Source organism: Malus domestica, chromosome 01 (assembly GCF_042453785.1).
Source record: "Malus domestica chromosome 01, GDT2T_hap1".
NCBI classification, from domain to species: Eukaryota; Viridiplantae; Streptophyta; class Magnoliopsida; order Rosales; family Rosaceae; genus Malus; species Malus domestica.
The window spans coordinates 14,019,386-14,084,205 of record NC_091661.1 but is presented as its reverse complement, the minus strand read 5'-3'; the positions used below and the strand labels follow the sequence as shown (position 1 = coordinate 14,084,205).

Below are 64,820 nucleotides of genomic sequence, written 5' to 3'. Positions count from 1 at the left end.
ACTTGACAATTTCTCCATCAATTTCCATGGTTAAGGTACCATCGTAGACATCAATCTTCGTACGTGCCGTTCTAAGGAATGGTTTTCCCAATATAAGAGGAAGTGCAGTAGGCATAGGGTCATGCTCCATCTCAAGAACAAAAAAGTCAGCGGGAAAAATAAGCTCATTCACTTGCATAAGTACGTCCTCCAATAGGCCTTTGGGATATCTATTTGAACGATCTGCCAACTGGATTACTACCTTTGTTTCCTTCAAGTCTCCAAGGTTCAATGACTCATACACTGAATATGGCATCAGATTAATGGATGCCCCCAAATCACACAATGCTCTCCCAAACTCTTTCCCTCCGATTACACATAGAATGGTAAAGCTACCAGCATCCTTCAACTTCGGTGGCAGCTTTCTCTGCAAAACAGCTGATACTTCCTCGCTTAATGCCACAGTTTCTTGATCATTGAATCTCCTCTTGTTCGTACAAAGCTCTTTAAGGAACTTTGCATACTTGGGCACTTGTTTTATGGCATCTAAAAGAGGTAAGTTCACTTGGACTTTCCGGAAAGTACCCCAAGATTTCCTTATCAGTTTGCTCTTTCTTAGACTTCATAAACCTACGAGGAAAAGGAATAGGGACACATGAGTTAAATGAATTTTGAACTTCTTTACTTACCTTATCAGAATCTTTTTTGTTCAATTTTGTATCTTTAGGAGACTTTTCAGTTTCTGTTGAAGCTTCATCTTGCTCAAGATTCTTGGTTTGTAGCTCCCTTTTTTCAATTGTGTCTTTTCTAGTCCTCTTTTGCATCCTTGGCTGCTCAAAAACTTCTTTTCCACTCCTTAAAGTCACAACATTCATCTGCTCCGCATTTGGATTCACCACGGTTTGGCTAGGCAACCTTCCTGGTTGGTGTTGTTGCCCCATCAAACTTGCTAACTGACTCATTTGGCGCTCAAGGTTTTCAATTGCTTTGTCTGTTTTCTGTTGATGAGATTGAGTAGAGTTAGCTAAAGAAGCAATTAAATCCTCAAAAGACTTACTTGGAGCTTGTTGTTGTTGGGGCTGAAATGGTGCCTGCGGTCTTGCTTGAAAGAAGCCAGGCGGACGATTATAGTTGTTGGGAACAGATTGTTGTCCGTTGTCTTGATTGTTCCACTTTAAGTGTGGATGATCGTGCCATCCTGCGTTATAGTTGTTGGAAAATGGATCATACTTTTGCCTTTGTTGCCCTTGAAATCCTCCTAACGCATTAGCTTGCTCAAGACGACCTTGATCCATCAACGAAGGGCACATGTCCGTGGCATGTCCCATCATTGAACATACACCACACACCTGTTTTGGAGCCACCATAACCTGTTGCACAAGATTAGTCAAGTTAGCTAATTGTAATTCAATACTAGAATTAGCACTTACCTCGTTAACTTTCTTAAGAGGTAGCTCATCTCTCCCTCCAAATTGTCGTGTATTGCCAGCAATGTTCTTTAATAATGCCTTAGCATTTATTGGTGTCTTGTCCATGAATGCTCCTCCACTTGCTGCATCAAGCATTACACGATCAGTACCACATAATCTTTCATAAAAATACTGTATTAAAAGATGCTCTGAAATTTGATGATTAGGACAAGATGCAACCAAATGTGTGAATCGCTCATAGTAATCTCCAAAGGGCTCTCCATGTTGTTATCGGATTGCACATATGTCCTTCCTTATGCTTGCAGCTTTTGTGGCCGGAAAATATTGCTCAAAAAATGCTTGCTTCACCTGGTTCCATGTGTTCATTGATCCCGGAGGTAAATTGTAAAGCCACTCATTTGCCTTGGCTTCTAATGTAAATGGGAATGCCCTCAACTTGACTTGCTCCTCATCCATATTTGCTGGTCTCATTCTCGAGCATACCATGTGAAACTCCATGAGATGCTTGTTGGCATCCTCTATTGAGAAGCCATGGAACTTAGGCAAGTAGTGAATCATGCCGGACTTGAGCTCAAATCCTCTATCTGCATTTGGATAGGTGATGCACAATGGTTGTTGATCCGTATTCGACGTTGCCAACTCCCTCAAAGTACGGTTATCAGCCATGCCTTCATGTGGTTCTTCCTCCTCTTCAGAACTCAAATGTAGGGGAGAAGATGGTGGTAAGGACACTGATGCACGTTTCGGCTTGATTTTTCCCTGAAGCTTTCGAAGTGTTCGTTCAAGCTCAAGATCATACGAAGCTAGATCAATGCTCTTGGACCTTCGAGTATGCATATACTACGAAGAGTACCTGAAATAAAAACAAAAACAAAAACACTAATGAGACAAGAAAAGAAAACAACAGAAAAATAAGTAATTAAAAATAACAATCCCCGGCAACGGCGCCAAAAATTTGATAGGATTAAAAGCACACCACAAAGTAGCACACAAATGTCCTATTGATTTTCCTTATTAACACTAAGATTTGTCAATTGTAGCATATGAAAATAAGGGTCTTTCCCGCAGAAGATTGTTTTATCTAACTACCTAAAATGTCACAAAAACTGGGTTGCTGTCCCTACTGACCAGCCACCAAAAAATAATTATTAGACTGACTTATACATATCTAAAGTCTACGACATTTTATATGTAGATACTAAACACACAAAGCTACACTCATACAAATTTTTGGGATTTTTGGAGTTGATTTGCTATTTAAATTAAATCGAACAAAAACAGGATAGAAACAAATTTTAAGTAGTTCACAAATTAAGAAAAACGAGTTAGGGGTATTGCTATCCACCACCAAATAATCATGCAAACATGTTATGTTTCATTCAAATTTCTTTTATTTCCGGATGAAGATGCTCAAGTTGGCTCAATGTTAGAACTCAACCTATTACTCTTTCTTACATAGTATGTTAAGAGAATGGCGTTTTCAACTTAACTTAGTCCCTAGCATGCAATCTAGAATGGCGTGTTCATAGATTTAACAAGTCGAAATCATTAAGAACGAAAAGAGTTTGAGTCATCATAAGGCATCGTAAGTACTGGCGTTGTCTTACTTATCCTAGAAATTGGTTCACATGTTAATCGCAATTAACAAGTACTACTTTAGAACATATGTAGGTCCTCATTCGACAAGGGCAGGCACACACATACTCATAGCATTAGAATCCTATATATGCTTACTACATATGCATCCATAGAAAACAAATAAAGAATTCATCAATGAGATAAGTAGTGAACCAAGTTTCATCCATTCATAAAAATAATTTAACGAAATGTCATAACAAAATTGCAATCATATTCGGGGCTTCAAAACAGCCCCTAACCTCTAAAAAATTAGTTACACATAGTTCTCAAAATAAACCAAAAGAAAGACATGAGTTTGAGAAGATAAAACCGAGAGAAGAGAATGCCAAGATTTCCTCTTTCCTTTCCTTCCTTTCTCAACGCAGCAGCCTTGCTTTTTTTTCCTTCCTTTCCTTCCTTTTTTTTCTATCTTTTTTTCTTTAAAGAACTCTCCTTTGCTGCTGCAACCTGCAGCCTTTATGCCCATGCTTGCTGCCCCATTTCTGCTCCATAACTCACCCCACTAACAGCCATTTAGTGATGACAATAAGTGAGAGGAAATTGTAAAACAATTGTAACTCTTTGGGCAACCTTTACGCCAATTACTCCCACTTAATCCTCATCTTTAATTCCATTTCATCTGATATTTGAGGAGATGTCAGCTGGCTTGTTCTTGGCTGCAAGTTTTATTGGATTTATTGCCTTCAATGCAGTTACAAACTGCACAGCGTCTTGGAAACCTTTTAGTGTTAAAACGGCCATAACTTCTTCTACAAAAATTCTATTAACAATCCGCGAAATGCTCCAGAAAATAGACATCCGTAGATTTCTAATTATATAAGGCTCATTCTCTAATTCATTCTGAGCTGTTCACAACTTGCTTCCAAAGTCAGCTGACCTGCACAGGCAATTTTGACGAATTTGTCACTTAATATCCAACTTGTGCTATTTTTCTTTTCTCTGCTTGACAAATCCTACTAAACACAAAAACAAAGTAAATAGCTCAAAAATATAAGGAACTAACTAAGAAAAGACAAGTGAATTTGATGTAAAATATATATAAATATGAGCTTATCACCTATGCCTTTTAGTTTTTCAACTTCTGCCTTCATTGCCTCGTACCGTTCAGCGTCATAAGATCTTCGCTTCTATCTCACTGGCTTGGTCTTGGGGTTAATACTTAAGCGATGACAGATTATATCGGGAGAGATGCCTGGCATGTCCTCGTATGACCAGGCAAAGACCTCAGTGTTCTCTTGCAAAAAAGAGATCAATGCCAACCGAATGGGTGGTGACAAGGTGGTACCAATCTTCACCATGCGATTCGGATAATCTTTTGAGATAGAGACATTATCCAACTCTTCAGCGGGTTGTGCTTACTAGGTGAAAGAGTCATCTTGAGGATCGTCGGGTTGACTGTTGCCACCGTGAAGATCCAAGTTGGCTTCGTCTGGGCTGGTCTTTATGACTTGGTCATGTACATAAATGGTTTCCTAGGGCACAGGCAGGTGCTGTTACTTGACTAAAGGGTTGTAACATGATCATGCACTAAGTTGATCTCCTCTGATGTAACCATTGCCATAGGGGGTTGGAAATTTCATCAACAACATATGTGTGGATACCATGGTTTTGAGATCATTGATGCTTGTGCGTCCGAAGATGACATTGTATGCCGTTAGGCAATCAACCACTAGGAAGTTAATGGTAATGGTAGCTGTGTAAGAGCCTGTACCAATGGTGAAAGGTAAGTGTATGCTCCCCAAAGGTTGCACGATATCATCGGAGAAGCTTATCAAAGGGGAAATCGAGCGATCGAGCAAGTGTTCAGCTACATTAAGTGCCCTGAAAGCTTCAACAAACATGATATTGAACGAAGCCCCCGTGTCTACCACGACTCGTCGTACTTCAAAGTTGGCTATGTGAGCTTCCACGATCAGTAGGTCGTTGTGAGGGTAAATGATACCTCTTTCTTCCTCAGGGTAGAAACATATTAGATCCCAGTTAGGCTTTTGATACTTGCCTCCCTTGATGTCTTCCACGTGAAACACTTGGTGGCTAGACCTTAAAGCTCGTTCACTATTTTTCATGGCCCTGTTGGAAGATTTAGATATGGGTATGCCACCACTTATGGAATATATCACATTCACCTGGCGTTGGTTACAGTTACCCCTTGGAGGGTGAATGAGGAATTGATCAATTTTTCCTTCACGTGTCAAAGCTTCAATATGATCACGAAGGGTGATACACTTCTCGTCGTCATGGCCGTTATACTCATGGTAGCAGCAAAACGTGCCCGTGTTCTTCGTGGACTTGTAATCCGGGTGCCTCAGCTTTGGCTTCGGTATCAGGTGTGCTATGCTGGGGTAAATGGCCACGCATGTGGTGTTCAAAGGTGTGTATGCCTCATACCTCGGGGTAGAGGCTGTCCTGACACGTGCTTGACCCACTGTGTTGACTGCTTGGGCTCAAGGATTATCGTGGCAATACCATTGGTTATCGCGGTAGTGTCCCTTACTCCTTTTACTAAAATGAGACTGGTGAGGATGGAAATCTTTCCTTTTGCCCTGAGATTGATATGTTTGTTGACTTGGCAAAGTATTAAGTAAGGCAGGGGGAGGCACCGTTGCCGTTTGGAAGGTTAAGGTCTTATCATTTGGTTGGATCTGGCTTCCACTCCCTACTTGCTGATAAGGGGTGGCTGTGGGGGGTTTCCTTTGATATGTCATTGCCTCGGCGAAGGCATGGTTGTAAGCCTGTGCTATCACATCAGAGTAAGTCTTCCAAGTGTTGGCATTGATCATGTACTTGAAGAAACAATCACGTAAGCCTGCCGTGAAAGCCTTGAGGGCGGTCTTATCATCTGCATCAGCGCAGCGAAAATACTCATGGCTGAAGTGACTGGCATACTCTCGTAGTGACTCGTCCGGCTTCTAGCGAATAGTGTACAAGTCATCTGCAGAATGCAAGCGACCGGTCTGGAAAATGTGTTGAGAAATAAACTGTTTCCTCAATTCCTCAAATGAGTCTACCGTCTCAGGTAGAAGACGACAATACCAGTTTAGAGCTCCGCCAAAGAGGGTGGAAGGCAAGAGAAGACATTGCTCTTCGTCGGTGTGCATCCGGTATGCCATGGTGGACTCAAAGAGGTTAAAGTGTTTAATTGGGTCCTCATTTCCAGTATAGAGTTGCAAGCCAAGCTTCTGATTTGTCTTTGCTTGGATGGGGTGTCAAGGATCTTTCTTGTAAGAGGGCCAGGCCTAGGTTAGTTCCAATCAGGTATCTCAGCTTGTCATTCGGCCTTCAACTTGTTTACTTCTTTAAGAAGCAGTAGGATAAGAGGGTCCTAAGTGGAGTCATGTACCACTAGAGCTTTCTTTTGTAATTCTCCATCTCCTCTTAGAAGTAGGAAGGTTTAATCAAGAGCATGTGATTTTTCCCTGAACTCGCCGTACTGACTTTCAAGGTATGTCTGTCGAAACATCTCTGAGTCCTCTATACCTTCGTGTTTCTCTAGGACTTGTTGCCCCGTCCCCAAATTAGTAGCCGGCCTGGGACGTGGGAGGGGACCGAGTCTTTCAGAAACCCTTGGGTCATTGATCTTCGAGCTTATGTGGAGGGGATTCTCTCGACGTTGCTTTAGGAAGTCTCGGCAGTCACGATAAATGGCTTTCGATCATTCCAACCTTTCTGCAAGGAGATATCTTCCTCCACTTCTTCTGTTTCGGGTCGAGGTAGCTGGGTTGAGAGAAATCTCATGTTGATTAATGTTTTGATGATTAGCTCGCTCCTTATCAGGGATACCCATGTCGAAGGAAGGTGACCCTCCTTGTTGGGAGGCATCCAGATGATGGTTGATGTCCACAAGGGTAACGAGTTTGCGTGTTTGAGTACGCCTAGTTTCGTGAAGCGTCTCAAAGAACTTTTCATACTGCTCCTGGAGGACCTCATTCTTCATTGCTATCTTGTTGTTTTGAGCTTCTAGCTTATCGACTTTAGCTTGAAGAGCAACCTTCTTTCCTTCCTTCTTTCGTTGCTTCGCACTAGGTGCAAGATGGGTGTCATTTTGTGTGTTGTGGCTTCCTTCGCTCCCCATGTTGGAAAGGGATGCCTGGTCAAAAGAGAGTGTACGAATGGTGGAAACCAGCTTGGCAAAGCTGAAGAGAGGGGGAATAAGTGTTGTTCCCACAGACGGCGTCAAATGTTGATGCACAAAATCAATGAGGACTTTGGTACAACAGAAAGTGTTAAGTTTGTGACCTTCGCTAGATTGCTCCGGTCATTAGTGTGGATAAGTATGTAAATGGATAGAGACAGGGAAGCAAACACAAGATGTACGTGGTTCACCCAAATTGGCTACGTCCACGGTGTAGAGGAGTTCTCATTAATTCTGAAGGGTTTACACAAGGACATAGGTTTAAACTCTCCTTTAGTGAGTACTAGCGAATGATTTAGTACAAATGACATTAGAAAATATTGTGAGAGAATGATCTCTATTTATAGAAGAGAGTTTCCAGTTTCATTTTGACATTGACACGTGCCGTGTTTTGATTGGCTTCTGATGTTGACATGTGTCGCGCTATGATTGGCTTCTGATGTCGACACGTGTCGCGCTGTGATTGGCCTCCTAGTTGGAGGGAAACTCTTCTGGGTCATTGACGGTATAACGTTGACCGGTGCTCAGTAGTTTTAGGATTGGTCAAGTATGGTATAAACAAAATACATTCGTGGGAATTCAAACTCGAGTTAGGAGGAATCCAACACCTTACTCGCTTTCCACTATGCCACCATTTGAGATTAACTAACATCGTTTTATATTTAAGCTATATTTTAAACGAAAACTAATAAAAATGGCTTGAAAACTTTGAGTTTTAACGATAATGACAAAATAAAGGGTAAAGTGAATAGTACCATGATTGATTTTTTAGTGTAAAAATATGGTTTTTTGTTAAAGTGAACAGTAATGTAAGCTTTTTATTAAAATTCCCATATTTAAATAGTCTAATATAAAGTACATGGAAAAAGAGGAAAACTAATGAAAAGAGTTTAAAAACTTTGAGTTTTAACGATAAAAACAAAATAAAGGGTAAAGTGAATAGTACCATGATTGACTTTTTAGTGTGAAATTTTGATTTTTCGTTAAGGTGAACAGTACCGGAAGCTTTTTGTTAAAGTTCCCAAAAAATGCAAACTTGAGTGTGTAGGTGGAATTAAAACATGAGTTGCGAACAAAACTTATGTTAAAAATACATAAAAGTATATGTTGTTCAATCATCACTATTTACCATATAAGAAACCAATATGACAACTCGTTCCAAGGGCTCAAAGGGTAGGGCAAAAGAGTAAGAACGAAGAAAGCAACTCTCTTTAGGGAACGATGGCACGAGTCCAACTTATGTCTTTTTCGTGAAATATGATGGATTATGGCCATTCAAGGTTGTTTCAACCTTCAAAATAGTGTTCAAAGTTATAAAGTTTTTATGTTTAAAGTGTTTAAAGTTTCATAATTATGTATTTGATGACCCACTGTTATAAGTAATCACATACTCTTCTCGATTCTTAAATAAGGTATTGGCTACAAAGAGATCGTATGCCTTAGAAAAATCCAAAACGGCTTCTCGCACCTCGTTTCTCTCCCCAAAAGCATGGTCAACATGAAAACTTTTATACTTGCCTGTCTCCTTACCCGCATGTCCATTGAAATCTCCTCCTATGAGAAACTTCTCCCCTTGAGATATTCCTTGAACCAGTTCTCTAAGATATTTCCAAAATTTCTCCTTCAGACTCCTATCCAACCTCACTTGAGGTGCATACACACTAATCACATTGATGAGTTCTTGTCCTATCACAATCTTGACTACTATAATTTGATCCCTTACCCTTCTAACATCTACAACATTTTTTGTAAGAGTCTTATCCACTTAATTTCCTGGAGGCACATCATGAAAATTTAAAATTAGCAATGTTTAATAATAAATTGATCATTAAAAAAATCCATGACAATCCACATAATTCTTTTTAAATCCATAATAAAAGTCTCACAAACTCCATTTAAATATCCAAGTAGAATTCAATCAAAATCCATAAGGATCTACGAAGTTAAGGAAACTCCCTCAAAATCTACGTATAGCTTTATGAAAATCCATTGAACTCTACATCAATACAGTTCCTAAGTTTTTTGTCTTTGCAAATACCTCTCTCCCTAGCTAATATTTTGATGAGTTTCGTCTTGGTTGCAAAATCCAACAAATTCTCTTGCCTATGTATTAAGGAAATATTTTTGTTCTCCACCTTATTGATTACTGTTGGATGAGTTTGATTTAATCTCTTACTACACAAATATCTAAATTTAAACTCGTCTAAGAAAATTTAATAGGGTGGTGAACACCACTTCCCTTAACAACTAACAATTTAATTCAATAACGCTATCGTTCGTAAAATGAAACTAATTTAAGGATATTCAATTGCTATTTTAAATAATTGTTTTAAATCTGAAGTAATAAATTAAAATTTTAAATGAATCTATAAAGTTACAAGTGCATTGAATTAGGATTTGGATTTAAAATAATTAAAACGCAAAGGATTTTGGTGGATTTAAATGGATTTCATTGGGTTTTTTTTAGGCTTTTAAAAAAATCACCTCCCTTTTAGAGAGAATTTACTCAAAAATCATATAGATTTCTTGGAAGTTCATTAAAACTCCATAAATTTATACCTCTTTTAAAATCTTTTGAAATCTCAATTAAGTACGCATGTTCGAGCAAGCCTATAAAGAGTAATATGAGCTTATCATGAGCTCTAACCCCCACCACCATGAGCTCCTTAATTGAACCTAAGAAGCTTCTTCACATAGCCTTATTTCCATGGCTGGCATTAGGTCAGATATACCATTTCTTGAGGTTGCCAAGCACATAGCTCGGAGGGGTCACAAAGTTTCCTTCATATCCACCCCAAGAAACATCCAACGCCTCCCCAAAATCCCACCAGACTTAATTCCTTGGATCAACTTAGTCCAAATCCCGCTACGGTGCGTCGAAAGCCTCCCGGAGAATGCAGAGGCCACCACGGACGTGCCATACCTAAAATTAGCTCATGACGGACTTGACCAAGGTATTTTTATTTCCTCCAAACTCACTGTGATTCCACTAGGGTTATTGCCACCAATGGATTTTGATCAATCCAGTGAAGAGAAAGAAGATAGCAACTGGCCCTTAATTTGTGAGTGGTTGGACAACCAAGAGAAACAGAATGTAGTTTATACACTGCACTCGGAAGGGAGTTTAATTTAAGTCAACAAGACTTCACTGAGTCGGCTCTTGGACTAGAGCTATCCGGGTTGCCCCTTTTTTTTGGGGTCCTTGGGAGGCCCGGTTGGTCAAAAGTTGCTGATTCCGTCAAGCTGCCGGAGGAGTTCGAGGACCGGGTCAAGGGTCGTGGGATTGTTTGGACAACTTGGGCAGCTCAACACAAAATCTTGGCTCACAAGGCAACCGGGGGATTCCTGACACACTGCGGTTGGAGTTCGCTCATAGAAGGACTACACTATGGTCGACCTCTTATCATGTTGCCCTTCTTATATGACCAAGGGTTAAACGCCAGGTTTTGGGACAAGAAGATTGGAATTGAGGTGCCAAGAAACGAAGACGATGGATCGTTTACGAAGAACTGGGTGGCTAAGTCACTGAATTTGGTTGTGGTGGATGAGGAAGGGAAGGCTTACAGGGATGGAGCCAAAGAATACAGTGCATTATTTGGAGATAAGGACCTCCATGATAGATACATGGACAAATGCGTGGAGCATTTGGAAAAGCATACATGAGGTTTGTACGTTTTTGCCCCGGAAAGAGGCCACCTTGTTGTGTGATTTGTATGCACTTTTATATTTTCTGAAATGAATTTTAGTATTATCAACTTAATTTTAGTATTTGTTTTGGTCTGATATTCTTAATATATCTAAAATCATAAAAACCTTGATAGCAATTTTTTATGGATTGAAAATCTTTTTTCAAGTATGTCGTTCTAGTAAGTCATAGGCATCTGAAAAAGAGTAAAAAGTTCTACAGTAAGGTTCACCCTCGCACTTAGGTTGTGCACATGATTTGCGCATGACCCGTATTAACAGTATAAATAGTACAATGACGACACACCATCTATATCCTATCAATATGGTGGGATACGTTATCAATAGACTATCTAGCTGAATCATGGGCGAATTAACCATGCGCATAACCCAGGTGCCCGAGTGAGCAGCCCTCAAAAGGCATCTAACCACTAGCAAGTTACTCTTTTCGGCCCTGTCCTATAAGGATTAGGAGAATGGTGGTTCCAATGTAGCTAAATCATCCGTGCAATCTCTTGCTTACATTCCACGGTTTTCCTACAACTGAGAATCCAAGGGAAAAGATCCCTTAAGGCTTTGATATTAACCTCTAATTAGGGACCGAAATTTGTGTTAACCAAAGTGTTCATGTTGTCTCTTTTGTGTTAACCTACTGAATTCTAGTCAACACTAACTGGTCCACCCAAATTAATCATTTTTAACGACTTCGAGTTAACCAAAATATTGTGAACTACAACTTTGAAATTGAACTCCCTTTGCTTCTTAACCAAAACTATCACTTATGCGTACGTATAAAACTATAAAAATAAGCGATTAAAAGAGAGGAACAATTTTCCAAACAATTGATGACCAAGATAAAAATGATAGAGCGAAAAGAAATTCATTAGCGTCAAGCAACGGTTAGCATACAAAGTGAGCTTTTACAACAGATGTAAGAAGGTACTGAGGGTCAGAACAGGTAGCAAGCACATAAGGTAGAAGTTTATACCGACTGTTCAGACGCAGCAAGTTATTTACTTGAGGGAGAGGTCAATCTATTTTCATCGGAGTCATGCTTTGATGAAGTATCTCCGCCCATCAATTCCTGGAATCCTTCCACCTTCACGGGTGGAGCCCTCAGAACACTCATGTTCCTGCACACATGAGCGAGTTCCAGAATGTCAGTGAAGCATTACTCGTATGGACAATTAATAATTTTATTCTTCAGATTTTCCTTACTGTGCTTGGACTTGAGGAATTTGGGAAGCCATCTGTCTAAATTGATTGCCCGACTGAGCGTGGACATTTGACATTGTAAGATTCGACATTGGAGGAATTTGCTGCTGCCTGAACTGCATCTGTGGATGTCTGCTATTGAAACTGTTGAAGGCATTACCATCCATGGGTAACTCTGATGGGGCTTCAATCTTGACCTGTACCATTGGTCTATCCTTCTCCATATCCATACCCGTGCGAGGAGTGGATGGTTGACGTCTTCGCATTCTTTCTAACTGCTGCTGCTGCTGTAAAGGCACGTTTTTGGAATGGGCAATTTGTTGCACCTGTGGATGCATTTGTCGGGCCTAACAATGTAATAAAAGAAACCATTATTAATAATATCGTACTATGCAAAGATCAACTTTTTCTTTTTCTTTTTTCTGAAAAAAGATCAGCATTTCGAAACTACAAAACCCCTACAACTCCATAAACTTCAGAAGCTATTTTGGGAAACTGAGGAAATACGTACAGCATCCCCACAGATAACCCATTAACAACAACAACAACAACAACAAAGCCTTTTCCCACTAAGTGGGGTCGGCTAACAGATAACCCATTAACGATCCATAAAATAACTTATACACAAGGATCGGGTTCAAATTGTAAAATTTATAAAGGAAACAATTGAAATTATCAATACTTGTTGGGGTAGTCGAATAAGATTCTGGTGCTGTGGCTGCAACTGAGACTGGATTCCGTGAATTTGCTGCTGAGTTTGCTGAAAATTCTTGGAGCCATCTTTGACTTGCTCCACCAGAGCACCAAAATTACTTGTGGAAAAAACAAAAACACGTAAGTAATGGATACACTAGAAACTTGAATTATTACATGATTAATTGGCACAAACACAATACAATGTTGATAATGGAAGGGAAGAGTTTAAATTGAAAGTCCAAACCTAACGTCCTTAGATTTCGCTCTGCCAGTCTCAAAGTCACAGACAAGCCCATTCTTAAAATTATGTTAACGGTCATAGCCCTTCTATTGTTAATTTACTTTAGTGCTAAAAATATATAATCGCCTTAACATTTACAGGGCATCTTCCATTATGAGATTATTCAGGATTGTTAAGTTCGGTCTCCTAGAGTCTGCTTGACTATGGTCACGGGCAGGGTGAAATTCCCCATAGCCTAAAAAAAAGGTTCAGTCTCCTAGATGAGTTCAGTACTATTTATTAGCTGCTAAGATGAGTGTCTGAAGCAAATTTCAAGTAAAATACTCTTAAAACCGTGATTAACACCCTGGAAGAAGTTCATCTGTATAAAGTGAGAAGGCAAAAAGGGAGCTTTCATGATTACAAAAAATGCCCCTCCCTTCTTGAAATTTTTAAAGAATGCAATTTAATTAAGAACGGACAAACTGTAAAATTCAAATCAAAACTACCTCACGTACAGGAGGAGTAGTTATCAACATCTATTTTTGTTTTTATTTTAATCTTTTAAACACATCCAAATTCAATTTTTAAAAATAAAATACAAAAGAGACAATTGCTACACTCGTAGGTGTGTGGCTAGAGGCTAGTTTAATCATTAATCCGGAGACTATAATATCATATTATTTTGATCAATCATTTTACCCTCTTTTCACCAGGAGAATTCATACCAGCTTAAGTAATAGATCATAAATAAATTAACACATGAACCAACAATGTGAAAGTAATTTTAAGAAAACTACCACTAGATAAGACTAAATCTCAACAAAAAAGAGAAAAGTGGTTTGTAAACTCACCCATATCCCACAGTTTGAAGGAACATCTTTAGCAGTTCAAGGGCTGAGCACTGCTTTCTGTAACTATCAGCAAGAAGTTTCAAGCTGCCACCCAACTTCAGGATATGGCAGCTTAGTAACTGAGAGAAAACATCAATTGGAACTTCTGTAGTACCTTCAAACCCAATATTTGTCATCATCCTAGCTACTACCTTTTGAGATAACTGTGTTGCTTGCTCTTGACTAAGACATTTTTTGTTCCCTCCAGAAGCATTTTTTCCGCGATGTAAGATTCCTCCTTGTTCCATGCTGAGGTATTCAGGCCTGATGCCAAGCCTCTCAAGCATAACGGGACTCCTAGTCATTATCTGAGGCAATGTATCAAGAACTCCATAACATTCCACTTTTTTGTTGTCACCCACTCTATTCAAAGGTGGAAGTGCACTATCAGGAACACAGTTGAATGTAAACATTGTTTCCGGGAAAAAAGATGTTTCACTATCAACTGAACCATCTAAAAGAGAACTTGGATTCATATGTGATGCATCTTGGATGGGATTTCCATATCCCATATTTGGATTTTCTTTGAAAGCTACTCGTCTTTTCTTATGACTCTCAAGAAGCTTAAGGTAAGCAGACATCTCCTCTGGGGTACGTTTCTCTGATTCTCGCTCCACCGAAGACAACCTATAGGGTTTGCTCATTCTATATCTCTCAATAAACTGATTATACCATGTTTCAGGCAGCTCTCCATTTTTGAATCTCAATGATATGTTATCAATTTCAGATTCTCCATATCTTGATCCAGCACCAAAAGCTGCTTTAGATTGAACCTGAAAACAGTCATACACTATAAATATATAACAATTCTCCAGTCTCCAAAGGTTCTGTTTCTAACTTTTTGCTTAAGTTTCCTTCCACGTTTCTTTTGACTTAAGTTCATAAGTTCAGTTCAATTTATAATTGTATCGCGGTTGGACTAGAATGTGGGCCTGTTTGGTACCCTTCTTGGGTCCCATTTTTTGTTTTAAAAAATAATGAATGCAGCTAAATTACTTAATACTTATTCGTCCAGAAACAAACAATTGGATCCAAAAAGGATACCAAACAACCCCTTAGATTCTAGAATTCATATTGTTTTGGGTACACCAGGTAATAAACTCCACCAACTGAATCGGCGCATTTTTAGATTCTAGAATTCATATTGTTTTGGGTACACCAGGTAATAAACTCCACCAACTGAATCGGCGCATTTTTAGATTCTAGAATTCATATTGTTTTGGGTACACCAGGTAATAAACTCCGCCAACTGAATTGGCGCATTTTTAGATTCTAGAATTCATATTGTTTTGGGTACACCAGGTAATAAACTTCGCCAACTGAATTGGCGCATTTTGCTAAATGATGAGGAGCTAATCACTTATGCATCCATACGAATTCTGCGAGATGAAATCTGAGGACATTTTTATAACCCATTTCCATTGAATTCTCAGTAACCAAGTTTTTGAAACACATGAAAGAAAACGTGGAATTCATATGCAAACGAGGTGAGTGAATTCCACATTTTCTTAAAAATGATTCCACACATACTTCACATAAAGAAAATTATAACGAAATTCGAAAATGCATAAACATACAAAATCCATGAACTAATTTCAGATTACTGCACTAACACATTCAGGGCACAATCAACGAAAGCTCGAAAATCATACCTTGGACGGCACCGAAGCGTCACGCTGTTGAACTTGAACCCCATCCTGAGACGAATTATCTAGAGTGAAGTAGACGTCGTCCGGGTGGAGCTGCAAATCTGCACACAAAAGCAATGGCAGCCATGAGAAGCCATGAAATTAAGCCGAAACGAAAGCAACGAGAGACTCAGAAACTCACAATTGGGATTGAGCTTGGAAACGGCGATTGAAGAAGAAGAGGAGGAGGTGGAGGAATTGGGGTGGAGGAAGAGGGAAACGCAGGCCTTATCGAAAAGAAGAGCTCGAGCGCGGAGTTGGAGATGGAGGTGAGGCCTAGATTTGGAGTCCATGAAAGCTTCCCAGGTTGAAGGGGAAATGAGGAAGGGGGCGAAGATGGCGTAGGTGGAATCGCCGAGCCATGTGCGCCAGACGTTGCAGGATTCGAGTTGGCAGGCGAGTTCGTAACCACGACCGTCGTCCCCAAGTAGAGCCATTTGGGGAAAGGAGAGAGGGAGGGACGACTTGGAAGCTGTGCTGGTCAGTGGTGACTACGGCAATTCAATTTCTGCGTTTTCTGATTTTGGGGTCTGAAAATTGAAAATTCAACCCAAATCAAAAAAGAGAGATTTACATAAAACAGTTTATTTCATTTTATTACATTGTTTCCGTTGAATAATATAATCCCATGTATAAATTTCTGTAAATGTTATTGTATAATTGAATCCAGACGTTAACGTGGGACCATGATCTTTTAGAATTTATTAGACGGATCAGAATACGTATATTTGAAAAGTCCGTCGTGAACTCAACATCTCTAACCAAATTAAGCTGTTCAGACGTGCCAGTGATTTCACATCTTGATGTGCTCTAAAAAGGTGGTCGAAGTCCGTCGACTTTTATGAGATTGATCATTTTTGTTCTACAAAACACGGAAACCTAATTTGATTGAGGAATCGATAGGTTTTTTGTATTATTGAAGATTCCTACAATCTAGGAATTGACGTGGACCGCAAATAAAGACTACACAAATATCTAGTCTTATATAACCTCTTAAATACTTCCGGTTTAATATGAATTATGTATCATGGAATGTCTCTCTCCTCACTAGTATAAATACCCTCATCTAGGGCACACTTCTGGGAATGCAATTATCGCATACATTATTCTAGTGATAAATACCCTCATCTAGGGCACACTTCTGGTAACGCAATTATCGCACACATTATTATCTTGTCTATTGCTTGAATCTCAATACTGCTTACTAACTTAATCATTGGAAAGCCTTTGGACAGTACCCCACTGATACCTTAGGTTAATTGTGGGTTTTTGTTCTTTTACAAGTAGTCGAATTTGTCCAGCTACTCCGTCTGCAGCGGTGCGCAAATTTAATTTCAATAATTGGTGCTCTCGTTGAGAGTTGACTCATATCTCCTGACCAAATCACTCTACCACGCTATGTCTACTTCAGATGGTTCAATGAATGCTGATACCAATTCTAATGGAGGAACTCCCAAAACCTCGTGTAGGAAGTCTAAGCGTGATCTGGAATAGATTGAGGACCAAACTTGTACCTAGATTATATAATAAGGAAAACTAATGAAAAGGGCTTGAAAACTTTGAGTTTTAATGATAAGGACAAAATAAAGGGTAAAGTGAATAGTACCAGGATTGACTTTTTAGTGTAAAAATATGGTTTTTCGTTAAAGTGAACAGTACCGGGTGCTTTTCGTTAAAATTCCCATAATAATATAAAGTGAGACGATTATATGTGCATGAGCATTTTAGGCTAGAAATCAGGTTGGTTTAGGTTGAAATGGGAGGGCAAAGCATTAACCCAACCCAATAAATGATTTGTTGAAGTTGAATTCTACATGGAAGGATTTGAGTTGGCCCAACCCAAGTTGCTCTCCTCATAGAAGCTCCCTAATCAATTAGTTACTAACGAGGAATAACTTATGTGTTAGTAAGCATACCAAAAATTAAGAAGTAAAATGATTCTTATACCTATATTGTAGTAAACGGTGAAACTCAAAAATCAAATGATTCCAACATATCATAAATGGTTTTTTTACCTTATATAATTTAATTCTTATTTTTTATAATAGTTTTTTTATTTTATTTTATTTTTTTATTACAAGCCATATTCTACACTAATAGAATGCGGTATTTGATGCAGTGGGTTGGAAGAAAGGCTATGATCAGAGTAGTGTTCTAAAAATCGGCCTAGGCGGTGAAGACCTGCTGCAATTTAGTGCAAATCATTTTGAAAAATCGGTCTAAAGCTAGGCGGCTCCTCGGAGGTTTGGTTTTTTATTTTTTTTAATTATTTGTTTTATTAATTGTGTGCTTTTTTCTTTTTTAGTTTCATGGCGGTATACTTATGGAAATGGTGTACCTAATTTGCAAATGATGGATTGACTACAAGTTCATCCAATTGTGAAATGAATTGGAGCACTTTTGAGGGAATACATACAAAGAAAAGAAATAAACTAGATACAAGAAGGTTAAATAATTTAGTCTATGTCTAATTCAACACAAGGATCATGAACAAAAAGAATTGGGGTGTGATATCCACACACCTCATTTTACTTCTCACGCACCCTTCTAATTTTCGGCCGTCGGATCAGATAAATTGAATAAGATCAACGGATAGAAATTAATAAGGGTGTGTGAGAAGTAATTTGGGGTGTGTGGATAGCACACCCCAAAGAATTTAGTCTATCATCCACGAATACTCCTCATAATGATTATATGCTTACTGTTTAAAATATTGAACTTGTTGGATGGATGTACTTTGTGTATTCTTCTGCTTCTATTTTTACATTTTATCATTATTTTATTATCTATACAAATGGAGGCGGAAATGCAAATTAGCATTTTTAGCCACAAAGATTTGAGAAAAGTGTTGATGGAGACAATCCTAAATAGCCTTAGCGGAGTCGAGGCCAACCACTAGCTAGAGAACAAACTCAAAAAGAGTAGAAACAAGATTGCTGCACGCCGGTTGATCAGTTTTATACCACGAAACATATTCAGGATTATGCTTGGCAGGAGCACCATCAACGGCAGGAAGCTCGGGGTCAGGCGCAGAGGAAAAAGATGAGTTTTAGACTATAACCTTGTTTAAGATTAAAATCTAATTTTAGTCCCTAGTACATTTAATCATCTCATTCATTAGTTATAGGGAAATTTTATTTGAATCCATATAACTTATTTCTATCCCCAACTTAAACTTTAAATATGAATTATCTTTCTTATCCTATTGCATAATTACTATCAAGTGCAAAATGAAATGAACAATAAAACTAAAATTTATCAGTAAACCCATATATACAAATAATCAATCAACTTCTTGTTGCCATCTGGGAACATGTCGCGCTTTCATCGCACACCGATGGATGAAACCTGGCGTTTTAATCTAGAGTTGGGTGAAGATGAAAATGTCAAGTTAACCTGCCCAGTACACAGTGCCTCCAAATGTGTGGTTAATTTGGTTCCTTTCCAACAAAGGACTACAACATTTCACCAGATGGAGCATTGCTCAAAGCTGCTCTAAAGGATGCCGAGACTCTCACTACTTTCTTGTGGGATGTACTTGTGCACCTGCATTTCAGTTCCAGGACTTCGAGTTGGCAAAAACGCTCCGACCTTGTTTATCTCTTTCCTAGTTACGAGACTCTCATTATGTTGCTTATCTTCCCTGAAAATGCATAAGCCTTTAGTGCAGCAATATTATGATTGTACTAGCTCGATGTTACTTCTGAGTTTTTAGATGCTTATGTTATTGTTTATGGATTCAAAGCAACCAAGGGTTCTTCAAACTTCATATCACATGAATGAAAAGATGATCCAATGGACCATGTGAAACTTTTGGATTTTGTACTAAATATTGGAGGGATTTTATGATCCAATTTTGATCATTTACAAAAAATGCATCCTGATTGAACAAAAAATAAAATAAAAACATATGGGATTTCAATTTTTTAATTTTTTTTAAGAAAAACTAATGAAAATGGCTTGAAAACTTTGAGTTTTAATGATAAGGACAAAATAAAGGGTAAAGTGAATAGTACCAGGTTTGACTTTTTGGTGTAAAAATGTGGTTTTTCGTTAAAGTGAACAGTACAGTGGGCTTTTCGTTAAAACTCCATTTTTTTAATCATCTATATGGGATTAAGCAAAATCAATTGATGAAAGATTAATTAAAACAGATATGGGATTGAGCAAAATCAGAAAGAAAAAAAAAGGATTAAGAATGATTTTCAAAACACTGATTTGATTTTTTTATTTTTTAAATGGGTGTAAAGATAAATTTATATATTGAATTGTGTTTGTGAGGGTAGTTTGGGTTTAAAGAGATATTAATAATTTAATTAAAAATAATATAGGTGTAGAGCGTAAGTTGGGTGTAAAAAGAGGTTGTATGGGTTCAAATAAAATTTCCCTTAGTTATATTTTGATGTTTTATTTATCTTTTTATTTTTATTTTAATGTATTAATTACATTTAAATTTAATTTTTATTTCATTCATCATAATATATTCTAATGTCTACATTTAGGCAACTAATTTTTTTTATAATATATATTTTGATAACAATTTTGTATGTTCTTCATTTAGGTACATTAATCCATTTGAATATTTTGGTATATCCATCGATACAAACAGTGGCGGATCCAGAATTTTAATATAGGATGATCCCAATATTCAAGTTAAAAAACAATAGATGAAAATACCATTGAAATATTAAACAATAAATTACAACTTTTTATTCATAATCTTTATACAAACAACAATTTAGTGTAACAATTTCCATCATTTTTTAACAAGATCACTAATTCCTTGTGATTAAAAAAAGTTAATTCTCAAACAAATAGAATGAATATAAATATCAAATTGATCTTGAAATGCCTAATTAAGTTGGTCTTGAAGTGTTGATAGGTACGTGAAGTTTGGGGAAGAGATTGGTGGTGTGCTGATGATGGTGGACTTTGGTTGGGTGGAGTGGGATTTAAGAAATAGAGGATTAGGGAGTTAATTTGGGTGGGGTGGACTTTCTTAGAAAATCGAGTATTTTTGTTTTTCTTTTTTAATAAAAATTGGTGAGGTTATCAGCCTCCCACGTGACCTAGGTGGTGTTGACATACAACACATCAATGCTCACCGTTTTACTTAAAAACTCATGTGGCCTAGATAGCACATGACTTGGGATATTTTTTGAATAGAAATTGATTGTCTTCTTCTCTCCTTCTGGTTTGTAAAATGCCAGAACATTGCAGCCGTTGCTCTTCTCCTCTGCCACGGGGCCCACAACTTGGGTTGTCACAGCCCGTCTCGAGATTTTCATATCAAGAGTATGAAATGACGAAAATACCCTTGACGTTACTAAGGTGTGTGAGTGACATGTTTTAGATATTTCATATTTTCCTAACCTATTGGTAATATTATTTAAGTTAGATAAGAATATTGAAAGGTTGGATTGTTGTTTGGTTAGGGAATTAGAAATGGATGGTGTGGATTGACTCTGGACCCCTACACCCTCACATTTCCTTCTCTCTATTCCGTGGCTCTCTCTCTCTCTCTCTCTCTCTCCTCCATCCCGACTCCCTCTCTCTCTACACACCCATACGTACGGACACCCCCAAAAATCCCCAAAACTCGACGGATCGAGGCAACCAAGGTATGCATCTTCATCCTTGAGTCATTTTAAGTTGAATGGTACTAGTTTTAGGAAGTGAAACCCTCGGAATCATGTGAAACCCGAACCTCCATTTTTGGTCACTGTTCATGCGAACGTAAAATGTTGATTTTCAGGGAATTCTAAGCTTGTAGTGAGCTTAGTGAGGTCCCAAGGAGGCTCGGAGTACTTCGTTTGAAGGATTTGGACGTCGGGATCACGTGGTTCAAGTTTGGCCGAATTTCTTAGAATTTTCCCGATGAGATTTCTTGATTTTTAGAGCCTTAAACTAGTCTATCGTGATTCTTCATGGTTGGGGTTTCAATTTGATATAAAATACGAAGAAAATGGGTGAAAAACGAAGGAGAACAAAGAGTTTCAAAACTCGCCGGAAACCGGCCGCTGGAAAAACCAGTCCGGCGAGCCAAGGAGGAAGAAGATGCGCGCGGGGGGTGTGTGGACCCGTGCAACCCACGGCGCGTGGGGGTGCGTGGGACCTCCAAAAAATTTTCTAAAAATTATGCGACGTCCATGATGTCGAGTAGGTCGATGTGGTATATTCATATACCCAATTTGAGCATCGTATGAGAAGTTATTTCGAATTATTGGTGATGTGTTTAAAATTAACGTTTTTATAGTTGTTTTGCATATAGGTGACACGTATCCCGAGGACGAGCGTATCCAGGGATGCCACGGGGGTTACGACCCCTCGACTTATCAGTGAGTGGGCAGTTTTGATTTCGTATTTACCTATATACAACTGTTTTTCCCAGAAAATCCGTTTATGTGAAAATTATGAATCTATTTGCCATGCATGAAACTGTTGAGATATTTAGTTTGATAATTAACATATATATATATGTGAAATGACGCGGTGGACGCTCATGTGAGTTTATTTATTTTCAGCTAAGTTATTTATCATGGATTGCATTGAAAGCTCATGACCTGCACCTAGGTGATAGTGCTTATATTGTTATTCACCACACCGCACGCTCGTCTTGGATCCAAGTAGGTGGATGTCGTACAGACCATGTGAGGGTTCCGACATGCTAGTCGTACAGATCACTAGATGTGATTCCGACTAGTGGGTGACCTTAGTTATGCGCGCTGATGATTGATGAGAGAAGCACTAGAGCGTATTTATACACCTGTCATCGTACAGACTACTATATGTAGTTCCGAGTGACGTGCAGGGTTGAACCGTACAGGTCACCGAGGTGACTCCGGTTGGATTGGATGTTGAGCTTTAGAATCAGCCGTACAGGACCATTGTAGGGTCTCCGGTTGATTTATCATTCACCTGATTGATATTGATGTATTCTGATCATATTTTGGGCATGGCATGTCATTATTGAGATATTATGTTGATGAAATTGAGTTGAGTTTGATGTTACGTATATATATATGTATATATACTATTTTCTGGGAAAGTATACAGGTTTTTACGGTGAGGGGTTAGAATTGTTTTTAATGAACTGTTTTGGAAAACTATTTGATTTTACTGTCCCACTCATTTTGTTTTGCGCCCCTCCAGGTTCTAGTTAGCAGTTGGTGGCTCTCGAGGTCTTTTTCCGGCATTCTGACAGACTCTTGACATGTAGGACTCACCTGAGGGTGATGTATTTTTATTTTAGTCCTACTTGACTGCACTTAAACCTATGCTCTGAATTCACTTGTTTGCTTTATAACCCGTCCTGTTATTCTAGTAGGTTGTTCTGCTAGAGTTTGGTTTGAATTCCTTCTTATGTATGTTAGTGTTTTGCTTCCGTGTCGCGCTTATGGTTACGTCACACTCGCGTGACGGCCAGCACGCCTTGATCATCTGGGTCGGGGTGTGTCAGTTTGGTATCAGAGCTTAGGTTGCAGTCCTGTATAATTGTTAATGCTTTAATGATCTTTTGATGTTTTCTGTCAGAATTATGCCGCCTCGTAGAGAGCGTAGGGAGTCCTGCCGTACTCCTAATCCTAATTTTCCTGATATTACTCAGTTGGGGGAAGCAATGGCTCAGGCTTTCCAGAATGTGATTCGTCCTCCTCCCCCAACTCAGAGGACACCCCTGGAGACCATGTACAATTTGAAATTGGATCGCTTTATGGGTGATGAAGGTCACGAAGGGGCAGAGAAATGGCTAGATCATATTGAAAAGACGTTTCAGGTAATGCAAAGTCAGGGGAACTTTCCGGCTGATAGGTGGGTTGAGACCACTACCTGGTTTTTGGGTCGAGAACCGGCAGGTTGGTGGAGGAATCAGACGCAGTTTATGTCCCCAACTATGGCATCTGATTGGGAAGTATTTAAAGATAATTTCAAGAAAAGATTTGTTCCCCCAGAGTATATTGATCGCAAGAAACAGGAATTCACTCGATTGAAACAGAAGAATATGACAGCTCATGAGTACTACAGAAAGTTTACTGATTTGTCTCGTTATGACCCTCATACAGCTGGTAATCAAGGATAGATGCTTCGACGTTTCAAGTTGGGATCTAAGAAGAAGTGGCGTACTTTTGCCAGTGCACTTCCCTGCGCCGATTACCATGAGTTTTTCGAGATTTTGGTCAGGATGGAGGACTCTGATAATCTTCCCAGTGAGAGTGACGATGACGAGGATAAGAATGACGGTCAGAAAAAGGATGATAAAGGTAAGGGTATTACTATTCCGGGACCTCGCAAGACTCAGAATTTTAAGAAGAGTGGAGCAAGTTCAAGTTCTTCTAGTGGTGGATTTAGTGTTACTGGCCCAATGAGAGGTGGTGGTAGATTTTCTGGTGGGCCTAGATTTCAGAGGCAGAGGGATTCTGGTGGTGCTGGTGGTTCTGGCGCTCCATGGTACCGCCGTTGTAATTTCCGTCATCATGGTGAGTGTAGGAGAGGTAGTGGTGCTTGTTTTACTTGTGGGCAAATGGGACATCGGGCTTCTCAGTGTCCCCAGGGTCAGCAGAGACCGCAGCAGACCACTATGCCACCTCCAGCGCCGATTCAGCAGAGCTTTGGATCATGCGGTTATGGCCAGTCGAGTCGTGGTGGTGCCTACCACTACCAGGGGGATGCTGCTCCGTATGCTCCCGGACCTTATCAGTATCCCCAGGAGCCTTATTCCCAGACAGGGCATTCTCAAGACTTTGGGGGTTATTCTTCTTATTCATCTATGCCAGCTGGTGGATCTCAGTGGCATCATGGAGGTCAGCCCCGTCAGGGGGAAATTGCTATGGGTGGTGTAGGATCATCGAGGCAGCCTAGTCAGTTAGGCCAGGGACGTGCTCCCCAGGGGCGAGGTAATCAAGGCAGTAGAGGTCGTGGTGGACGACAGCAAGCTCAGGGGCGAGTTAATCATATTTCATTGCAAGAGGCTTAGAACCATCCCGACTTGATCATGGGTACGTTAAATGTTCTTGGTCATTTTGTTAAGGTTTTGATTGATTGTGATGCTACGCACTCTGTGATTTCTTATACGTTTGCTCAAATGACCCAACCTCACCCTTCACCTCTAGGATTTGATTTAGAGTTTGCCATGCCTAGAGGAGATAAATGTTATGTTGATAGTGTGTATCTTGGGTGTCCAGTGATGGTAGAGGGCATAGTTATGCCAGCTGATCTTATTCCGTTAGATATTGTGGATTTTTATATGATTCTAGGAGCTGATTGGTTGCATTATAATCGTGCCCATATTGATTGTTATGGTAAATCAGTTACTTTTTATCACCCTGGACTACCTGAGGTTACTTTTGTGGGCGAAAGAGGTGGGGTGAGATATGGTGTTATTTCTGCCATAAGAGCGAGGAAATTATTATCGAAGGGTTGTCAGGGATATTTGGCACATGTGGTATTAAATGATGTTGTTCCTACCAGTATAGAGGAAGTTGGTGTGGTCAGGCATTATCCTGATGTATTTCCTGATGATTTGCCAGGGCTGCTGCCAAACAGAGAGGTGGAATTCTCTATTGATTTGCTTCCAGGTACTGACCCTATATCTCTAACTCCTTATATAATGGCTCCTGCTGAGTTGAGAGAATTGAAAATTCAGTTGCAAGAATTACTTGATAAGGGTTTCATTCAGCCTAGTTCGTCACCTTGGGGTGCTCCAGTATTGTTTGTGAGGAAGAAAGATGGAACTCTGAGGTTATGCATTGACTATAGGCAATTGAACCGGGTAACGATTAAAAACCGTTATCCATTGCCTCGTATCGATGATTTGTTTGATCAGCTGAAAGGTGCGTATGTCTTCTCTAAGATTGATTTGAGATCCGGTTATTATCAGTTGAAAATTAAAGAGGAAGATGTACCTAAGACAGCTTTCTGAACCCGTTACGGACATTATGAATTTCGGGTTATGCCATTTGGGTTGACTAATGCACCTGCAGCTTTCATGAGGTTGATGAATGAGGTATTCCAGCAATATCTTGATAAATTTGTTATTGTTTTTATTGATGATATTCTGGTATATTCTAAATCTAAAGCAGATCATATTCGACATCTGAACTTGGTATTAAAGAAATTGAGGGAGCATCAGTTGTATGCTAAGTTCAGTAAATGTCAATTTTGGTTGACTGAAGTGGCATTTTTGGGGCATGTTGTATCGGCTCAAGGAATCCAAGTTGATCCTCAAAAGATAACGGCATTGGAGAATTGGGAGCAACCTCGAACCGTCACTGAGGTACGAAGTTTTCTTGGTTTAGCAGGTTATTATCGACGGTTTGTTCAGGATTTCTCTATGATTGCTTTGCCGTTAATGAAGTTGACCAGGAAGGATGTTAAATTCGAGTGGGATGAGAATTGTGAGCGAAGTTTCCAGCAATTGAAATATTGCCTCACTCATGCCCTAGTATTGGTACTTCCTGATGATAGCGGTAATTTTGAGATTTATAGTGATGCTTCGTTGAATGGTTTGGGATGTGTTTTGATGCAGCATAATAAGGTGATTGCCTATGCCTCTCAACAATTGAAAAATCATGAAATGAATTATCCTACTCACGATCTTGAATTGGCAGCAATTGTTTTTGCTTTGAAGATTTGGAGGCATTATTTGTATGGTGAGAAGTGTAAGATCTTCACTGATCACAAAAGTCTTCAGTATCTGTTTACTCAGCATGATCTTAATCTTCGGCAGCGAAGGTGGATGGAATTGCTAAGTGATTATGATTGTACTATTGAGTATCATCCGGGTCGTGCTAATGTGGTAGCGGATGCACTGAGTAGGAAACCTCAAGGTAGGCTTAATGCCTTATATGCTAGCCGTGTTCCTCTTCTTGCTGAGCTAATGGCAACTGGAGTAAGGTTGGAGTTGGAAGATCCAAGTGGAGCCTTTCTTGCTAGTTTTCAAGTCAGGCCAGTTTTGATTGATCGTATACTCGAAGCTCAGATAGTGGATGAGGAAATTCAGGAGCTAGTTCAATTAAGAAGTGAAGGGAAAAAGAAAGACCTCAGAATTCGGGAATCAGATGGTATGCTTATGCAGGAAAATAGAATGTATGTTCCGAATAATGAGGAATTAAAGAAGGAAATTTTGGATGAAGCGCATTGTTCAGCTTATGCGATGCACCCGGGAGGAACTAAAATGTATCATACCATTCGACCATTTTATTATTGGCCGGGTATGAAAAGGGAAATTGTAGATTATGTGAGTAGATGCATTATTTGCCAACAAGTTAAAGCAGAAAGGAAGAAGCCATTTGGGCGAATGCAGCCACTTCCCGTTCCCTAGTGGAAATGGGAAAATATAACCATGGATTTCGTGTATAAACTTCCTCGTACACGAAATGGATTCGATGGTATTTGGGTGATTGTGGATCGACTTACCAAGTCAGCGCATTTCATTCCAGTGAGGGAAAAGTATCCTCTGAATAAATTGGCTAAATTGTTCATTACGAAGATTGTGAAGTATCATGGAGTTCCTGTGAACATTATTTCTGATCGAGACCCAAGATTTACTTCTAAATTCTGGGTGGCTTTTCAGGAAGCTCTTGGTACGCAATTGCTTTATAGCACAGCTTATCATCCTCAAACTGATGGGCAATCAGAGAGGACTATTCATACGTTGGAGGATATGTTGAGATCTTCAGTATTACAATTTGGTGATTCCTGGCATGATCGTCTGGACTTGATGGAGTTTGCTTACAACAACAGTTTTCACTCGAGCATTGGTATGTCACCATTTGAGGCACTTTATGGTAGGGCGTGTCGAACGCCATTATGTTGGTTTAAGGTTGGTGAAAGGGTGTTAGAAGGCCCAGAGATTGTAGATGAGACTACTCAAAATGTTTAGGTAATTAAGTCAAACCTGAAAGCAGCCCAGGATCGACAGAAGAGTTTAGCGGATCGACATACTACTGATCGAGTGTATAATGTGGGCGATTGGGTGTTTTTGAAATTGTCACCTTGGAGAGGTGTGGTACGATTTGGAAAAAGAGGGAAGCTAAGTCCGAGATATATTGGACCTTATGTGATCACTGAAAGAGTTGGTGAAGTTGCCTACCGGTTGGAGTTGCCCCCGGAGTTATCTAAGGTCCATAATGTGTTTCATGTCTCTATGCTTTGACATTATATTTCTGATCCTTCTCATGTGATCCCTCCTCAACCGTTAGAGATTAATCCGGATTTGACATATGACGAGGAACCAGTCACGATCTTGGATTGGAAAGATAAGGTTCTAAGGAACAAGACGGTGAGTTTGGTGAAGGTGTTGTGGAGGAACCATTCTGTAGAGGAAGCTACCTGGGAGACAGAAGATCGAATGAGAGAGATGTACCCAAGGTTATTCTATGGATATTAAGTGGGTTATTTGGTTATGGGAATTTCGGGGACGAAATTCTATAAGGAGGGGAGATTGTCACAGCCTGTCTCGAGATTTTCATATCGAGAGTATGAAATGACGAAAAATACCCTTGACGTTACTAAGGTGTGTGAGTGACATGTTTTAGATATTTCATATTTTCCTAACCTATTGGTAATATTATTTAAGTTAGATAAGAATATTGAAAGGTTGGATTGTTGTTTGGTTAGGGAATTAGAAATGGATGGTGTGGATTGACTCTGGACCCCTACACCCTCACATTTCCTTCTCTCTATTCCGTGGCCTCTCTCTTTCTCCTCCATCCCGACTCCCTCTCTCTCTACACACCCATACGTACGAACACCCCCAAAAATCCCCAAAACTCGACGGATCGAGGCAACCAAGGTATGCATCTTCATCCTTGAGTCATTTTAAGTTGAATGGTACTAGTTTTAGGAAGTGAAACCCTCGGAATCACGTGAAACCCGAACCTCCATTTTTGGTCACTGTTCATGCGAACGTAAAATGTTGATTTTCAGGGAATTCTAAGCTTGTAGTGAGCTTAGTGAGGTCCCAAGGAGGCTCAGAGTACTTCGTTTGAAGGATTTGGATGTCGGGATCACGTGGTTCAAGTTTGGCCGAATTTCTTAGAATTTTCCCGGTGAGATTTCTTGATTTTTAGAGCCTTAAACTAGTCTATCGTGATTCTTCATGGTTGGGGTTTCAATTTGATATAAAATACGAAGAAAATGGGTGAAAAATGAAGGAGAACGAAGAGTTTCAAAACTCGCAGGAAACCGGCCGCCGGAAAAACCAGTCCGGCGAGCCAAGGAGGAAGAAGATGCGGGTGGGGGGTGCATGGACCCGTGCCACCCACGGCGCGTGGGGGCGCGTGGGACCTCCAAAAAATTTTCTAAAAATTATGCGACGTCCGTGATGTCGAGTAGGTCGATGTGGTATATTCATATACCTAATTTGAGCATCGTATGAGAAGTTATTTCGAATTATTGGTGATGTGTTTAAAATTAACGTTTTTATAGTTGTTTCGCATATAGGTGACACGTATCCCGAGGACGAGTGCATCCAGGGACGCCACGGGGGTTACGACCCCTCGACTTATCAGTGAGTGGGCAGTTTTGATTTCGTATTTACCTATATACAACTATTTTTCCCAGAAAATCCGTTTATGTGAAAATTATGAATCTATTTGCCATGCATGAAACTGTTGAGATATTTAGTTTGATAATTAACATATATATATGTGAAATGACGCGGTGGACGCTCAGGTAAGTTTATTTATTTTCAGCTGAGTTATTTATCATGGATTGCATTGAAAGCTCATGACCTGCACCTAGGTGATAGTGCTTATATTGTTATTCACCACACCGCACGCTCGTCTTGGATCCAAGTAGGTGGATGTCGTACATACCATGTGAGGGTTCCGACATGCTAGTAGTACAGATCACTAGATGTGATTCCGACTAGTGGGTGACCTTAGTTATGCGCGCTGATGATTGATGAGAGAAGCACTAGAGCGTATTTATACACCTGTCATCGTACAGACTACTATATGTAGTTCCGAGTGACGTGCAGGGTTGAACCGTACAGGTCACCGAGGTGACTCCGGTTGGATTGGATGTTGAGCTTTAGAATCAGCCGTACAGGACCATTGTAGGGTCTCCGGTTGATTTATCATTCACCTGATTGATATTGATGTATTCTGATCATATTTTGGGCATGGCATGTCATTATTGAGATATTATGTTGATGAAATTGAGTTGAGTTTGATGTTGCGTATATATATATGTATATATACTATTTTCTGGGAAAGTATACAGGTTTTTACGGTGAGGGGCTATAATTGTTTTTAATGAACTGTTTTGGAAAACTATTTGATTTTACTGACCCACTCATTTTGTTTTGCGCCCCTCCAGGTTCTAGTTAGCAGTTGGTGGCTCTCGAGGTCTTTTTCCGGCATTCTGACAGACTCTTGACATGTAGGACTCACCTGAGGGTGATGTATTTTTATTTTAGTCCTACTTGACTGCACTTAAACCTATGCTCTGAATTCACTTGTTTGCTTTATAACCCGTCCTGTTATTCTAGTAGGTTGTTCTGCTAGAGTTTGGTTTGAATTCCTTCTTATGTATGTTAGTGTTTTGCTTCCGTGTCGCGCTTATGGTTACGTCACACTCGCGTGACGGCCAGCATACGTTGATCCTCTGGGTCGGGGTGTGTCATGGGTGGTCCTCCGAAGTTCTCACAGCCAATTATCCAAGCATCTGGGTGGTCCCAGGACCACCTAGGTCCCTTAATAGATCCACCCCTGGATACAAACATATAGGTACATTAATTTAGGTACATTAACACATTTGAATATTTTGGTATATCCATCGATACAAACATATAGGTACATTAATTTAATATAATACATTTTGGTACATACATTTTAGTACACACATTTGAGTATTAACTTTTAGGTACATTAATTCAATATACTATATTTCGGTACGTACATTTTGGTACATACATTTTGGTATTGACATTTAGGTACATTAATTCAATATAAGATATTTCGGTACATACATTTAGGTTCATTATAATATATTTCGGTACAATCATGTAGGTACAAATATTTCGGTACAAAAAAAAAATTATATATTTCAGCACAGTCATTTATGCACACTTATGTATTTATATATTTTGGTATCACAAATTTCTTTTAATATTTTCTCATTTATGTTCATTTATAATTAAAGAAATAAATATGTGCATATTAATAAAATTAAAATTTAATGTGGAGAGATTAAATAAAAATGCACATTAAATAACAAAAATTGAATATAAATTTTGATAAAAGTACACTTCAAGGGATTAAATTGAATATGTAATCTAGCATCATAATTTTTATTTATTTTTTTTTAATTTTAATCTTTTGTAAAGACTAATGTTCAAAAACCCTTTTTCTTTATAAGACTCCTCTAACATCTCTTGCCAATAACACAAACACTTGAGGATGATTGACCAACTGCTCATTAAACGCATCCTAGTACTACAGTTACCTAAAACCACAATTGTAGTACTAAATGGCATAAGAAGTAATTAAACGCATAAGTCGACTCTAACTACTTTCTGAGACAAAAACAAAATTATAGTTACTTGTGCATGCATGTTCGACCAAGACATGTATCTTATGAATATATTGTGACAGTAGCATTTCGTGTTAATAATTCAGTAGGGAAACATGAAGAGGTTGGAGTGGATCTTGATGTATTTCGATTGTCTTACATATTGGAAACAGAAAGAGAAATTTGTTCTCCTCAATTGGCATGATTTGTTGCTGGTTTTACTACCACAGCCTCTTGTCATTATATAGTTTGTCCAAGAAAGAAACAAACCAGCACTTACGCGCCAATTTGATTTTACGTGTCTTGTAATATTTGTTTCAGTACCTGGTGCCTTGTAACTAAAGGAATATTTTTAATTTTTATGTTATGGGCATTTGCAAGTAGATATACCATTCAAATATCTCAGTATTTTCCTAGAAGATGATGCTAAGCTCGAGGAGTTAAGGAAGGCGAGACTGCTACTGCTAATGAGCTTATTTGTTTTTCTTTTAGCAACTTTTTTTTGTTAGTACAAATGCTGTCTGAGTTCTTTCTTGCTTCGGGTGGTTGTAGCCTTGTAGGAGTATGGTTGTGGGCGGAGGCCAGCTGGGGAAGTTAAGCAGTTGCTTATTGAGGTTTGACTAAAATATTACGGCAAGGACGCTGTGACTAATGAGGTAAAGAATCTGGAGCTAAGTATTGATTTTTTGTGCATCTTGATTTATATAAAATTCCAGTGACGTTTTGGAAGGACTGATGAGATTTTGCATATTTTTCAGGTGGTAGATGTGTTTATGGCAGTGAGGCCCCTATCCGATGTGTTCAAAGGCGGGCCAGTTTAGCATTATTCTGTTGTGAAAATTTTGTTCAGGGGCCAGTTATGTTAAGGAAAACAGTGGTGCGTAATTTTTTTGTAGCTCTCTCTCTCTCCATCCAACGTACCCAACCCATATTTTCATCCATTTCGAGCCGTTGATAACTATTTTTATTTTAGTTTTTGAATTTTACTTTTTGTGCTTGACATATATTAAGAAAGTGTGCAAGAGAAAGGTGGGAGAAGGGCAAGTGTTTGAGATAAATAAGGCGGGATGAAGGGTAATGGGAGAGAAGAGTAGAAATAAAAATTGTAAAGTGAAAACTTCTTAAATGTTGCAATCATATTAGATTAGGAATGTGATTGTGTAAATCCTAGTAGATATGAGAATGTATCTTATATTCCTATTAGAAGTATATTACCTATTAAATATTGTAATCCTAAAGGGTAAGGAATTAATCTTCTCTACTACTATAAATAAAGGCACAATGAGGTAGAATAACACACACACTCACAATTACACATCTCTTCTCTACTATTGATGCACCTTTCTCTCTCTCTCTATGGCCTCCATAATTTTCAGTAAATTATGCCTACAACACGTTATCAGCACACTCTTGACGCTACGCTAAAGAGAGTTTATTCTTCAATTAGGGGAGTGTTACGTTTTAATCATTCTTTTTATGATTAATTTATTATTTTATTCAATTGATCTACGTGTTATTGATTCAATTTAAATTTTCTATGTTGAACGTGATACAACGCATTGGAGATGCAATTCCGACTTTCTGAGAAGGATCTTCTACAAATTCAAAGGCTTTTGTAGTTTTCTGCCAATCAGGTACGCTCTAAATAAAGGAAGATATTTGAAACGACCATGAAGCATGAAAACATTCCCCATGATGCATGAACCCTCTACATTTATATTTACCTTACTATATATATATATATATTGTATATGTTCATATATTTGTCAATATATATATTTGTTTCATGCATCGCACAATTAAATTGTTATGTGGAATATGTGAGTCAATGTATAAAATAGCAATTTAGGGTTCCTAAACCCTATGGGATTTCGAAAAGAAAAAAGAAAAGAAGGGGAATTGGACATAGTGCGGCACACCCACCACACCATCACTGTGAACGCATCAACCAGGCCTCGGCCTGGAATCAACCTCGACAAGGCCTAAAGCCTTGAGCCCAATCTCGATGTCTTGGCCCAACTGCCAGCAAGCTTATGCTTACTAGGCCTTATGGTCACTTTGGCCCACAGCCATTAAACCAACCCTGTTAGCTGGTTCCCTTCCTAGGCTGCACGCCGCAACCTTCATGGTTGCTGGGCTTATGCCACAGCCCAATGGACCCGACCTCAGCCTCGACTAGGCCCGTGTGATCTAAACTTACAAGCCAGCCTTTGCTTGGTTTGCCTTCCCACACGTACCCAAGGCCAGTTTTTGCTGGGCCTTGCCCCATGCCCTCCCCTCGGCCCAACATTGAAACCCAGCTGTGGCTGGGGTTTCTTCCACATCCCCGTGGCTTGCAACCTATTCCCAAAGCCCTTTAGGGCCTTGCCTTTTACTCAAGGCACCCAATCCGAGCCCAATTATTTTTGGAGCAATATTTTTCGACCCAAATGCTATTATTTTAGCATTCTAAATCATTTTAACCTGTATGTTAATATTATTTTGCTTCTACAATCGATCCTGTATGGCCCGATTTATTGAATTAATTAAAAATGACCTACAATCTATTAATCTGAAAATGAATCCAAAATTATTGACCTGAAGATCACTTTTGGACATGAACGATTCAATAATTTATTTTTATACTTTGAACCGTTGACATACTTTCGTAGTAATGAAGCTCTCACACTTGAGTTCCCGAAAAAACTCAAATTTACTACACTGAGTTGTATATTGCATTCTGTGTTCTTCCAGGAACCTCTCTTTTATGAACTAAACATTCATAAACTAAAATTGAACCTGTAGTTTCAAATTTAGTGCCTTTGAAACCCAAAGATTTCATAAAATAATACACCCATGAAAACCATGTATTAGAACTCAAATGTTCTAACTTTGATGCATATGGATGTTTCATTCTCATAACACCAATCATAATCTTGTTCCTTCTAATTCAATGAATTATCGAACCGTCACAAATTTGATTTTCCTGATTTGGACATTTCTAAGAGAAACCACTTTATGTGGGGTACAAGACGTGAATCTCTACTTGACTATGGAGAAGCTGAGAAACCATTGACGCCAACAATGGCATGGAAGAGCTGAATAAGCCTCCGCCATGATCTTCATTTGAAGACTTATGGCTGAAGCATTACAAACGGAATTACCTCCCTAACAAGGATTCCATGGCTCTTTGGATCATTTTTATAGACCGTCTAATCATGAAAAATATTGCCTGAAGCACACCATGATTACGTCCATGAATGAGTACAATTCTGAAGTTTATAAATCTGATCGAATTTTGATTGGAGAATACTTTTCTCATCCTTCCATGTTTCTAACTCGCCCCCGAAGCAACAGTGTAGAAAGCGGAAGTTTACCAAATTCTTGGATCAGATTACTGCCACAAACATATGGTATAATCAGGGCCTGCCAAGGTGTGGCATCATGCCCAAAGCGTGCTTCTTGGCACCTAAGACCTAAAACTTCAAGAATAAGGGATAATATTCTCGAACCTCAACCCTGCAACATCTACTTCCGTATATATGGAATAGATCATTGGTTATGCACATGTTCGTGCCTCTACCAATGTTGTTAAGGAGTACCATTCTAGTAGTCAATATGTAAGACTAATTTTGCTCCACCAAACACTGTTGGAAGAGCATAATTTTGACATGGATGGCCTTGTTGGCCGAATCCCCTCAGTAAACCATTTACTTTGTGAACATTTTTCCATGTTCTTGGATTCAATTTTGGTGTATGTTTTACTTATGGATAATCTTATTGATATTATCCTTAAATATGAGTTAATTGAATCATGTTTCTTAATACATGTGACCGATTCAATTAAACACATGATTAGGTAGGAATGTGGGGAAGTTAGTTGTCTGGATGAATGCGATACTACACACACTAACTTTACACCTAAATCACATCTCTAACAACGACTTCAAGTTTATCTAACCTGATTAAAAGCATTGGCACACTCCTCGTTGTATGAATGGTACTGCATCACCATTTAAGGGACCTTAAATTCTCTCTGTCATTGAGTTTTTAAGGATATTCGAGATAACAATGATCATAAATGAAACCATTGAAGAAATTAGAGGAAATATCTTTGCACCACTTCCAAAAATGAGCCTGAAACTTTGATTTGGGGCCAATAAGCTGTTTCCCAACTGGGAATACACCACATGTGGCCAGCCTGGAGCCTGGTGATTGAGCAATTTACTTGCTTGGGCATAACTTTTTGGGACATTTAGGTCGAACAATGATGCTATGACGCATCTCCTTACCCGAAGTAAGGATCTTGTACCTACAAGCACACTTGCCAAAGCCCGCTCATTTGGGAAATTTAATTTTTATATCATTCCTTGCAAAGATACAAAATGACTCTCTTTTCATGTGGTTTCAAGGGAATATATGTGGATTAATCCAACCAAATTGCGGACCATATAAATACTTATGGTTTTGGTTGATGAATTGACAAATTGGTCATATGTTTGTCCACACACATTGCTGCTAAACCTCCTGGTCGATTAAGGGTTCACCACCCTACTTATCCCTTAGAGTCCGGGAGACTGGATAATGCCGGAGAGTTTACATTGACGGTTTTCGATAAAGTATTACATGTATTTTGGGTTTATAATTGAACATTGAATTTCCATATTCATCCCAAATAGCCTCGCCTAGTGATCATAAAGCGTAATTTAAATGATCACCCGGATTTTGGTAAACATACCAAGTTTTCAGTTTTTACCTCGGGCTATGCAATCTTGTACGCAGCTATGTTGGTCCGTCTTAAGGCCTATTGCCACCTAACCTATATGACGTTACAGTTGGTTACTGGGTACGAACCTGACGATTTTCATATTTATGCATTTGGGTGTGCATTCCATGTGCCAAATTGAGCCCCCGCAACGTACCAACATAAGTCCTAAAAAAAGGATGGGAATCTTTGTCGATTATGATTCTCCTTCACACTAGCTATCTTCGAGCCCTTGCACGTGTGATGAATTCTAGCTTTCAGAATGTTGTTCCAGACTCATTCGCCTGATCTAGCTAAAGTGACGAGATCATATACCAGCTGCAAACATGCTTGCAAGATAGATTTACTTAACAAACGTCAAGTCAACATCCCTAGAGGGTGTGCCGCATCTGTTGGACGGTTTGGACACCCTTGTTGGACTGTTTGGACACCCTTGTTGGACAGTTTGGTACACCTGCGGATAACCAATCAATCTGTCTTGGCCTGGAGCACGATAGATCACTTGGTTCGTAGGATTCACTTCCTTAAAAAATGAAGACACGACACAACAATAAATCCATACTTGATCGATGTCTCAAATCATTTCCATCTCATGAGAGTAATCTGGATTACTCCCGAGACTTGAAGTTCTTGGTCCAGTATACTAGTTTGGATGAGCTAAATAGAATTGAAATGAGATTACCATCAATGATGTTTTCACTTATATGGTAGCTACCGACATAAATGAAAATCGACGATATCGAACCATGTTCCGTTGATTAAGTGACAACGTAGAACTGAAGAATTAGATGCACTAGTTCAAACAGTTCCAAAACCACGGAACACCCTCTTAACTTGTTTGAGGCATTCACTTACAATCTGACAGATGTGATATACCCGTCTAAGTGATTATTTGATAAGTCAAGGATGAATTATGCCCTTGCATGTTAAACTATGAAGTCTTATTCCAAATTGCTAGAGTTACAGTTTATGTCATTCACACGAATCTCACTAAGACTCCGGAAGAGCTTGAGAAAACTGCCTCGCAAATGAAGATGGAATTTGAGATGAGGGATCTTGGGAAAACTCGTTTATGCCTTAACCCGAAGTTGAAGCATTGTTCTGACGGTATTTTGGTCTACTAGTTGAACTACACCCTGAATGTGTCACCTTTGAGTATACCCATGATCGTGCATACGTTATATACAAATGAAATCCTTGAAGAGGTTATGGAATCCGAAATTCCATATCTAAAGTTCAACTTTGTGCTTCGTTGTACTTAGCTCATTGTATTAAGACACGACATCTCCTTCGCTGTTGATCTTGGTAAAGATGCAGCACCGCACCAACATGCAACCACTGAATTGGTATTAAAGATGTACCCTGAAGGTACAACGAATTTGGGCAAATTAAATCCCAACGCATCTCAAGCGGATCCAACTCCCCTGATCCTCAAAATGATGTTTGCCTTGTTTGTTATGATAAGGCTAGTTACTTATCAAACGCGCACAAGGTAAAATCCCCAAATGGTTATGTCTTTATTGTTAGGGATATAGCAATATCTTGGAGGTCCAAGATATGACCTTAGTTGCGAAGTCTTCGAATCGTTCCAAGACTCACCTCACTTCATTACGCCACAAGTGAAACATGGTTAAGAGTTCTTGTTATATTCGAAGTACTTGCTATTTTTCATCCATCATTGAGTCCCAACGACGATCCATGAAGATTATGCTGCATGTATCAAAACGCTAAGACATATTACGTCTACATCTACATCAGCAAAGCATCAGGAGATTGAAGTCATGCAAGTCGATCCTAGACAACCTTGGCGACCTCTTCACAGCGTCACTGCCGAAGTCAACTTTCCAGAAGCTTGTCCGAGGAATTGGTATGCTTAACTATTCATATGCAATACTTGTAGTTCAGTTATGTCAAACTCAGGGGGAGTATCCAGAAATATACTCACTTGATCTTAATGTACTCTTTTTCCCTACGATTAGGAGCATTTTTCCCACTGGGGTTTTGCTACCTAACTAGGTTTTAATGAGGCACCCATCATGGGCTGATCATACCCTTATGAGCTTTTCTACTTGCGTCCAAAAGACTTATAGTTTTGACTTAATGCAACTTCTCACTTTTCTCCTTAGCCTATGGGTTTTTCTCCCACCTTGGGTTTTACCATAACGAGGTTTTGTGAATTTTACTTTTTATGCATTCTTCTGTTAATTTGAGACTTGTATTTGCTCATTATCCTGACAACTTCATTGCTGAATACAAGATGCGCCATTTACTTGAGTATTTACACACTTAAGGGGGAGTGTTGCAGTCCTATTAGATTAGGAATGTGATTGTGTAAATCCTAGTAGATATGGGAATGTATCTTATATTCCTATTAGGAGTAGATTACCTAATAAATATTGTAATCCTAAAGGGTAAGGAATTAACCTTCCTTACTACTATAAATAAAGGCACAATGGGGTGGAATAACACACACACACACACACACACACATACTCATAATTACACATCTCTCTCTTCTCTACTATTGCCACACCTTTCTCTCTCTCTATGGCCTCCGTAAATGTTCAATAAATTATGCCTACAACATTAAAATAGTTTTTTTTTTGTTTTTTATTCCAGTATTTTGTCTTATTTATGCATTTCCTTGTATGTTTCTATCTCATTCACTTCCTATTTTTTCAACACTAAATAAACTAAAAACTAAAAATGAAAGTGTTATCAAACGGGCTCTAAATTAACGGTTAAGTTTTGTATATTTTTATGACCGTTTATGGGGAGCGGGTGAGTTATGGGGATCGGGGCAGGAGTGGGTTACTCAGAATGAATGGGGGAAGGAGTTGTGGGTTACTCAGAATGAAGGGTGCCACATCTTAGCCATCTGTGTTATTTATGGGTTTGGTTTCCATGTCCTTAACTTCAACCATGGCCAACCATGATATGGAGTGAAGCGTTGCTTCATCTTTGGTACCAATTTGATATAGGGCAGTAGTGATTAGTTGATGTCTAGCGCGGGTAAATAAGCGAAATAAGCAATTCCAAACCATAAACAACATGTGCTTTAGGCCACAGTAATACTTTTCTCTTTTCCTGAGAGTTGTTCTCACTACTTGTGTGAGGGTTTCCAATTAAGGTTTTTCGTTCAGTTGTCGGCCTTAGCTATGGCTACGGTCGGTGGCAGCCTTTTCTTTCTGCTCTTAATTTGTTCTCTTGTTACGTTCTGCTACAATTTCCTCCTTGTTAGCCTTTCCCTCCAGAATGATCTTTCCAACCTACAAACCATATATCCTAATAGTTAATGTCCTCAGAACCATTCCTTTCTTTTCTCTAATTCATGATATCCCTCACTCTTTACTCCTCCGTTCTTTCTGACTTGGCTTCATCTTTCATCAATATCATTCCAAATCCGGTTTGCAATCACTTTTAACCACGATTTGTTATGGTACATCGAGAGGATGTGTAGAGTTCCAATGATCACACTAGCTCGGGTGTTTGCACCACCTCCTTCTCTTGGTCTGCCATCATTGGCAAAGTCGCTAGTGGGAATCCCACGACTTCTTTGTTTTCTTCTACTTGGTGGCTACAACTAAAGATGAGTTATTTGCTAGATGATGGAGTTTTCCTTCCTTCCATCTCTGTGGTGTTGTTTGGTTGGATTTATGGCGTTGGATGGGTTTGGTGGTTCGAGATGATTGAGAGGTGCTGTTACGACGATAGTTACAGGAGGCTAGGGTTTACTTTTTCTTTTGGTTTGCTTTTGTTTCTAAGCCTAATCTCATGGTTGGGCTTTTGGTGTTTTGTTTTGGATGGCCCACGTTTCCTTTGTATATTTGTTTTGGGCCTCTGTTATGTAAAGTTTTGTGGGTAATAAAACTATGCCTTTTTACCAAAAAAACAAAAAATCATAAACAACATAAACTAAAAGGTAACAATAAAAGAATCAAAGTTGAGACACAACCTGCTCTTAATTTTGTCCTTTAATTTTATTTTGATAACGCAGAAATAAAAATAATGTGTAGAGGATCAAGTGGGAGTATTATTTCCTATCATTCGTCTTTCTTTAAGTTTTTTGTTAATTGAATGATGGTAGGTGATAAATAATTAAGGCTAAATTGTAGCAAATGTCCCTAACTTAAACCAGAAGTTTAGTTTTCATTCCTGAATTCTACCAATAGTTTTTCCATCCTCAATTATGTCATTTGTTGCACTAGTAGTCATTATCATTAACTCTGTCAACTTTTTCAACAAGTTGAGGGATAAAATAGGAATTTCATCCAAAAAATAAGAAAATAAATTTTTTTAAGAGAAAGACTTGCCTCCTCAAGGATTGTGGAGGAAACCTCCTTAAAATACCTCGTTACCTATTCACAAAACTTTGTACTTTTGATTGAAACTCCTTAAGGATTGACTAAATGATCATAGTTTTAAGTGATTTATAATATGAACGGCTTCGATCATAAGCATGAAATTCTATGAATAGGCCACAAAATATTTTGAGGAGGAACTCCTCCTCAACCTTAAGGAGCCAAGCTCTTCTCTTTTTTAAATAATTAGATTTTTTTTTTTCTGTTTGAAATGACCACTATACATTAAATTTGACAGAAAAGAAGAAATATTTGACAGAAGGATCACTCATACAACGCATAATTAAGTTGGAGGACAGAGGTACCGTTTGGTACGCAGATGGGACGGAACGGGACAGGACGGGACAGAACAGGATGGGACGGGACGGGATGGAACATGATGGAACAGATGATGTAAATATTGAAAAAGATAAGGAGAAATTTTTTCATAAAATGTTATAAATTTGTATTCCACGGATGTGGAATGGGTCGTTCCAGGGGGAAGAGGTGGAATGAAAAATCAGCCAAATTTCGTCCTATGGGACAACCCGTTCCACAGTTTTTAGGAGTACCAAACGTGGGATGGAACAGCTCACCAGTTACGTCCCGTCTCGTCCCACGTACCAAACGGTACCAAAAAGAACTAATATGAGAGTTTAGGGACGAAAACTAAACATGAGGTAAAGTTCAAGGACCTTTGCTACCATCCACCCAAAAACTAAAGTGCCAATTTGTCTTTGGGCCCTTGCCACAAGGAATGTGAAATGTGAAGCTTGTGTGCATTATCTTCTAGTGTCTTTCACAATAGGTTGAAAAGCCTGAAATGCTGAGTTTGATTTAAATTTTATAGGAATCAAACTTCTATAGTGAGTTGAAAAGTTTAAGTTTTATGAGAGTGATGCAAAATTTGCAGTTCAACGTATTAAACTCATATTGATTCCTATACAATAGATGACCCACTTTTTTTAGCAAGAAAAGAGAGTATCCAAATAGTAGAGCAGAAATTAGATGGATCCCACAATTAATAGATAAAACTTATTGTTGCAGTTTTGAGTATAAATTCCCTTCTAACTATTTGTCCCATATTGGTCAAGTTGGAAAGTTTCACACTTTATAACATCAAGTCCCTCTTTCCAAAGTCTCTCTTTCAAAGTGATTGGAAAGATTGACTATGTAAAGCAAAATTAGGCTTGAAATGAGTTTGGGCTTTAGGATATGATAATTTTATATATAATTAAACTATCAAAAGATGGGCCATAGGGCTCGGGCTCAAATGTTAAATTTAAGTTAAATGAGCAAGGGGGCCATAGAAACTTCTTTTCGAACGACTCCACTCAAAGTTGTTTGGGAGCATATGCACCTATCAACTTTACACGGGACACACAAAAGAAGTACTTTGATTCCATTGGACGGGGGAGGGTGAAGAAGCTAGGACAGAAGGGTAGAGTTCAGGAGAGTAGAATCCGTTTAGGAACGTGGAATATAGGAACCTTAATGGGAAAATCTATGGAAGTAGTGGAAGTTATGGTGAGGAGAAGGATAAATATTATGTGCCTACAAGAAACTAAGTGGGTTGGTCTTAAGGCAAAGGATCTAGAAAACTCAGGGTTTAAACTTTGGTACTCGGGCACAAATAGAACGAGAAACGGTGTTGGCATCATCGTGGACTCGACCTTGACACAAGATGTTGTAGATGTCAAGAGGGTAGGAGATAGAATCATGGCAATCAAGATTGTAATAGGACAAGAACTTATCAATGTGATTAGTGCGTACGCACCTCAAGTAGGGTTGGATATGAGTTCGAAGGAGAAATTTTAGGAAGACCTTGGAGACTTGGTGCAAGGAATTGCTCAGATGGAGAAGTTATTTATAGGAGGAGATTTAAATGGACACGTGGGCAGGGAGACAGGCAACTATGGAGGTTTTCATGGTGGCCATGGTTTTGGGGAGAGAAACGAGGATGGGGAAGCTATCTTGGATTTTGCAATGGCATATGATCTCTTCTTAGCCAACACCTTCTTTAAGAAGAGAGAAGAACATGTGATCACCTACAAGAGTGGGTCGTCAAAAACACAAATAGATTTTCTTCTAATGAGGAAAGGGGATCGTATAACTTGTAAGGATTGCAAAGTTATACCAGGAGAGAGCGTGGCTAATCAACATCGCTTGTTGGTGATGGATGTACATATCAAAAAAGTGAGAAAAAAGAACAAGACTTGGAAGTGCCCAAGGACTAGATGGTGGAATCTAAAAGAAGAAAAACAAGTCATTTTCAAAGAGAAAGTAATCACCCAGTGTGTGTGGGATAGAGAGGGGGAAGCTAGCCAAATGTGGGATTCCATGGCTAGTTGTATCCGAAAAGTAGCAAAAGAGGTGTTAGGAGAGTCCAAGGGCTTTGCCCCACACCAAAAGGAATCTTGGTGGTGGAATGAGGAGGTACAAACAAAGGTGAAGGCTAAGAAGGAATGTTGTAAAGCCTTATACAAGGATAGGACTGATGAAAATGGTGAAAGGTATAGAAAAGCGAAGCAAGAGGCGAAGAAAGCTGTGAGAGAAGCTAAGTTAGCGGCTTATGACGATATGTATAAGCGACTAGATACCAAAGAATGAGAGTTTGATATTTATAAACTAGCTAGAGCAAGGGAAAAGAATACAAGGGACCTAAACCAAGTGAGGTGCATCAAGGATGAGGATGGAAAGGTTCTTGCTACAGAGAACGCGGTTAAAGATAGATGGAGAGGTTATTTTCATAATCTTTTCAATGAAGGACATGAAATGAGTGCTTCTTTAGGGGAGTTGAGTAACTCAGAAGAGTGTAGAAACTACTCTTTTTATCGTCGAATCCGGAAGGAAGAAGTGGTTGTAGCTTTGAAGAAGATGAAGCATAGAAAAGCAGTAGGCCAGACGATATACCAATCGAAGTGTGGAAAGTTTTGGGAGAGACAGGTATAACAAGGCTCACTGACCTTTTCAATAGGATTTTGAAAACGAAGAAGATGCCAAATGAGTGGCGAACGAGCACTTTGGTGCCTATCTACAAGAATAAGGGCGACGTACAAAATTGCATGAACTATAGGGGTATTAAGCTAATGAGTCATACAATGAAGCTCTGGGAGAGAGTCATTGAGCATAGATTGAGGCAAGAGACACGGGTTTCGGACAACCAATTCGGGTTCATGCCAGGGCGCTCAACCATGGAGGCAATCTATCTCTTACGAAGATTGATGGAAAGATATAGATATGGGAAAAAGGATTTACACATGGTCTTTATAGATTTGGAAAAAGCGTATGATAGGGTCCCAAGAGACATTCTTTGGAGGATTTTAGAGAAGAAAGGAGTACGAGTAGCATATATCCAAGCTATAAAGGATATGTATGAAGGAGCAAAGACTGCCGTAAGAACTCATGAAGGACAAACCGAAAGTTTTCCCATAACTGTAGGATTACATCAAGGCTCATCCTTAAGTCCTTACCTTTTTGCGTTGGTAATGGATGAGTTAACAGGACATATTCAAGATGATATTCCTTGGTGTATGCTTTTCGCAGACGATATAGTGTTGATAGATGAAACTCAGGAAGGGGTAAATGCAAAGCTTAACCTTTGGAGAGAAGTGTTGGAATCTAAAGGTCTTCGCCTAAGCCGATCAAAGACAGAATATATGGAGTGCAAGTTCAGTGCAAATGGAGGCCAAAACGAGTTAGGGGTGAGGATCGGAGATCAAGAAATACCAAAGAGCGATCGTTTTCGTTACCTAGGATCTATCTTGCAAAAGAACGGAGAATTAGATGGAGATCTCAACCATAGAATACAAGCTGGATGGATGAAGTGGAAGAGTGCATCCGGCGTATTGTGTGACCGCCGTATGCCATTGAAGCTCAAGGGAAAATTTTATAGGACAGCAATAAGGCCGGCGATGCTGTATGGCACAGAATGTTGGGCGGTGAAGCATCAACACGTACACAAAATGGGTGTAGCGGAGATGAGGATGCTTCGTTGGATGTGTGGGCACACAAGAAAGGATAAGATTAGGAATGAAGATATCCGGGGTAAAGTAGGAGTAGCCGAAATTGAAGGAAAGATGAGAGAAAATCGGTTACGGTGGTTTGGACATGTGCAAAGAAGGCCTATTGACGCTCCGATTAGAAGATGCGACTATGGGACAGAGGTTCAGGGCCGAAGGGGTAGAGGAAGACCTAGGAAAACTTTGGAAGAAACTCTAAGAAAAGACTTAAAGTACTTGGATCTAACGGAGGACATGACACAGGACCGAGCACAATGGCGTTCAAAGATTCATATAGCCGATCCCACTCAGTGACTTGGATTTTCCAAGTCTCCAACCGAGAAGTTTTCCTCACTCGGGAAATTAAGGGAATACTACCTCAACCTACATGCTCCACTCACAAAACTTCAACATACAAGCTTTAACAAAAGAAAATTCAGAGAACTTAGCGAAGAAGGCTTTGGTGTATTCAACACAATACGTTGAAATGAAGGAAAGCTATTTATTGATATCCCCGATAAGTCACAAATATGTACATATACATGAGTCAAAATAAACAAACAAGAGGGAGCCTTCACAAAGGTTGCTTAGGAGAAGTCTCAGTAGTCGGTAGAGCCCCAGAAAGAGCAGGCACTGGAGGGGGATCATTTGGAACCTCAGTACTGGACAGAACCCTAGAAGGAGGAGGCATCAGAGGTTGATCATTTGGAGCTTCATTACGCGGTACAGCCCTAGAAGACGAAGGCAATAAATGCCTTTGAAACAAACCCACAAATCTCTGATGATCAAGTAAAACCTGACCATCAGATTCCTTCATCTGGTCAAGCTTCCTCTTCATGTTTGTAGCATAGTCATGTGCGAGCCGGTGCAACTGTTTATTCTCATGCTTGAGCCCTCTAATCTCCTGTTTGAGACTCATCACTTCAGTCGCCAATGATTCAACTTGGCGGGTTCGAGCAAATAGGCGTTGGCCCATGTTAGACACAGAACCTGCACACTGAACACTGAGAGCCAGAGAATCCTTAACAGCCAACTCATCAGACCGTTTGGAAAGTAGTCTGTTATCTTTGGGAGTGAGAAGGTTCATGGCCACTACCGCAGCGGTCATATCATTCTTCATCACGGAATCCCCAACAGTAAGAGGACCAGTAGGGGAGACGAATGATGGGCGCCATATGTTGTCTGGAGAAGGCGTGGCTGCCTCTTCAACAAGGTTCAAGTCAAAGCGACGGTCGGAAGGGCCAGACATTTTCAAAGGTGTTGAAGAGAGAAGAGGTCGGACAAATCAAGATCTTAGAAGTGCAAGAATGGAGCTTCTACTGGTGGAGATTCAAGTGTGCTTTGGAACTTAATGCCAGCCTCTATAAAAATCTGCACTCGACGGAGCTTCAGAAATCGAAGAGGTGTTTGCTTTCTCAAAAGCTGGGCTGCTCAGAGACCACGAGACGTTTGCTTTCTCAAAAGTTGGGCTACTCAAAGACCACGAAGGCCGATCTCAGAAATCGAAAAGGTGCTTGATTTCTCAAAAGTTGGGCTGCTCAGAGACCACGAGAGCCGATCTCAGAAATCGAAGAGGCACCTACTTTTCCAGCCTTGTCAGCACCTGTCAGCTTTGCGGAAATTATGGGCATTATGTCGAAGATTTCTGGTGAAGTAGAAAGCACATGAATCTTACTTTTCAATCACCCACTTCCCACACGCAACATTAGCTCATGGGTACCACAGATAACTTTGCCAAAGTTTTCTGATAAAGTTGAGACACGTGAAGCTTGCAGCTCCCACTACACCGCTCTGACCAAGAAGGGTAAAAGAATAGCAAAGAAATAGCACTAACAAAGTTTAGACACATAAATTTTGAAGGTCTAGCTACCATATTATTACCCACAAGGGTAAAGGAACAGTACCACTGCTGGATAATTGGAAAGTCCCTGTGTGTCAACCTCTATGCTTCGTGGCAAGATAGACTAGCAAACATGCCCAACCTTTTCTCACATTTGAGAAAACACTCCCAACAAGACTGCTTGCTCCAAAATCGAAGAGGCACCGCCCTCCGAATCTCGAGAACCAGACTCCCAACATGATTACTTTCTCAAAAATCGAAGAGACACCGCTCTCCGAATCTCGAGAGCCAGACCCCTAGCAGGATGGCTTTCTCAAAAATCGAAAAGGCATCGTTCTCCGAATCTCGAGAGCCAGATCTCCAACAAGATTGCTTGTTCGAAAACCGAAGAGGCACCACTTTCCCAACTTCAAGAGCCGGATCTCCTTGGATAAAGCTTGTCTGTAATCTTTACACGCAACATCAGCTTTCCAGATACCACAGACCACTTTTTCAAAGTGCTCTGACAAAGTTAAAACATGTGAAGCTGGCAGCTCCCACTACCGTGTTATGACCAAGCAGGGTAAGGGAATAGCATTACCACTTGTTGTTAGGGAGACTCCTATATATGTTGACCTCCATCCCCAACAGACAGGCATACCTGCAAAAATGATCAACCCTTCCTCATATCTGAGAGGGCACTCCCAAAGAAGCCTTTCGAAATATTCAGCTTTCTTTCCCCCCGATAATACCTCTGCAAACAAGCTATACTAGAGCAAGAATATCTCATATCATCAGGGTTAAAAGCAAGAGTATCCCATATCATGTTTTTTCCCTGTCTTTTCCTTTGGCCTTGTTCTTACCTACAAGATAAGGAGAAATAGAGCAATCAGTCAGCACTTGGAATCAAGCTTCCAGTCAGGAACTGACTGCCTAGAACCCCTTACTTGATTACTTACCTGGCATTGCTCTCGAGTACTCATCTTCAACATCTTATGCTTTCAGTAAAGATACCGCATCTGCCTGAGGAACATATAGGGCAAGTGAGAAAGATACAAGGAAGCATGTGGAGACAATCGTAACAGCACACGTGCCGATACATCCACTAATCTGTCAAAAGCAAAAGTATCCCATATCAGCAGGGTCGAACGTACTATAGATTTGATGGACTTGTTTTGACCCTCAAATTCTTCAGTCGGCCTTATACTCTGGAGGAAACCAGAAAACCCTCCAGCCCAGTTCAAGAATAAGCCTGTGGAAAGTTACTTCTTCAAAAGCAAAAGTATCCCATATCATCTCTTCTCATTTTTCTTCTCTTTATCCTTCATGCTGCCTGCAAGATAGGGAGAATGTGAACAATCAGCCAGAACTCGAAATCAAAGTTCTGATCTGGGACTGATTGCTTGGAGCTCTGATTGCTTACCTTGTGTGTCACCTCTTTCAGCAGATCCCCTAGCTTGGCGACTTGGAGGACTCCTACTACATGGTTTGTATCGCGCTTGACCAAGCCTGAAACTACAAGTAAGCTTCAAGTGAAATTGATACATTACCTTGTGCATCTCCACCAGTTAAAGATACCACCCCTGGATGGAGGAAGAGTACTTCCAGAGAAGATGCCACATCTACCTACGAGACAGATAAGGCAAGTCAAGACGATACCACACTCCGGAACTTAGAAGTTTCGTGATTACGAGATCATTCTCCCACAATATTTCCTAATGTCATTTGTACTAAATCATTCACTTGTACTCACTAAAAGAGAGCTTGAACCTATGTACTTGTGTAAACCCTTCACAATTAATGAGAACTCCTCTATTTCATGGACGTAGCCAATATGGGTGAACCACGTACATCTGGTGTTTGCTTTCCTATCTCTATCCATTTATATACTTATCCACACTAATGACCGGAGCAATCTAGCGACGATCACAAAAAGCGACCGTTTTCGCTACCTAGGATCTATCTTGCAAGAGAACGGAGAATTAGATGGAGATCTCAACCATAGAATACAAGCTGGATGGATGAAGTGTAAGAGTGCATCCGGCGTGTTGTGTGATCGTCGTAGGTCACTGAAGCTCAAGGGAAAATTTTATAGGACGGCAATAAGGCCAGCGATGTTGTATGGCACAGAATGTTGGGCGGTGAAGCATCAACACGTACACAAAATGGGTGTAGCGGAGATAAGGATGCTTCGTGGGATGTGTGGGCACACGAGAAAGGAGAAGATTGTGAATGAGGATATCCGAGGTAAAGTAGGAGTAGCCGAAGTTGAAGGAAATATGAGAGAAAATCGGTTACGGTGGTTTGGACATGTGCAAAGAAGGCCTACTGACGCTCCGGTTCGAAGATGTGACTACGGAACAGAGGTTCGGGGCCGAAGGGGTAGAGGAAGACCTAGGAAAACTTTGGAAGAGACCCTAAGAAAAGACTTAGAGTACTTGGATCTAACGGAGGACATGACACAAAACCGAGCGCAATGGCGTTCTAGGATTCATATAGCCGACTCCACTTAGTGGGAAAAGGCTTTGTTGTTGTTGTTGTTGTTGTTGTTGGTAGGAAGACTAAATTTGTAGACAATATTTACAAACTAAATGATGTGTCACCAATAGGAATGAGCACGTTTATAAAAGATTAAGTAATAATTAAATCATCAACTTCTATGTCATTTAGTTTACAAAATTTTGTCTACAAATTTAGTCTCCTAGTATTACCTAAATCTAATAATTATTTATTTATTTGGTTAAATTCAATAACTCATACTTTCCTATAAGTCTAAGATGACGAAAGAAAACTAGAGAAACACACCCCTTATGAGCAGATGCCTCCCATAAGATACATCATAAATCCATACCTTTTGCGAAAAGGCATGCATATTATATATAGGTTAATATGCAATGCATTTACAACATAGATTTTTTTTTTCATACTACTAAGAGAATCATAGAGAAATTGGCCAGAAACCAGGTTTGCTAGAATCTTAGTTTGATTGTTGAGTCCTAGTGAAGCAAATGCCCATCAAACCACTAGCATAGAGTAGGGGAGAAAGTTTGTTTCAAGGACATTGCAGTACAGAAGTCTCAATCGTTATTTTGTTTGTTTGATAGTAGTTTGGTTTAATTCAGATTTTGTCAATATACATAGTTGTAATTTATTTGATGATTAGCATATAATTTTTATATATATCTCGAATTTATTTATGCAATACACACACACACACACATGTATATATATACATATTTTGATTGATTGTTGATTCTTATCTAACACTTATATCTATTAAACTCACACTGGTAACAATTATGACTATTGATTGGAGTATGGTGTGTGGACCTAATGTGAAATTCCGTTCTTGAATTTCATTATTGTAATTGACGTATTATGTATTAGTAGGACTTTATTATTTTCTGGAATATATTTTAATTTTATTAATTTTAGATTTTACTGAAACTAATTACAAAGTTTGAATTTTGGTCATTGATCGTTAAAAAATTCGTAGACCTTACAAAGTCACACTAAGTATAATATTTTGGTACTCATCGCGAGGAACCCGTAGGCACAAGCAGAACGAGATTTGGTTTTAGAACGAAGTTTTTACGGGACTTTAAGGTCAAGGGCGTTTTTGTAAAATTCCTCCATTTCTAGGAAAATCTATTGGTTATTTGGGTTCACTGGGGGTCCACACCCCTCGTTTGTTCCAGGTTCTCTCTCAGCTTCGGGGGGAAGGGGGAAGAAACCCTCACTCTCTTACGCGAACTCTCTGGAACTCTCTCTGTTTCTACTCCCACATTATCTCATCAACTTCAAGTCTCAAGGAGGGGAAGGGAGGAAATCGAGAATCTTAGAGCATGATCAGAGCAATGGGAATCCAGGGAGTTGTATGGGGTTGGAAAATGGTGATTCTTCAACCTCAAGCTGTTGGAATGGGGCCAATGGATGGTCTAGCCTTATACCACATGTTCAAGTTTTTAGTAAAAATATGAAATATATGATTATGCTTTTAATGTATTTTTCTTAATCATAAATTTGGTAATTATGATGAAAAGTAGAGCTGAATTATGACAATAATAGACTTATTTGACAAGCTAAAAGCACCTTCCAAAAGTTTATCATTTTTGATGTTATAGAGGATTTGAGAAAAATACCACAAAGCCATTATACCAATAGCATTCCAATATATAATGGTATCTATTTTCTCTCCTTTTGTGTGTTCTTTTATTGCACCTGGTAATATAGCCTCTAATAGTATTGATTTTGCGAATGTTCCTGCTAGAGAGACTATACTATGTAATCGGCATGTAATGAGAGAAATAGAGACAAAGATATATTCGGTTGCACTCAACATTTATATGGGAGGCTCTTTTATTAAGGGATGCATGACTTTCTTTTAACTGTCACTCTTATAATATTATGGTTGTATTTTTACAAAATCATACCATGTGCTAGTTCTAATAATTGTGCTAAGAGTATGTTGCCTTCTTTGATTTGGTGTGCATGTTCTGTGATGGTGTGACATGTATGTACGATTTCTGTATGCATGTATGGTTTTCTTTTAGATTGTTGTTGTTGGGTTTAGACATTTTTGTTGGCAATGGCCTTGTTCCTTATGGATATAAATGTTGTAAGCAGATATGGTGATTGTTATATGTAATGAATATCTTATATATACATATAAAATTTGAAAGGAATGGAATTGTTTTCTTGTTTAGTAACCGTGTACATATATCTATGTATGTATATTCCAATAAACTTACTTATATCTCTGGAAATACGTAGGTACCAATCGCCACAGCTTGTATATACAGGTAGATCTATTTTTGTAAACAACATCTTCACTTTGTCTAAAAGTGTTTTCATTCAAATGTTTCATTTATTTTGATCATGCTACTTCAAGTTAATCAAAATAATACTTGGATTTGATGATGTGAATTAGTAGTCCCAAGTAATCTAATTAAGACTAGAGTCGAAAGCAATGCATTTAGTAATTGTGTACACTTGTGAATAGGAGTTGATGAATGTGGTGGTTTCTTGTTTTAATAACTCAAAACAATGCTTTGGAACCTAGATATGGGAAATGCATAAATTGCTAGTGCTTATGCTTACATTGTAAATCATAGGGGTTGAGGTAAGGATAAGTTGTGTGTTAATGTGGTTGCACCATGTAGTAGTGGAACATGGATGGTCCTACTTGGTATATCCGCGATAGGGGACCATATGTATTTCATGGGTGATCATGATTGGTATATCCGCGAAGGGTGATCATTGCATGCACGATAGACTATGCCTATGGTTCTACTTGGTTTATCTGCAATGGGGGACCATATGCATTCTTTGAGTGATAATGCTTGGTATATCCGTGATGGGTGATAACTACCTAGAGCTATAGGATACAGTCCTGCTTGGTATATTTGCAATTGGGGACTGTTAGAGTTGATCATGCTTGGTATATCTGCGATGGGTGATCAATGCCTGCACGATTGACTATGCCTATGGTTCTGCTTGGTTTATCCGCAATAGGGAACCATATGCAATCTAGGAGTGAACATGCTTAGTATATCACGATAAGTGATCACTACCTAGAGCTATAGGATATAGTCCTGCTTGGTATATCTGTGATGGGGGACTGTTAGGGGTGATCATGCTTGGTATGTCCGCAATGGGTGATCACTGCCTATGTTATTAGATTATGAATATGGTTCTGCTTCGTTTATCTGCAATAGGGGACCATACACATTCTAGGAGTGATCATGATTGGTATATTCGCAATGGGTGATCACTACCTAATGTTAGGATATGGTCTTGCTTGGTATATCCACGATAAGGGACTATACGTATTTCAGGGGTGATCATGCTTGGTATATTTGCAATGGGTGATCATTGCCTAGACGCTTAGATTATGCCTATGGTTCTGCTTGGTATATTCACAATGGGGGACCACACGCATTCTAGGGGTGATCATTATTGGTATATCTACGATGAGTGATCACTACCTACCTAGGGTTATGAGGATTAGTTGTACTTGGTACATTTCGATAGGCGACCATAGTTTAGTTGGATTCCGTTGGATGATCCGGAATCCCTACCCTTGCTCACTTTCATAAAGTTAGTCCGGCCCCTAGATTTGAGTGAATAGGAATTGCTCACAGTAGACATTGTGTTTATAAATTAGATTTCTCATGTTATTACTTGGAATCCAGGTAGGGAATTATGTAGAATTCCTTTATTAAATTTTGTGAATTGATACGTGATCTTGTTGATTGATTAACGTAGTTAAATGTTAATATTGTGCATCTGTGATTCATGGAATTGATTAATTGGAGTTATTGATGCACAAAACCAGTGAGGACTTTGGTACAACAGAAAGTGTTAAGTTTGTGACCTTCACTAGATTGCTCCGGTCACTAGTATGGATAAGTATGTAAATGGATAGAGGTAGGGAAGCAAACACAAGATGTACGTGGTTCACCCAGATTGGATACGTCCACGGAGTAGAGGAGTTCTAATTAATTGTGAAGGGTTTACACAAGTACATAGGTTCAAGCTCTCCTTTAGTGAGTACAAGTGAATGATTTAGTACAAATGACATTAGGAAATATTGTGAGAGAATGATCTCTATTTATAGAAGAGAGTTTTTAGCTTTATTTTGACATTGACATGTGTCGTGTTATGATTGGCTTCTGATGTTGACACGTGTCGCGCTATGATTGGCTTCTGATATCGACACGTGTCGCGCTGTGATTGGCCTCCTGGTTAGAGGGAAACTCTTCTGGGTCCTTGACGGTATAACGTTGACCGGTGCTCAGTAGTTTCGGGATTGGTTAAGTATGGTACAAACAATGCTTCTCTAAGTTCCCGAGTGAGAGAAGCTCCTCGGTTGGGGACTTGCAAGATCCAAGCCATTGAGTAATCACGAAACTTCTAAGTATCGAAGTGTGGTATCATTTTCACTTGCCTTATGTGTCTCATACGTAGATGTGGCATCTTCTCTGGAAGTACTTTTCCTCCATCTAGGGGTGGTATCTTTAACCGATGAAGGTGCACCAGGTAATGTATCAATTTCACTTAAAGCTTACTTGTAGTTTCGGGCTTGGTCAAGTGCGATACAAAACCCTATAGTAGGAGTCCCCCAAGTCACCGAGCTAGGAGATTTACCGAAAGAGGCAACAGACAAGGTAAGCAATCAGACTTCCAAGCAAGCAACCTGGATCGGAGGTTCGACTTCAGCTTCCGGTTGATTGTTCTTCTTCTCTTTGTGTCATAAACAGCAGCAAGGATAAGGAGAAGCAAATGGAGAAGAGATGATATGAGATACTTTTGCTTTTGAAGAAGTAACTTTCCACAGGCTTTTTCTTGAACTGGGCTAGAGGGTTTTTTGGTTTCCTCTAGAGTATAAGGCCGACTCAAGAATTTGAGGGTTAAAACAAGTCCATCAAATCAAGAGTGCGTTCGACCGTGATGATATGGGATACTTTTGCTGTTGACGAAGTAATAGATGAATCGGCATGTGTTTTGTTGCGCTTGTCTCCATATGCTTCTTTGTATCCTTCTCACTTGCCCTATCTATTCATCAGCCAGATGTGGTATCTTTTCTGGAAGCATAAGATGTTGAAGATGAGTACTTGAAAGCAATGCCAGGTAAGTAATCAGGCAAGGGGTTCCAGGCAGTCAGTTCCTGACTGGAAGCTTGATTCCAAGTGCTGACTGATTGCTTTCTTTCTCATTGTCTTGCAGGTAAGAACAAAGGCAAAGGAAAAGATAGGGAAAAAGCATGATATGGGATACTCTTGCTTTTGACCCTGATGATATGAGATATTTTTGCTCTGGTGTGGCTGGTTTGCATAGGTATTATTGGGGGGGAAGAAAGTTGAGTATTTCGAGAGGCTTCGTTGGGAGTGCCCTCTCAGATATGAGGAAGGGTTGAGCATTTTTGCAGGTATGCCTGTCTATGGAGAATGGAGGTCGACATATATAGGAGTCTCCCTAACAACAAGTAGTAATGTTATTCCTTTACCCTTCTCGGTCATAGCAATGTAATGGGAGCTACAAGCTTCACATGTTTTAACTTTGTCAAAACGCTTTGAAAAAAGGGTCTGTGGTATCTGGAAAGCTGATGTTGCGTGTGAAGATTGCAGATAAGCTTTATCCAAGGAAATCTGGCTCTCGAAGTTCGGAGAGCGATGCCTCTTCGATTTTTGAACAAACAATCCTGTCGAGAATCTGTCTCTCGAGATTCAGATAACTGAGCCTCTTTGATTTTTTAGAAAGCAATCTTGTTGGGAGTTTGGCTCTCGAGATTCGGATAGTGGTGCCTCTTCGATTTTTGAGAAAGCAATCCTATTGGGAGTCTGACTCCTGAGATTCGGAGAGCAGTGTCTCTTCGATTTTTGAGAAAATAATCATGTTGGGAGTCTGGCTCTCGAGATTCGGAGGGTGGTGCCTCTTCGATTTTTGAGCAAGCAATCTTGTTGGGAGTGTTTTCTCGAATGTGAGTAAAGGTTGGGCATTTATTCCAGTCTGCCTTGCCACAAAGCACAGAGGTTGACACACATTGGGACTTTCTAGTTATTAAGCAGTGGGGCTGTTCCTTAACCCTTATGGGTAATAGTAGGGTAGCTGGACCTTCAAAATTTATGTGTCTAAACTTTGTCAGAGATCTTTGGCAAAGTTATCTGTGGTACCCGATGAGCTGATGTTGCGTGTGGAAAGTGGTGTCTTTTCGGAATCCGGAGAGTGGTGCCTTTTCAATTTTTGAACCAAAGGCCCTATTGCCCTTTCTTTTATAAGGGCACCAATTATGTGCAAGGAGTTCATTCAGAGAGTTATTGTTTGTAGGAATTTTCCCCTTACTTCAGAGATTTATTGCACCTCATTTTTCCTTCATCATTTCTGAGAATGTCTGGCCCATTTGACCGTCGTTTTGACTTGAACTTTGGTGAAGAGGCAGCCATGCCTTCTCAAGACAACATATGGTGCCCATCCTTCTTATTCTCTACTGGTCATCTTACCGTTAGGGACTCTGTGATGAAGAATGATATGACCGCTGCGGTGGTGGCCAGGAACCTTCTCACTCCCAAAGATAACAGACTATTTTCCAAACGGTCTGATGAGTTGGCTGTTAAGGATTCTCTGGCTCTCAGTGTTCAGTGTGCAGGTTTTGTGTCTAATATGGCCCAACGCCTATTTGCTCGAACCCGCCAAGTTGAATCATTGGCGGCTAAAGTGATAAGTCTCAAACAGGAGATCAGAGGGCTCAAGCATGAGAATAAACAGTTGCACAGGCTCGCACATGACTATGCTACAAACATGAAGAGGAAGCTCAACCAGCTGCAGGAAACTGATGGTCAGATTTTACTTGATCATCAGAGGTTTGTAGGTTTGTTCCAAAGACATTTATTGCCTTCGTCTTCTGGGGCTGTACCGTGTAATAAAGCTCTAAATGATCAACTTTTGGTGCCTTCTCCTTTTGGGGTTCTGCCCAGTACTGAGGCTCCCAATGATCACCCTCCGGTGCCTACGCTTTCTAGCGCTCTGCCAACTGCTGAGACTTTTCATGAGCAACCTTTGTGAAGGCTCCCTCTTGTTTGTTTATTTTGATTCATGTATATGTACATATTTGTAACTTATCAGAGATATCAATAAATAAGCTTTGCTTCATTTCAACGTACTGTGTTAAATACACCAAGGCCTTCTTCACTAAGTTCTTTGAATTTTTTCTTTTGTTGAAGCTTGTATGTTGAAGCTTTAAGAGTGAAGCTTGTATGTTGAGGTAGTGCTCCCTTAATTTCCCGAGTGTGGAAAACTTCTCGTTTGGAGACTTGAAAAATCCAAGTCACTGAGTGGTCCTGAGACTTCCGAGTATCAAGGTGCAGTAGCATATGGTAAGAGTCCCCCAAGTCTCCGGTCAAGGGAGTTGACGAATGAGGCATTTCCTTTCTAAATGGTAGCCCAAAACTCATTCTTCATATATATTTGTTATGAAAGTTGTTAAGCCCAAAGAAGAGGAGGCCTAGGCAATTTTTTTTTTTTGTTTTGCGAAATTTTTTTTTTCGAATTTTTTTTTTCGAATTTTTTTTTGAATTTCCGAATTTTCAAATTTCCGAAAAAATTAAAAAAAAAAAATATATATATATATATATATATATATTTAAAGCTTTAGTGTTGAAGCTTTGTAGGTGAAGCTTCGAGGTTGAAGCTTTGTTGGGCATCATGAATTGATTTTCCTTCACACTATCTTGATCAAGATAGTGTAAAGCTTTTGTAGGTGAAGTTTTTGTGTTGAAGCTTTGTAGGTCAAGCTTTTGTGGGTCAAGCTTTTGTAGGTGAAGCTTTTGTGGGTCAAGCTTTTGAAAGGTGAAGCTTTTGTGGGTCAAGCTTTCGTGGGTCAAGCTTTTGTGGGTCAAGCTTTCGTGGGTCAAGCTTTTGTAGGTGAAACTTTTGTGGGTCAAGCTTTTGTGGGTGAAGCTTTTGTGGGTCAAGCTTTTGTGGGTGAAGCTTTTGTGAGTCAAGCTTTTGTAAGTGAAGCTTTTGTGGGTCAAGCTTTTGTGGGTGAAGCTTTTGTAGGTGAAGCTTTTGTGGGTCAAGCTTTTGTAGGTGAAGCTTTTGTGGGTCAAGGTTTTATGGGTGAAGCTTTTGTGGGTTAAGCTTTTGTGGGTCAAGCTTTTGTAGGTGAAGCTTTTGTGGGTCAAGCTTTTGTGGGTGAAGCTTTTGTAGGTGAAGCTTTTGTGGGTGAAGCTTTTGTAGGTCAAGCTTTTGTGGGTCAAGTTTTTGTAGGTAAAGTTTTGGAGTTGAAGCTTTTGTGTTGAAGCTTTTGTGGATGAAGCTTTTGTGTTGAAGCTTTTATAGGTGAAGCTTTGGAGTTGAAGCTTTGTAGGTGAAGCTTTGAAGTTGAAGCTTTTGTTGGGTACCATGAATTGATTTGCTTCACACTATCTTGATCAAGATAGTGTGAAGCTTTTGAGAATTTGTAGTTGTCCTCCATTGATGAAGCTTTGTTGAATTTCCTTTTTTTTTTCTTTTTTTTTTTGGGAAACTAGAAATTTGAAAATGTGGGAGAGCCAACACACACAAATTTTGCTTCCACACTGTTGAGCAAGAGATTGTGATGCAAGCCACACACCTTGTAGTAGTCGAAGGTTTGGATGAACCATATAAATTGAATTTGCTTCGAAGGTCTGAGAATTGTAGTTGCCCTCCATTGATGAAGCTTTTGTTGGCACCATAAATTGGTTTTGCTTCACACTGTTTTGATCAAGAGTGTGTGAAGCTTTTGAGAATTGTGGTTAAACTCCTTTGATGAAGCTCTTGTTGGCACCATAATTTGGTTTTGCTTCATACTGTCTTGATCAAGAGTGTGTGAAGCTTCTGAGAATTGTGATTGCCCTCTATTGATAAAGCTCTTGTTGGCACCATAAATTGGTTTTGCTTCACACTATCTTGATCAAGAGTGTGTGAAGCTTTTGAGAATTGTGGTTGAACTCCTTTGATGAAGCTCTTGTTGGCACCATAAATTGGTTTTGCTTCATACTGTCTTGATCAAGAGTGTGTGAAGCTTTTGAGAATTGTGGTTGACCTCCATTGATGAAGCTCTTGTTGGCACCATAAATTGGTTTTGCTTCACATTGTCTTGATCAAGAGTGTGCGAAGCTTTTGAAAAATGTGGTTGCCCTCTATTGATAAAACTCTTGTTGGCACCATAAATTGATTTTGCTTCACACTGTCTTGATCAAGAATGTGTGAAGCTTTTGAGAATTGTGGTTGAACTCCTTTGATGAAGCTCTTGTTGGCAACATAAATTGGTTTTGCTTCACACTGTCTTGATCAAGAGTGTGTGAAGCTTTTGAGAATTGTGGTTGCCCTCTATTGATGAAGCTCTTGTTGGCACCATAAATTGGTTTTGCTTCACACTGTCTTGATCAAGAGTGTGTGAAGCTTTTGAGAATTGTAGTGTTTGAAGCAGAAGCAAGATGGCTGAATAGCTTGATCTTCGTATGCCATGCACTGAAGTTGTTGTTAGCATGCAATAGGACTTTGTTGGTGACTATAACTCTTGTTGGGCATAAGTGCTCCCCTAGTTGAGTTGTCAAGCTTGAGGGTTTTTGATTATTTGTGAATGCTAGGAGTTCACATGTACAAGTTGTACCACTCGTCTTCTGGTAGGTGGAATGAATTGTGAGTTGCTTTCATCACTTGGTTGGTGGTACGAATGTGAGTTCCTTCATCACCTTTCATCACATTTCATCACCTGGTTGGTGGCACGAGGATAAGTTCCTTCTTCCCCTGGTTGGTGGCATGAATGACAAGTTTCCAAATGATATTAGAGTACAGGTTGTACATTTCATCACCTGGTTGGTGGCATGAAGATGAGTTCCTTCTTCACCTGGTTGGTGGCATGAAGGAGAGTACGGGTTGTACATTTCATCACCTGGTTGGTGGCATGAATGACAAGTTGCCAAATGATATTATAGTACAGGTTGTACATTTCATCACCTGGTTGGTGGCATGAGTGGCAAGTTGCCAAATGATATTAGAGTACAAGTTGTACATTTCATCACCTGGTTGGTGAGAATAAGGGCAAGGTGTCTAGGCACTTTGTAGCAAGTGTCGAATGACACAAAATATGTTGAACCCTTTTAAAGCACAGTTGGCTTATGTATAAATGTGTTGGAATGTATGATTGAACGAATATACTGTGAAGTTGTTCGTTTATTTGTATAGTCTTGCTAACATATACTTAGACTTTGTTTCATGTTGGAAGCATTCATGTTGAAGCTTTGAACATAAGTGTGTCATTGCTAGGAATGTAAGAGGATTAGGATCGAGTTGTCTAAATCACCTCTTTATTAAATTCATGCCAAATAGTCTTCGCTACATAAGATTCTGAACGGCTGAAGCTTAACACTTGTAAAATGTGAGTTTACTTGTAATAGTACTTCAAGTGATTAGCGTTCCATGGATGGCCAAGGGTCTTGCCATAGGAGCTTCTAAGCTTGTAGGAGCCAGGGCGACTGATGCCAATAACTTCAAACGGTCCATCCCAGTTTGGACTAAGTGTTCCTTCACTTGGGACTCTGTCACAGAGTAATCTTTTCTTCAATACCCAGTCCCCCACTTTGAAAGAACGAGGTTTGACCCTTGAGTCATAGTAGTTGGAGATGCGCCGCTTGTAGGCGACATTGCTCAAGTGAGCCTGGTTTCTGTGTTCTTCAACTAGATCTAAGTTGAGGGTAAGTTGTTTGTCATTTTCGCTTTGCACATAGTTCTGAACTCAGAACATTGATTGCTCAAGCTCAACTGGGACAACTGCCTCTGTACCAAAGGCAAGTGAGAATATGGTTTCTCCTGTTGATGTCCGATACGAAGTGCGGTCTGACCAAAGAACTTGGGGTACAAATTCTGGCCAACAACCTTTAGCCTTGTCCAAGCTGGTTTTCAAAGTTTGCTTGATTATTTTGTTAATGGCTTCAACTTATCCACTCGACTGGAGATGAGCTAGGGAGGCAAAACATAAGTTGATGTTGAACTTAGAGCAGAACATCCTGAACTTATTGTTGTCGAACTGTCGTCCGTTGTCAGTGACTATCGCATTGGGAATGCCGAATCTGCAAAGGATGTTCTTCCATACGAAGTCTTCTATTTTTGCCTCAGTAATGGTTGCCAAGGGTACTACTTCGGCCCACTTTATGAAGAAGTCGACTGCAACGATTGCGTAGCGAACCTTGCCCTTCCCTGCAGGCATTGGGCCGATCAAATCAAGTCCCCATTGGGCGAAGGGCTAAGGGATGATCATAGGAGTGAGCGGCTCGAGAGAGGAGTGAGGAATAGTTGCATAGCGTTGACACTTATCATATGAGCGGGATATTTTGATGGCATCTTGGTGGAATGTTGGCCAGTAATATCCTTGGTGAAAAGCCTTGTGTGCTAGGGATCGAGATCCAGCATGATCTCCGCAGACTCCTTCATGTATTTCCCGAATGACAGTTTCCGCCTCTACAAGCACAAGGCATCTTAGGTATGGTAGGTTAAAACCCCACTTGTAGAGTTGGTCATTAATGATCAAGTAACGGGTAGCCTTGTATCGAATCTGCTTAGCTTGGACTTTGTCATTTGGAAGGTGCCATGAGCAAGGAATCTATAAATCGGGGTAATCCAACTATCTCCTTGTTGTAAGTTGCACACTTCCGCAACCATGGTGCTTGGTGCTGCCAACAATTCGACCTGAATTTTTCTCCCAATCTTGTCTTCCACCGCTGAGGTGAGGCAAGCCAAAGCATCTGCATGACTGTTTACCGTTCGAGGAATTTGGGTGATCTGGTATTGGAAGTGTTTGAGCAACAATTGTGTTTGTGCCAGATATGCTGCCATGGAGCTATCCTTAGCATTAAAGTTGTTGGTGACCTGGTTAACCACCAATTGGGAGTCACTAAAGATATCAATTCGTTTAACCCCAAGGTGTTTGGCCAAACGTGAGCCTGCTATGAGGGCTTCATATTCGGCCTCATTGTTCGACGCCTTAAATTTGAAACGAAGAACATACTTCATCATCACTTTGTCAGGGGTCGTAAGGACTAGTCCTGCTTCACAACCATGTTGGTTGAACGAGCCATCAACATATAGACTCCATGCTGGGGCTGTTGGTTCTATTTTCTGAGCTTCCGAGGGTAATGAAAATGAAACTTACTGCTTGGCCCTTCTCAACTGGCTTTGGTTGGTAAAAGATGTCAAACTCACCCAATGCTATCGCCCGTTTGATCATTAGTCTGGAAGTGTCAGGACTTTGGAGTATCTGTCGAAGATGATTGGTAAACACGATGATGGAGTGTGCTTGGAAGTAAGGGCGAAGTTTTCGAGCAGACATAACCAATGCTAGAGCCAATTTCTCAATGTTGGAGTATCGTGTCTCTGCATCTTGTAAGGCCTTGCTAGCGTAGTAGACAGGCCGTTCGACATTACCATCCTTTCGAATGAGAACGAAACTTACTGCTGAAGTCGATGCCGACAGATAGATAATGAGAGCATCACCAATCTCAGGTTTGGAGAGCAAAGGGGCTTTACTCATGTAGTCTTTGAGGTTCTTGAATGCTTCAGCACATTCATCAGTCCATGTAATGTACTTCTTACTTCCCTTAAGTGTTTTGAAGAAATAAGCACATCTGTCTGTGGCCTCAGAGATAAACCTAGTTAAGGCTACCACCTTGCCAGGATGGCTCTGGATGTCTTTTGAAGTTACCGGTTCCTTCATGTCGAGGATTGCTTTGATCTTCTCGGGATTAACCTCAATGCCTCGTTGGCTTATCATGAAGCCTAAGAATTTGCCAGAGCCTACGCCGAAGGCACATTTGTTGGGGTTCAACCTCATTTGATACCTCTTCAGAATGGTGAAAGTTTCAGATAGGTTGGTGATGTGTTGGTCAGCATGTTTGCTCTTGACTAGCATATCATCAACGTAAACTTCCATGCTCTTCCCAATCTATTCGGCGAACATTGAATTGACCAATTTCTGATAAATCGATCCTGCATTCTTTAGACCGAAGGGCATGACTTTATAGCAATATAGTCCCCTGTCAGTAGTGAAGGTTGTGTGTTCTTGGTCCGGGGTTCATGAGGATTTGGTTGTATCCTGAGTAAGCATCCATGAAGCTCAAAAGTTCGCATCCTGTCGTAGAGTCTATAAGTCTGTCTATGAGAGGAAGAGGAAAGCTATCCTTCGGGCATCCTTTGTTTAGGTCGGTGTAATCGACACATATTCTCCACAAGACCTTTTGGAGCAGGAGACTTTCCTTGGTCGGATTCTTCTTAACAAGGACAACATTTGCTACCCACGTTGGATAATTGACTTCGCGGACGAAGCCTATGCCTTTGAGTTTTTCAACTTCTGCCTTCATTGCCTCGTATCATTCAGCGTCATAAGATCTTCGTTTCCGTCTCACTGGCTTGGTCTTGGGGTCAATACTTAAGCGATGACAGATTATATCGGGAGAGATGTCTGGCATGTCCTCGTATGACCAGGCGAAGACCTCAGTGTTCTCTTGCAAAAAAGAGATCAATGCCAACCGAATGGGTGGTGACAAGGTGGTACCAATCTACACCATGCGATCCGGATAATCTTTTGAGATAGAGACCTTCTCCAACTCTTCAGCGAGTTGTGCTTGCTGGGTGAAAGAGTCATCTCGAGGATCGTCAGGTTGACTGTTGCCACCATGAAGATCCAAGTTAGCTTCGTCTAGGCTGGTCTTTATGACTTGGTCATGTATAGAAGGGGTTTCCTTGGGCACATGCAAGTGCTGTTGCTTGACCGAAGTGTTGTAACATGATCGTGCACTAAGTTGATCTCCTCTGATGTAACCATTGCCATAGGGGGTTGGAAATTTCATCAACAACATATGTGTGGATACCATGGCCTTGAGATCATTGATGCCTGTGTGTCTGAAGATGACATTGTATGTCGTTGGGCAATCAACCACCAGGAAGTTAGTGGTAATGGTAACTGTGTAAAGGCCTGTACCAATGGTGAAAGGTAAGTGTATGCTCCCTGAAAGTTGCACGATATCACCGAAGAAGCTTATCAGAGGGGAAATTGAGCGGTTGAGCAAGTGTTCAGCGACATTAAGTACCCTGAAAGCTTCAACAAACATGATATTGACCGAAGCCCCCGTGTCTACCAGGATTCATCGTACTTCAAAGTTGGCTATGTGAGCTTCCACGATCAGTGGGTCGTTGTGAGGGTAGATGATACCTCTTTCTTCCTCAGGGTAGAAACATATTGGATCCCAGTTAGGCTTTTGATACCTACCTCCCCGGATGTCTTCCACATGAAACACTTGGTGGCTAGACCTTAAAGCTCATTCACTATTTTTCATGGCCCTGTTGGAAGATTTAGATATGGGTGTGCCACCACTTATGGAATATATCACATTTACCTGGCGTTGGTTACGGTTACCCCTTGGAGGGTGAAGAATGAATTGATCAATTTTTCCTTCACGTGCCGAAGCTTCAATATGATCATGAAGAGTGATACACTTCTCGCCGTCATGGCCGTTATGCTCGTGGTAGCAGCAAAACGTGCCCGTGTTCTTCGTGGGCTTGTAATCCGGGTGCCTCAACTTTGGTTTCGGAATCAAGTGTGCTATGCTGGGGTAGGGGCTGTCCTAACACGTGTTTGACCCACTATGTTGACTGCCTGGGGTCGTGGATTATCATGGTGATACCCTTGGTTATCGCGGCAGTGTCCCTGACTCCTTTTACTAAAATGAGACTGGTGAGGATGGAAATCTTTCCTTTTGCCCTGAGATTGATATGTCTGTTGACTTGGCAAAGTATTAAGTAAGGCAAGGGGAGGCACCGCTGTCGTTTGGAAGGTCGAGGTCTTCTCATTTGGTTGGATCTGGCTTCCACTCCCTACTTGCTGATAAGGGGTGGTTGTGGGGGGTGTCCCTTGATATGTTATTGCCTCGGCGGAGGCATGGTTGTAAGCCTGTGCCATCACCTCAGAGTAAGTCTTCCAAATGTTGGCATTGATCATGTACTTGAAGAAACAGTCACGTAGACCTGCCGTGAAGGCCTTGAGGGCGGTCTTGTCATCTGCCTCAGCGCAACGAGAATTCTTATTGTTAAAACGACCAGTATACTCTCGTAATAACTCGTCTGGCTTCTGGCGAATAGTGTATAAGTTATCTACAGAATGCAAGCGATCGGTCTGGAATATGTGTTGAGAGACAAACAGTTTCCTCAGTTTGTCAAATGAGTCTACTGTCTCAGGTGGAAGACGGCAATACCAATTTAGAGCTCCGCCAGAGAGGGTGGAGGGGAAGAGAAGACATCGCTCTTCGTCGGTGTGCATCCGATATGCCATAGTGGACTCAAAGAGGTTAAGGTGTTCAATTGGGTCCTCTCTTCCAGTATAGAGTTGTAAACCAAGCTTTTGTTTTGTCTTCGCTTGAAGGGGGTGTCAAGGATCCTCTTTGTGAGAGGACCAGGCCTGGGTTGGTTCCAGTCAGGTATCTCGGCCTGACGTTCGGCCTTCAACTTGTTTACTTCCTCAATGAGCTGTGGGACAAGGGGGTCTTGAGTGGAGTCATGTACCACTGGGATTTTCTTTCGTAAGTTTCCATCACCTCTTTGAAGTAGGAAAGTTTGAGCAAGGGCGTGTGATTTTTCCTTGGACTCACCGTATTGACTTCTAGGGCGAGTCTGTCGGAATACCTCAAAATCCTATGTACCTTCATGTTCCTCTAAGACATGTCATTCCTTCCCTAGATTGGCAGTTGGCCTGGGTCGTAGGAAGGGACCGAGTCTTTCAAAAACCCTTGGATCATTGATCTTCGAGCATATGTGGAGGGGATTATCTCGACGTTGCTTTAGGAAGTCTCGGTAGTCACGATAAATGACTTTTGATCCTTCCAACCCTTCTGCAAAGAGGTGTCTTCCTCCACTTCTCCTGCTTCGGGTCGAAGAGCTAGGTTGAGAGAAGTCTCACGTTGATCAATGTTTTGATGATTAGCTCGCTCCTCATCAGGGATACCCATGTTGAAGGAAGGTGACCCTCTGTGTTGGGGGGCACCCAGATGATGGTTGATATCCATAGAGGCAACAAGCTCGCATGTTTGAGTACGCCTAGTTTCGTGGAGTGTCTCAAAGAGCTTCTCATACTGCTCTTGGAGGACTTCATTCTTCATTGCTATATGTTGTTCTGAGCTTCTAACTCATCGACTTTAGCTTGAAGAGCAACCCCTTTTCCTTCCTTCTTTCGTTGGTTCGCACTAGGTGCAAGAGGGGTGTCATTCTGTGTGCTGTGGTTTCCTTCGCTCCCCATGTTGGAGAGGGATGCTTGATCAA

General features: G+C 40.0%; 2 protein-coding genes and 1 pseudogene across 2 annotated transcripts; 2 read left to right on the top strand and 1 right to left on the bottom strand.

Moving 5' to 3' along the window:
* The first annotated feature begins 9,775 nt into the window (after window positions 1-9,775).
* LOC103401736 (putative UDP-rhamnose:rhamnosyltransferase 1) lies at window positions 9,776-10,939 on the top strand (annotated as a pseudogene).
* A 785-nt stretch (window positions 10,940-11,724) lies between these two features.
* LOC103455317 (uncharacterized) lies at window positions 11,725-16,203 on the bottom strand. The gene is made up of 6 exons (XM_008394931.4): window positions 15,718-16,203; window positions 15,540-15,637; window positions 13,849-14,660; window positions 12,761-12,890; window positions 12,082-12,425; window positions 11,725-11,996 (listed from the first exon to the last, which is right to left on the bottom strand). The coding sequence occupies exons 1-6, from the start codon at window positions 16,010-16,012 to the stop codon at window positions 11,873-11,875; spliced, it is 1,803 nt and encodes a 600-aa protein (XP_008393153.2). The 5' UTR covers window positions 16,013-16,203; the 3' UTR covers window positions 11,725-11,872.
* A 6,909-nt stretch (window positions 16,204-23,112) lies between these two features.
* Window positions 23,113-23,652, top strand: LOC139197066 (uncharacterized). The gene has a single exon (XM_070823658.1). It carries the CDS (start codon window positions 23,113-23,115, stop codon window positions 23,650-23,652), a length of 540 nt encoding a protein of 179 aa, XP_070679759.1.
* Window positions 23,653-64,820: the final 41,168 nt, after the last annotated feature.

Coding starts and splice junctions, on each gene's coding strand:
- LOC103455317 (XM_008394931.4), bottom strand. CDS start 16,012: ATGGCTCTACTTGGGGACGACGGTCGTGGTTACGAACTCGCCTGCCAA. Junction 12,426..12,760: donor TTATTCGACTACCCCAACAA/GTATTGATAATT, acceptor TTACATTGTTAG/GCCCGACAAATGCATCCACA. Junction 11,997..12,081: donor ATTCCTCAAGTCCAAGCACA/GTAAGGAAAATC, acceptor TCATGTGTGCAG/GAACATGAGTGTTCTGAGGG.
- LOC139197066 (XM_070823658.1), top strand. CDS start 23,113: ATGCCGCCTCGTAGAGAGCGTAGGGAGTCCTGCCGTACTCCTAATCCT.